At 35.7% G+C, this 72089-nt stretch overlaps 1 protein-coding gene across 1 annotated transcript; it reads left to right on the forward strand.

Annotated features, from left to right (window-relative positions):
* Positions 1–31249: 31249 nt before the first annotated feature.
* On the forward strand, positions 31250–44448 carry LOC136028870 (uncharacterized). Its single transcript, XM_065706812.1, has 2 exons — positions 31250–31366; positions 37087–44448. The coding sequence occupies exons 1-2, from the start codon at positions 31339–31341 to the stop codon at positions 37830–37832; spliced, it is 774 nt and encodes a 257-aa protein (XP_065562884.1). The 5' UTR covers positions 31250–31338; the 3' UTR covers positions 37833–44448.
* Positions 44449–72089: the final 27641 nt, after the last annotated feature.

Below are 72089 nucleotides of genomic sequence, written 5' to 3' on the forward strand. Positions count from 1 at the left end.
GGGCTGATAAAGCTGAGTTTGACAAAGATGTTTTCTTAGAACTTTCTTAGAATCTATTTTTTTTCTTAGAACCGTATCATACTCATATGTTATTATTTTTATGTAGAAAACAACAGTAGAATGAATTGATTCGATTTTTATTCGATAGAATGTACGGATATGACAGTGTCCCATATTCAGTTATTCTTAAAATAATTTTGAAGGAAGCTCAAGGCTATTAGTTGCTTGGTGCGCTAATGTAGCTTGGACCAGTTGCTATAAAAAACTTAGCGTTAAAAAAAAATCGTTCTGCCTCTACACTTGCAGATTTCATTGATTAAAGCTTGGGGTCAAGTTTTTCCAAGCTGTCTCCTCGAAGAAAAGTTAATAGCCACGTTTGAAATCATTTGATATATTAATTTCTTTTTTCCGGGAGGGGGGGGGTTCACTTGTTTAAGCATCTTTTCCTCATTTTCTGCACACACTATAGTCGAAATTGCTCACATTATTCTCCATTTTCAATTGCTTCTTCGAATTCGCAGTCAGAATTATTTTTGTTCTGATTAAATCAATAGATGTCAGGTTACATAGAAACAGTGTCAGACTGAATATACTAGTTATTAGTATAAAAACGTTTGCATTGCATTTGCAAATGTTTTAAAATATTAGTAAGCATTTAAAGTTTTATTAAAGAAACTCGATTTTTTCAGATTTGAGTTTCCAAAGTAAAACTTAGACCTCAACGACTGAGTCTTCCTATATCTTCCATTACGAACATATGGGCCTTGCAGAACCCTCCCTCCCATTGTATATGTTCCTGATTTTAGTTTTATTGACTAAGGTCACGTCATTTTACTGGTAGATTTCTTAATAATTGTTTTAAAATAATTTTGAAGGAAGCTCAGGGCTATCAATTGTTTGGTGCGCCAATGTTGCTCAGACTAGTTGCTATAAATAACTCGGCATTAAAAAAAAAGCCGTTCTGCCTCTCCACTTGTAGGTTTTATTGATAAAGGCTCGGGGTAAGGTTTTTCCAAGCTTTCTCCTCGAAGATAAGTTAATTGCTACATTTGAAATAATTTGAAATATTAATTTTTTATAATTTTTATTATTTGGTTATATTTTGGTTTCCACTTGTTTAAAAATCTCTGCCTTCATCTTCTGCTCACAATATAATCGAGGTTGTTCCCATTCTTCTCGTTTTTCAATTGCTTCGTCGTATTCACAGTTAGAATTACTTTTTGTTCTGATTAAATCAATAGATGTCAGGTTACATAGAAACAATGTCAGACTGAATATACTAGTTATTAGTATAAAAACGTTTGCATTGCATTTGCAAATGTTTTTAAATATGAGTAAGCATTTAAAGTTTTATTAAAGAATCCCGATTTTTTCAGATTTGGGTTTCCAAAGTAAAACTTAGACACCAACAACTGATGTCTAAGCATTATAAACATATGGGCCTTGCAGAACCCTCCCTCCCATTGTGTATGTTCCTGATTATAATTTTATTTACTAATGTCACGTCATTTGACTGGTAGATTTCTTAATTTTGAAGGAAGCTCAGGGCTATTGATTGTTTGGTGCACCAATGATGCTCAGACTAGTTGCTATAAATAACCCAGCATTAAAAAACCGTTCTGCCTCTACATATGTAGATTTCATTGATAAAAGCTCGTGTTAAAGTTTTCCAAGCTTTCGCCTCGAAGAAAAGTTGATTCTCAAATTTGAAATCGAATTCCAAATTTTGAACAACGGATAGCGTGCATTCTATGTGTACGTCCCTGATTATAGTTTTCTCTACTAAGATCACGTCATTTGACTGGTAGATTTTTCAATAATCTATAGCTTGTTTTAAAATGAACCAAATAAAAGCAGCAAATTTTAAAACCAACACTCACTGCTCTTAAAATGTTAGGCGGTGCTAACAGGCCTACTCAAAATTGATTCTGGGTTATAGCTGTTTTCCATTTGAATGAGAAGCAACTTAAGGAATATTTTAGTCTCAAGATTGATAAGAAAAGAATTGCACTGAAGTTCGTTGAAAAGAAAAGTCCCTTAAAAGTTTCCTAAGATGTCAGTATAGAAATAACACTAATGCATTTCAAAGAGAATTCATTTGAATACATTATTAGTGTAACACTTTCAGAACCATTGAAAGGGGATATTAACATAATGTGCAGAGAAGCATGCCTAAATTTTACAAGTTTAATCACAAATTGCTTTGCAAATTATTCACTCTAAGCTTTACAAACGAAAAAATGTATTATTCAAATATGATTCAAAAATTAAAAAGAACAAATGCCATGAATATGACATTATATATAGGTTCAAACGGGTTGATTTTGCTACGATTGCTAAGTTATTATTAAATAGATACAAAACGTTTAGTTCAAAACACCTCGGGGGGAAAACAGGATGTTGCTTGAGATTACAGACACAGATATAGCCTAGGATGTTTTGACTTGAAACAACCAAGGATTGCTTTGCTCCCTAGATATTTATCTTCAAAATTTCTACCTTCAAATGATGAAGGAGACAAAAATTATCTTAGACGATTTAATTTTCTGTAGATCAACATACCCATGACATTGGCAAATTTTGGTCAATATCAAACAGTTCGTGGTAACGAACTGGAAAATTTGCCTTATTTAGGAAAATAGGGGGAAACACCCCCTAAAAGTCGTAGGATCTTAACGAAAATGACACCATCATATTCAGCGTATCAGAGAACCCTACTGTAGAAGTTTCAAGCTCCTATCTACAAAAATGTGGAATTTTGCATTTTTTGCCAGAAGACAAATCACGGGTGCGTGTTTATTTGTTTTTTTGTTTTTTTTTCTTCTTTTTTCCAGGGGTCATCGTATCGACCAAGTGGTCCTAGAATGTCGCAAGAGGGCTCATTCTAACGGAAATGAAAAGTTCTAGTGCCCTTTTTAAGTGACCAAAAAAATTGGAGGGCATCTTGGCCCCCTCCCACGCTCATTTTTTTCCCAAAGTCAACGGATCAAAATTTTGAGATAGCCATTTTGTTGAGCATAGTCGAAAATCTTAATAACTATGTTTTTGGGGATGACTTACTCCCCCACAGTCCCTGGGGGAGGGGTTGCAAGTTATAAACTTCAACCAGTGTTTACATATAATAATGGTTATTGGGAAGTGTACAGAGGTTTTCAGGGGGATTTTTTTGGTTTTGGGGGTATGGTTGAGGGAGGGGGCTATGTGGGAGGATCTTTCCTTGGAGAAATATGCCATGGGGGAAAAAATTCAATGAAAAGGGCGCAGGATTTTCTAGCATTACTATAAAAAAAAAAACAATGAAAAAATAAACATGAAAACGTTTTTTCAAATGAAAGTAAGGAATAGCATTGAAATTTAAAACAAACAGAGATTATTACGCATATCAAGGGTTCTAAAAATACTTTAGCATAAAGAGCGAGGTATTTAGGAGGAGATAAATACCTCGCTCTTTATGCTAAAATATTTTTAGTGATTTCAACTATTTATTCTACGGCCTATTTGATTCAGGGGTCATTCTTAAAGAATTGGAACAAAACTTACGATTTAATGTAAAGAGCGAGGTATTAACGAGGGTAAAAACCCCCTCGTACACATAATAAAAATATAAGAATATAAAAGTTTGTTACGTAAGTTAATTCTTAAGTTACGTATATTTTTTACTAATAAAAACGTTCGTTGAATATTAAAAGTTCTAGTAGCCTTTTTAAGTAACCGAAAAATTGGAGGGCAGCTAGGCCTCCTTCCCCACCCCTTATTTCTCAAAATCGTCTGATCAAAACTGAGAGAAAGCCATTTAGCCAAAAAAAAAATTAATATACTAATTTCATTTCAATAATTTATGTGCGGAGAGCCAAAATCAAACATGCATTAATTCAAAAACGTTCAGAAATTAAATAAAAAAAACTAGTTTTTTTAACTGAAAGTAAGGAGCGACATTAAAACTTAAAACGAACAGAAATTACTCCGTATATGAAATGGGTTGTCCCCTCCGCAGTCCCACCCTCTTTACGCTAAAGTTTTTAGTTGTTTTAAAAAGTAGAATTGTGGCAAAGAGTCAAACTTTAGCGTAAAGAGCGAGGGACTGCGGAGGGGACAACCCATTTCATATACGGAGTAATTTCTGTTCGTTTTAAGTTTTAATGTCGCTCCTTACTTTCAGTTAAAAAAACTAGTTTTTTTTTATTTAATATTGAAAGAAGTCGGTGTGCAATCTTTTTCAAATCAAGGTCCACAGTCTTTCAAGTTGTCAAGGTCTTGAATGCCCTTGTCGTGAAATACTTAATATAGTAGCCTATTTAAGAACGTATTCTTTTTTGTTATGTTTTTACGAGGTGAACAAACACTTCGAGGGGGTACAAATTCCGTGACCCCCCTCCTGAATACGGCCTTTATAATATTTAAGACTAATTGTCTTATTTTGGCCTGAATAGTTTAAACGAAACAAAAATTTGTCTTTTAGAAAAGTGGGCAATGGTTTAAAAGGGACGGAACAAAATGTAGTGAACTTCCCTGCTTAAAAATTTTTGACTTTTATGGCAAAATTGAGTTTTACACTAACATAGTATCCTGACTATGGAATTCAGCCAACGTTATCTATTTTGATGATGACATAGATCAGGTATAGTCCCACATCACTACATACTGTCAGTCGAAGAAAGGCGTTTGTTTATTGAATTTTCCTTAAACCTTAGATCCTCCTGTGTCTCCAGAGACACCAAGGGCATCGACAAGCAGTCTTTAGTCCTGTTGAAAGCTCCCTTTTATTTGATCTTTCTCCAAGATGCAGTCTGAATCTAGATTTAGTCGAATTTTTGGTTCATCTTTTTTTAATAGATTTCAAGCTGGGGCTATATGTAATGGAGCGAATTGATATACGTATAACGGAAAAGATCTGGAGGCTGTTAGAGAATCGGGATCAGAAATGAAAATATTCACAGTAAAGATTTGAATTTATGGTCTCACGTCTTCAGGGTGGTTGTGGTTATGCTCAAGGCTCTATCCAGGCTTTTTCTGTGAGGGGGGGGAGGTATAAAAAAAGTTCAAAACGCATCAAAATTTGTTTATGTGTCCCCATGGATACGGCCTTGGTTTTGTTGATGTTAAAATGTGGTTGTATTTACGCCATTTGTAATTTTACCCGTTTTTGTATTTTGTCAACTGAATTTTAGAACACATAACACTTACGAAATACTGACACCAAAAGGGCAATTTGAGTATTTTTTAATTGTTTTACCTTCAAGTAAATCTTTTATATATCGCCATAAAATTGCATGTTAGGTATCAAGTTTAATATTTAGCCCTATTTTTCATATTCAATAGAACAAAACACATAAAAAGAACTTAATTTTCAGAAAACCATCCTGTATTTCTTTTTAGTTTCTAATTTAATGCCCTAAATGCATCAATATTTGTAGCAAAACTAATATTTTAATTTCCGATTTAAAAAACACAATCGTAGATGTTGCACATTATTTTGCATAAACTATTTGATTTCAAATTATCTAAGAGTAATATCGTAAAACGGTATTTCGAAACCTTCTTTTGTCATGACTCCATTCATATCACAAAGCAAGACTTTTTGAATCGAAAGAAAGATTCTATCATTGTTACAATCTTCTGTCGTTTTTAAGCAAGTTGAGAAGGTAAAAGTACTGTTTATCAACTTGTGCTCAATGGTTCTCTTGTTTCACCATCGAGCCTTAAGGCCTTTGGATTCGAGTCAATTCCAAAAATCGTGACAAGTGTGGCAAAACAACCTTGGCCTCTAAAATATCTAGTTGACGAAACTTCCTATCCGTATTTTGTTTTCTTATTAAAAGCGCTGAAACTCTATAGGCTGTATGACTACGGCAGAGACGTAGGCTACGCAGGAGGGTGTGGATTTTAGCCCCCCTATACTCCTGGATTTCATAGAATTTTTGGGAAGCTCTTATTCAAGTCTTCAATACATTTTTCTCTTTTGTTATCCCCCCCCCCCAGACAAAGTTCTTGTTAGCTTGCACTGACTAATGTAATTCAAAATAAGGTGTCTTATTTTTTACCACCCCCCTTGTTGACTAAATCTATTAGCAAGAACGTGTCCAGGATTTTTTTGCGGGGAAATTTGCTTATATTCATTGGGAAGGGTTGGGGGGTTTTGAACCCCACCTTGCTTGGATACAGCCATGTCTATTAGGTACCATTGTTGGCTAAGTGTCACCGATCAACTAAATCTATTATCTTGTTTGGCTTATTTTATTTCAAATTTTACCTTTCTTTATATTTTATCAACAGTTTGTTGGCAGGCAATTAAAGCTATCCCCTTTATTGATTTTCTTGTTACACATCCAAAATTTGCTTATATTCATTGGGAAGGGTTGGGGGTTTTGAACCCCACCTCGCTTGGTTACAGCCTTGTCTATTAGGTACCATTGTTGGCTAAGTGCCACCGATCAACTAAATCTACTATCTTGTTTGGCTTATTTGAAATTTTACCTTTCTTTATATTTTATCAACAGTTTGTTGGCAGGCAATTAAAGCTATCCCCTTTATTGATTTTCTTGTTACCTAACATCACCCCTTCGTCCTTATTTAGTCAATGATAATGTGGTCATTTTATATATTATCAATATTTGCCTCATTTTATTTAAAAGCTTATTATTTGTTTTTAATTTTATCAAAAGTTTGTTAATAATATTACCCAAGCAATTGAATGTCTGCTTGGCCGATTTTCTCGTTACCTAGCATCACCTCTTCGCCCTTATTTAGTCAATGGTAATGTTGTCATTATATATATTTTTTTACGGTCGCATCGTTTATATTTTTATTTAATGGAATATTCCTTCGTATTGGTGCTTTATATTCTTTTAGAAGATTTACGCTTGTTTTCCCCTCGTCCTGGCTCGTCCTTAGATCTTCTGTTGTGTGAGTTTCGGGTGCTTTTTTCTTGTATACCCTCATTCAAGTGGATTTTGTTGTACTGTCAACAAAGATTGCATCTATCAGTCTATATACACATACTGTCAGTCTGTTTTTTATTTTTTTAGTTTTATTTCCTGCTATTATTAGGGGGGGGGGTTGATTCCTCCCTAGACCTTGTCGTGATACTTAAAGCCACTGTCAGAGGTGAAGAATATGATTGGGCTAATTTGTTGTGAAAATTGCTAAAACATATGTCGAAAAATTGTAAAATCATGAGTTTTTGGAAACAGGGAAGGGCTTCTCCTGGATACTTGCGCGGTATAGGTGAAAATACCACATCATCGTAGGGATAAGCGAATTTTTTTATGGAAAGATTCGCTTCCACAAGAGTGAGCCTCAGCCCCAAATAAGCCCTTACGGAGGAGGGAATCTCCCTCAAAATTCTGATAAGTTTATCATTTTTGCTATTACATCTTTTTCATTATGCAATTCACATGTTTTTATGCTTTCATATTTACCCTTCGCCGCCAAGGTAAATTCTGGCGTGCGTACGCTGACCAACCCTTGTACATTAGAGTGTTTTCTTTTCGGTACTTGTGTCTTATAGCCACCACACTCAAGTTCTGTCGAGAAGTAAAGTTTGGTTAATGCTAATGAAATAAAACAGAATATAATGAAAATATAATACTTTATCAACAAGATTATTGAAACTACAACGAAGAAATACGGAAAACTACAACGAAGAAATACGGAAGGTGGGCCGCTCAGACCGCATTATATTAAATACGTTAACTAACCGAACCTAAACAAAATACCAACTAAATGTTTAATTAAAATATAGCTAAAATGTTGTTTCCCACCGAGCCGAAGCTAATATTGTCTGGTATAAAGACCATAAAAACCGGGTGTTGTCTCATGTTCACTATACAAGATCTTGAGTGTGGTGGCTAAGACAAAAGTACCTTCTCTTCTAATTTTTTTTTTGGGGCTACCAAAAAGAGGAAAGGAATATCAATATTTTTGCAATTTTTGATGTTTATCCTGCAATTTGTCCGTTTTATGTCCTTGTCGAGTTTCGAAAAAAATAGAGGATCATTTTCTCATTTGATCACGACTGTTAAACAAAAAACTAACCAGATGCATTAATATTTTGGGAACTCTTTTGTTAAGTTCAGTTTTATTCCGTATAATCATAATGTATTTATTGATCTATGTGGTACTCATCCGGTATGTGAAGGCTACCGCCACACGCGAACAGAGAGTGATTTACTCAATAACAACGGTGAGATATTTGGAGGAATTTCGCAGGAAACCAGTGGTGTCAATTCAAAAACATTTACAGGGTTTGCCGAGAAGTATAAAATCAGACGACGGGGGTGGGTGAATTTGCCTTTTTCCAATGAAAATACCAAAAAGGCATTTTCGAGCGAAAATGCTCACAAAGAAGGTATTTTTCAAAATATAGGGGGGGGGGCATGCTACCCTCCTATTTCACCGCAGTAAATGGAAGAATGTTTTATTTTACAAGTGCCTCACCGCTACACTTCTACCTGCAGAAGGATCAAGCGTTTTCCCTCCTCACCGTGTATCTGAAATTCAGATGTTTCGTGGGAATTTGTCTAAAAGTAACCTCCCAGCAGTGTTTCTACTCGGCATTATCCAGAAAGAAGTATGCGAGCCAAAAAAAAATAAGTTGATTGGAAGCAGAAATGGTTTCAAATATTAGTAGAAAATAAGTAGTTTATGCATAAATTGTTTGAAGAATTCGGATAAGAAACTAGACTTTCCGAGGCTCACATAAGACTTTTCTCAGATAAATGACTTTAATTGTAAAACCGGCACAAAAATGGAAAGGGAGAATATTAGATAAAATACTGGCTAGCTAAGCCAAATGCGATGAGACCAAAAAACATTACAAACGCTTCCGGCTGTAAATGTGGAATTCACTTAAAAACAATGCTTCACATTTCAGATCTAAAGAGAAAATAGTCATCTCCTTTAACATTCTGAAGCTGTCGCGTTAGATTTAACCCGCTTTGAACACTTTTTAAGCGAAATGGCAACGATCATGTGGTCGCCTTTTCATTTTATTCCGCAACTTTCGTCTCTTAAGTCACCATCAGCAAAAGTTACGCAAATCGGCAGCTGTTTTTCAGCAGACACGTCCGTGGTTTCCTCTACGATTATAGAAAAGCAGTACTGTTTCAACACACGTATTAGGTCTTCCCTGGATTGTGACCTAAGAGGTCACAAGGGAAGAAATACCAAGTTCGATCCCTAAGAGGCACAAGCGGTGGAATTAGTATGGCACGTCGTGTTCACTTGGTTTTGTACACCAAACGGTCTACAATTGGCTTTATTTCACCGATTTTACAAAACAGAACATTTTTTCAACTGAAAGTAAGGAGCAACATTAAACTTTGAAACGAACAGAAATTATTACCTAGTTGAGGGGGTTGCTCTTCCTCAACACTTCGCTCTTTATGCTAAAGTTTTTTAGCACTTTTAAAAAAAGCTTCTTATTGGTCTAATTAAACGAACATAGTATTTCAGGAATTGTTCTTAACGAATTGGGACATAATTGAAACCTTAGCGTAAAGAGCGATGTGTTGAGGAAGAGCAACCCCCGTCATATACGTAATGATTTCTGTTCGTTTTATATTTTAATGTTGTTCCTTATTTTCAGTATAAAAAACTTGTTTTTAAAATTTAATTTCTGAATACTTTTTAAATAATACCAGGAAATCTGGCTACACCTCCATGGAAAAATCCCTCCTCCCCACGGATTTAGGCTACTCTCTAGATAATCCAATTCTGGTGTAAATTTACCCAGCACAAGTACCCTTAACATCTCCCAAAAGTACCCTTGAGTTGGCAAAGAGAAAGCAAGATATAAGAAGAACTTTGTATAGGAATTCTGGTAAATTTCCCCTGAAAAATTCACTCCCTGGAAATTTCCATCCCCGTGTAAAATAATCACCGTGGCAAATCCCAACAACAGAAAATTCGCCCCCTCCCGCCAGAAAAATGTATGCATACTTCCCAATAATAAATACTACACGTAAACAATGGATAAATCCCGTAACTTAAATACCTTTCCCCAGGGGCTCTTGGGGGTCATTAAATCTCCATAGGCAAAGTTATTTGGCCTTTCAACTATGATGAGCAAAATGGCTCTCTCAAAGTTTGGATAAGATGATTTTGAGAAAAAAAAGGGGCGTGGAAGGGGGTCTAGTTAACCTCCATTTTTTGGTCACTTAAAAAGGGCACTAGAACTTTTAATTTGCGTTTGAATAAGCCCTTTACCGATATTCTAGGGCCACGGTTGATACGATCACCCCTAGGAAAAAAAGGCATCCGTGATCTTTCTTCTGGCAAAAAATACAAATTCATCGTATTTGCAGATAGGAACTTGGAACCTTTATAGTAGTTATCTGATACGTAGAATGTGATGGTGCGATTGTCATTAAGATTCTATGACTTTTATGGGGCTTTTTCTTTTTTTTCGAAAATAAGACAAATTTTCTCAGGCTCGTAACCATTAATGGGAAAACTAAACTTAATGAAAAATATTATTTCAATGCTAATGTATTTGAAATCAGCATAAAAAATAAATTCTTTTTATATATCTATTGGTATAAAAATTCCGTTTTTTAGAGTTCCAGTTATTATTCAGCCGGGTCGCTCATTACTTATGGTTCGGCACAACGAATTGTTTGATTCCATAGCTCTCAGAAACTGAAACAAATTCTTTGACTCATATTTGGTTTTGTTGTGGAAAACAACTAATAAACTACAACCCTTTTCAAGTTACAATTGAATATGTAGCCCTATGTAAAATGTATGAAGTTGATTGTAACTATATTTTTACTATTTACGCCTTTTTGTAATACAATATTAGTATTACTAATATACATACGATGGTGACCTGTGTACATAGAAATAGTGCCATCTATGGTCTTAATACGTACACGTATTTGAAAAGAAATCGGACAATTCAAAACGCTACGTCTCTCCCTCTTAAAAAACGTCTTTTTTTCTTTCCATCTTTGCTTTGAATTCTGTTTGCATTGGTTTTCCTCTAATAAAATTATATGTACCCTTTGTTGTAGCCTTCTGAGATTTTTTGAAAGAATAATGACCAAAGCTGTACCCAAGGGGGGTATCGGGTTTGAACATTCTACAAAATTTTTTGTCATGCTTGTAAAAATAAAAATAAAAAATGCCTATAAACAAATTTTGATGCATTTTGAAGCTTTTTTGTTACCCACCCCCTGAACAAAAATGCTGGATTCGCCCTTGATCATGGCTTTTCTTGGGAAAACGAAGTTTTGAAACAATAGGACCCTTCCCCCTCCCGCCTTTATGAAATCCACTGACCCTCTAAGTCCCTGCCTGTTCCTCTTTGCTTTGCATTCTGTTTGAGATCCACATTTGCTGGAAGCGGAATTGTTCAATTTTGCTTTCAAATTACGTAGTCGTCCGTGAATCCATCTGGTTGAATAGATATTTTTCACCCCAGACATCGTCTCCCTTTTCGAGACCCATTAGTTTTTAAAAGGTTCTCCTACCCTTTTCATCTTCCCATATTTGCACGAGTTGGCTAATTAGAATCTTGACAAACCATCTGTTTCGAGTGCTGAGGAAGAAAACACCTGTAAATTCTAAATGTTGTTGGATGTTCTGTGCAAAGGAGACTTTTTCAAACAACGTTTTTCTGTTCTCTTAGAGCTCGATTTCAACTGCTAATTCTGCTTCTGTGAAGAGAATCAAACTTAGCTTTTGGAATTCAGGTTCATGTCTAGATTATGAACATAAAAGCATATATGGGAGCGGGGAATTGTTCTCCCATGTGCAACAATTGAAAAAAAAATGCACAATATGTAAAGAAAATCTAAGAAAATCTGGAATCCTGGGTTCCATTTCGTGTGAAGGAAGGTCTCGGCCACGAAAACAGCATCGAAATAACGACCAGTAAATATAAACTTACATACCACGACTATTAGAACTACTACTACTACTACTACTAATAACTCACTGCAGCACCAAGCCGCCTGAGGCCAACACAGCTACGCACGCTCCTCCTCCAACCTAATCTATTTAAAGCCTCCCTCTTTACACCCTCCCAGGAAGTTCCCATTTCCTTTAAATCTTTATTTATGACATCCTCCCAACCCAGACGAGGACGACATGCTTTCCGTGTAGCCCCAGACTTTTAGCCAAAAAGGAAAATCTTCGGTAATCTGTCATCCTTCATCCGTAGAACGTGGCCTAGCCATCTCAACCTTTCTTTCATTATAGCCCCAGAAAGCGGGATTGAACCACACTTTTCGTACAACCTACTGTTTGAAATACGGTCAGTCAGCCGGGTACCCAGAATAATCCGTAGGCAATTTCTCTGGAAAACATCTAGTAAATTTTCATCTGCTTTTCGGAGTGCCCATGCTTCAGAGCCATATTTGACCACTGTCATCACTGTAGCTTCCAATATTCTAATCTTGGTTTGTAGGCTTATCTTTCTATTCTTCCAAACTTTTTTTAACTGTGAAAAAACACCCTGACCTTTAGCTATTCTACTTTTAACATCTTCACTGCTCCCACCATCTTTACTAATAATACTACCAAGGTAACTGAAGCTCCAACCTGATCAATCTTTTCGTTACCTAATGTCACCTGTTCATCTTCACTTATTCCTAGCCTTAGTGACTTAGTCTTCTTAACATTAATTTTCAAGCCTATTTTAGCACCCTGAACTCGTAAAACCTCTAAAAATTCATTCATTTTGCTCACACTTTCATCTAATATGCTTAAATCATCAGCATAATCTAAGTCCAGGAGCGTTCTTGCTCCCCCTGAAATTTTGGGTTTAAATACTACTTCCCCACTAATTACTTTTAAATCTTCCAGAACTATTAGTTCTGTTAATATTAAGAAAAGATCCAAAGTTAACTTTTGGAATTCAGGTTCATGTCTAGATTTTGCTGCAGTAATTGAAAAAAAATGCTCCGCAAAATGTAAGAAAATCTGGAATCCTGGGTTCCATTTCGTGCGGAGGAAGGTCTCGGCCAAGAAAACAGTATTCAAATAGTGACTGTAAATATAAACTTACATACCACTAATATTACAAACTCGCATCGGCAAGCTGTCTGAGATTAGGAGGGAGCTTCTTGCTTGTGCCCCTTCCCCTGAGATTTCGGGTTTTCAACACGATTTCCCTTCTTAATACTTTTAAATCCCATATAATTTTCATTTGTGCTGTGTTTTCGAAGCAGTGCCCTCCTTGAGGTGAGTTCCCCTGTCAGTTCGAGACAAATTACAACCTTAATTGCACTTTTGAACAATCTCCCCCACCAACCAACAGGAGAATTTTCTTAGTTCCTTGAAGAACTTAGAATTATTTCTAGTATGGATTCTGAACAATAACCACTGAGGATTTAATAGTTCTTGAAGAAAAAAAAGAAGCTACGCCACTGTTATTTCATTGAATTAAATTGAAGGCTCAAACAATACAATTTGGGAAAATCAAGCCGCTGCACGAAAGTTTAATTGTGGTTATTTTTATGCTTTAACCACCAAATGATTATCATATTTCAAGTCTTATGCTACCATGATAATACAAATTATTAACAATTAGCTCCAATGCACGGTGGCTCTTAAATCCTTTTTTCTCCTGTAACACAGCAGGTAATATTCAATTGTTTTGTGACGCAGTATCCCAGAGTTTAATACTTTAAGGCTTAGACCGAACCTAGTGATGTTTGTGCACACCGACTTAAGCGAACACGGTCGCTGCGAGCTGTTAATTTTTTTTTTTTGGGGGGGGGGGAAGAGGATTTTGCGACCAAAGATCGGGTCTTTCTACCTGATTTTTCTTGTTTTGTTATGTCTGCTTATTTCAAGAGACATTTCTCTTTCTTTTTTAATTTAAAAGTAAAATAATTCTATGCTCTCATAAATTTTAGTTCCATTTGACTTGATACCATTCACCCATATTTACACATGTAAATTTATTCATATGTATTTAGTCATATCCGTGAAAGTCTAGTTTTACCACACGTTTGGAGGGGCTTAGTAAAGAGCGATGTAACTTCCTTATATTGGTTGTTTTTCTGTGATCAGACAGATGGATACCAGCTCTTTGTGTGGTAGAGTTGACCCCAAGTAATACCCTGGAAACTTTGAAACTTTCTTACGGAACTGAGTGACACCAAGTTTTAATCTGTCTGTGGCCATCACACTGAGTGTACATCAGTGCAACAAAGGCTGCTTATCCTGCTAACCACCCAATTGTAATCTACAATCGACTGCATAATTTTCTTGTAGAGTGATGTGTCTGCTGAAGCAATTTGGAGGACCAAGTATAACACCATTATCGAGCGTTTGAACGTACACGGCAGAGTAAACCAATAGCCAGTCAAAACTAACACATGACGTCATTTATTCTCACCTATCTTTCTCTTTGTGGAATAACTGTGACTGAACCGATCCTGTCACTTGATGCGTAGCGCTTCAGGGTAGCAGCCTACAAAGACTAATTGGCGAATACTCCTCCTCCATCGCGATCCACTTATAGCTTCGGCTTAGGCTATCTCGCAAGAAACCTCAAAATTTCTTTTTTCATTATCTTTTCCCAGCCAATAAGACACATTCCAGGGAAATACGGATTCGGAGCTCCTCCTCCAGCGTGTAGCTCCCCAAATGCCTCGTTTGTAGTGGCGTCGTTTGGGGGCAGCTGATCCAAATAACTTGGAGAGAAAAATCATTATATTGTCCATGACCCTTGACCCTCTGAATGTGGACCCCTCTTGCCCCTCCCCAATAAAAATGCTGGAGCTATGTCCCTGCCTGATTCGTTTTCTATTATCTTATCCTGTCCTAATATTTGACACCCATATTTTTCCCTACCTTCTTGCAGACTCAATGTAATAAAACCACTCTAGGAAAGGCTTGTATTCAGACTTCAGAGTGACTGAGTCTGGCGAGCATATTTTTGAACAAATTCCCCCGTAACATCTGAGTTTCAGATGCGAGGCGGAAAGACGCCTACTCGTGCTGCTGCTTTGAAAATCGGGTTTTGAAAATCGTACAAAAACTAATAAATAGTAGAACTTGATGTAGAATACGATCAACTATATTAATACATATCACAATATCACAGGTCAGTGCAAGTCTGAAGCTCCTCCTCAAATGTATATGTCCTCAAATGTATATGTCTGACCTAAGGAAAAGGTTCTTGTAATTCCGGAGGACGTGATTAGGCCACTTAAGCTGCTCGTTCATGATCCACATGCAGTTTTTATTTTCTAAAAACACTCCGTATAACTGTATTTAAAGGGTGATAAAATGTCTTTTAATTAAATTACCTTTTTTGTAAATAAGTTGTTAGAGAAGCTCTCTTATTTTTTATTTCTTCTAAGTATGTAAACATGGCATAGGAAAGCAATTCTAATATCGTTTCCTTTAAATTTGACAGCTGTGACTCATTCTGGAATCTTATTTTCGGCCAATGTTGAAACTACTTGGCGTTGATGCATTAACTACTCATGCAAATTTTCTTTAAACATACCTTTCGTGATAGGATTTAATTAGCTGCTATCCTACAACAAAAAAGTATTTGTAAAATCCACCCCAATGATTAAAAACACAAACTCTGGCGTGATTGCTAGGTTTACAGGGAAAAACTTACAAGGAAAAAAGTAGAACCTGCTTCAGCTGAAAACAGATGCATGGTTTTCTCCCCTCCACCCTTCTTTTTTTCTGAGCCTATGCCCTGGTATATCGCTATTATTCGATAAAAAGGAAAAAGATCCAGGTAAGGCACCAAATTGATTCACTCCGCAATTGTTTTTGTTAAGTTTAGTTCCAAAGTAGCTTTGTACGATGACAGACAAAGGATTGTCTACCTTAAAAGCTTAAAAATGGGTATTCTTCACTCTTAAAGCCAATTTGGTTAGCTTTGTGATACAATATGTATGAAAACACTGTCTATGCTCAGAAACACAAGCAAATATAAATACAAACCCCTCTATTTTTTTTGCCACATGACTGATGGATTATGCCGAACACCAGCAATGTATCTTCTTGTCCATTTTTATGGTGATTATTCTATACAGTTAATCGATGCGTTCTAGTTAATATGCGTCGCAATCAGAGGCGCCATTTGGACCAAATTTTGGGGTGGGCATAAACTGCATTTTGGCCCCCCCCCCAACCTTCAAATAAGAAAAAATGCGAGTTTCGGCAGCACATTGATATAATATTCTAAGAAAAATCTCATTTTCAGCACCTGTGTGTTGCATGGAAATGTACTGTAACCCAATGTGGAACTCAGCCACACTGACCTCTAACATTAATTATGACATCAAAGATCATAATCAACGAGGTTAAGTGATTAAACTGTAAGTGGAAAATTCAACCAGATTAAAGGCTGGCCCTCCTCAGCGAGAAACTTTCTTATTTAAGTAAACAATACGTCGGTGAAAGTAATAGGCGTGCTGTAATTTCAAATCAATTGGACAGAACGGATTATGTTGGACATAACGGATTATTATGGCCGGCAAAAAGTCCTTTGTGGTGGAAGCTTGGGCCCCCCTGAAAAATCTGGGGTGGGCATTTGCCCACCCCTGACCCCCCCCCCCAAATGGCGCCTCGTCGCAATGCGTTCATTTGCCTAACGTCGAGATTTTTTTTAAAGAATTAGTTAGGCTATATTGTTTACTCCGTGCCTAATTAAGGAAAATTGGAATTCCACTTAAAACGCTGAATTATTTATCCTTCAACCTCTAAAAAGTATTTTTTAACCTCATAATGAAATGAGTTTTGTGGTAGGAATCAATCTAAAAAAAAAAGTGAGATAAACATTCCGTTTTCAGTTTCCAAAAATTTTCCATGGCATGTTTTTATAAATCATCCTTAGTAGAAGAGATCCGGTACGTCCCGAGCAGGTCTCAGGGATGTCAAAAGGGGGGAGGGTATTTACCCCCTAGCCTTGATTATTAAAATATCTTTTTTGGGTGTTTTCACTGAAAAGTGACTTTTCGGTAATTTCATTAAAAAAATAACAAAATTGCCCTATTCTAGGATTGAAAAATACTCTTTGCGCCCCTCCTATATTATTGCGAATTGACGCCACTGGGAGGGTGTTTCACCCAAGGTGTTCTATCGTGATGAAATGTCCCATCATGTCCATATAATTCCCTGTTTTAAAGACATCTTGGGGACATATGGCGGAAAAAGATGCAGCCTTCTGGTTCACTTATAATTTTCATCTCTTAGCAAAGGACATTAGGTTAGAAATTTTTGCTTTCTTACTATGATTTATTGAAACGGTAAAGAGTGTCGGAAATGTACAAATTTTAACTTCTTCCCACAACATAAGCCAAGTAAGCCAATGCAAATTAAAGAGGGAAAGGTCAAATGAACATGAGCTCAGCTTTAATAGGTGACAGTTTCTTGTATATATTTAGCATTATCTTCAAGGGTCTCTGACTTCTTCAAGTGGATGAGAGTAATCAAAACCTTGATTTTAGGTGAAAAGGGAAGAGTTCATGAGTTTTCATCAAATAATTAGTAGAATCATTACAGGAAATAAATAAATGGGATTCGAGTGGGAGAAAAACGCTCAAATTAATGAACTTAGACGATTGGAAGGACTGCATTTTCTATGTAGCACGTCCATATAAGCGCTGGCGGATCCAGAGGCGGGTCTTGGTCCCCCGAGGTTTTTTTCTGGCGCCCTCATTCCGTGTTTTTTCTCTGTTTTTCACCTTTTTTTTAAAGTAAACTAGTCAACTTGGTTAATTATTGGCGCCCTTATTACATTACCCCCCCCCCAGATTCGGTTCCATGTCCGCTATTGCATGCGAGGGCCTAAGGGCCCGCCGCCTCCATATTCTAGCTTTCCCTACAGTATCCTGTGTATTCAGACGACAAGACGTGTGCAATGATTGAACTGATTTTTTAATTTGTTCTAGTTTATTCAGAAATTATTCCGTATATGAGGTGGGCGGCCCCTCACTTAACCCTCGCTATTTACGCTAAAGTCTTGAAGCTCTTTAAAAATACTACTAATTCAAATTCAACTGTATTAATTTTGAGCTTGTTTATCTTTCCTAAAATATCGTGACGGAAAGTCAAATTTAGCATAAAGAACGAAGATTGAGGAAGGGAAAGTTCCCCTCATAGACACAATTACAGATTTTACAGGACCTATCTTTTTTCTCATTTGTCCTCCTCAGTCATTATCAGTCCACACAATAATATTTTGTTTATGCACCTTTTCGAGGCAATTCTAAATTATGAAAATAAAATTGGCTGCAACTTGTTTTTGGATGAATTTTTGTTTCTTAGAGTTTACTCATTTCAAACACTTCATGGTAAAGAAAAGAATGGCTGAGGGGCTGCCCTCAGCCCTCTATCTGCTACCTGGTATACATCTCCGAGTCCCACATGTCGTACCATGCATTGAACACTTATCCCCACATTGTACCTCTTCTTGCCACGCATGTAACATTTCCACCAATGTCACGTGCCTTGAAAGTAGACACCTCGTAAATGAATTATGAATAACGATCCTCGTCAGTACTAACTGAACTTCTAACAGCCCAAATTTTGAAAAACTATATTATCCTATCCTATGTAAGGCCGAAAACACTTATGTATGTTTTAATGCCGTTCGTTACCTTTATTGAAAAAAGGCTTTTCTTTTTTACTTAACCGTGATCAATAACCAAGATAAACCATGTTTATAAATACAAATAATATTCATTATATAAAAGACAACTTTCTTCTATAGATCCCTTGGGAAATGTGTATGACAAATAAAATATCCAACATAATATTAGGATGTTGAAAAAAAGAGTTCGGTAACATCCATTGGGCTAATGACAAAGAATTGCTCATAGTATTCAAAATGAGATTCTATATTTTACTATTTCAATTGGCTGAGTTTTGGCTTCTCATGTGCACGATCCATAAAAGTAAAAGTTACCTTTTATTTACACTACAACACTGATTTTCTCCTTGACCTCTTTCAACAAATATCTTAATTGATGTTTTATTATTTATGCATTAAATAGCCTGCAAAAAAACTATAAAGATAGTTGCAGTTGCAAAACAGTAGGGCCAATGTTGCCATTAGTAATCAGTCAATAGTCATTACCAAAATGTTACTTGTCGGTCATTGGAAACACATTCAAGAACTACGCTTAGGTTACATCTCAGAAAACCAGTTTCATACTTACAAAAAACAAGTGACGGATGATTCCATCATTGGATCTGTATATTTTTGGTTATATATTTGCACATTAGGGGTAGGGGTTAGGCTACGTTAGGTTGGATTAGGTTAGCTTTCCATAATTTTGTTTTCTAAAGTATTGTTTTATCACCATGTTTTGTTCTTTTTCATTAGGATTAACCTAACTTCACTTTTCGGCTGTGTTTCCAATAACCGACAAGTACCAAAATTTTTGAAAGATTTTTTACTGGTACCTACATAGGCACTTACCTCAGAGGAGAGCAGGGCCGTATCAAGGATTTTTTTCAGGGGGTGTTTTACATAAGTATTTTTTCAGGGGGGACATACAAAACAAATGAAAATGCATAAAAAATTGTTTACATCCATTTCTACTACGCTTTTATGAGTCAGACAAACATTTCGAGGGGGGTCAAACCCTCTAGCTGCTCCACCCCCCCCCCTTGGATACGGTCTAGGAGGAGAGGATCGCAAACTATAAAATTAAAGTTTTATAAAGGCCAATTATATAGAGAAATGGTATATTAAAGTGTAATCGTAAGAGCCTTGAAGCTTCAGAGGGGAGTCAAAGACTGATTCCCTCCTTGGATACATGTTTGACTCCCTGTAACTTCATAGAACAATATTTACTAGTTAATGACCTGTGAAATTTTTAGACAGGGTTCTTGTAACTAAAAAAAGAGATTAGCTGTTGAGAATAACCAGAGTTTAATACATTGAAATCAATTTATGCCCATAGATTTAATACCTGAATAGATATCAGACAATATACAGGAAAAGAGTGCAATACGCGAGTAGGTAAATAGTAAATTGATCGATAGGAATCGATAGCAATTTTCGCTGCCTTAGACACCATAGGTAACCTTTGCTGGTGGCATGAAATAAAAAGCCCAAGGAGCTCGCCAAAAACACATGCTGTCTGTCATTACAAATTAATACGTCTTAGTATTGGACTTATTACAGGTTTAAGATGAATATGTTAATAATGGTATTCGAGTCGTTGCCAACGGTAAAAAAAACGTATAATTTCTAAACTCCTTAAGACTATTAAAAATGAAGAAGAATTAACAAACAAGGGTAATTAAAAAAGAAAACAACAAATGGACAAAGGTTCAACAAAGGTGAAGAGAACCTGACTATAAACTCTAAGCAAAACATTGGGTGAAAGAAAATTATGAGGTGTTTTGATAGTGATTGGTTGTAAAAAAAACTATTATACTGTAACTATTGTTAAAAAAGTATCTATAAAGTCTATAGTTACTTTGTGAATAAAAAAGAAAACAATAAAAACAAAAACTAATACTGCTACTAATCATTGCAACATCATTCCACCTGAGGCCAACACAGCTACGTACACACCTTTTCTATTCCATTCTATTCATAGTCTCTCTATTTACGTACTCCCAAGAAGTTCTCATTGCTATTAAATTTTTCCTCGCGACATCCTTCAGCCCCATTCGGGGGTGATCCTGGGCATCTGTCATCCATCGTCAGAAGAATATTTCATAACCATTTCAACCTTTCTATTATTATAGCCCTAGAAAGTGGGATTAACCCACATTTATCGCCCAGCTTACTGTTTGAGATAGCCTATGGTTAGTCAGTCGGGTACCCAAAACAATCCGTAGCCAATTTCTCTGGAAAACATCTAGCGAAACCTCTGTTTTTCGGAGCGCCATTCCCGATCATTCTCATTACTGTAGCTTCAAATATTATAATATTATAATATATAATATAATAATATTATAATATTGGTTCGCAGACTTATTTTCTATTCTTCCAAACTTTTTAAAATGTGAAAAAACACCTTGGGCCTTGGCATCTCTACTTTCAACATCTTCACTGCCCCACCATGTCTACTAATAATACTACCTAGGTAAGTGGAGCTGTCCGCTTGATCGATCTTCTTGTTACCCAGTATCACCTGTTCACCTTTACTTATTCCTGGTCTTGGCGACTTATTCTTCTTAACATTAATATTTGAACTTATTCTTACACCCCCTAAACTCGCAAAACCTCTAAAAATTCGAAGAAAACGAAGAAAAGCGAGAGAATAAGGAAGATAAAAAGAGAAATCAATATATGACTAATATATGGTTGAAAATTCAACGAATTTGAAAAGAAACCAATTATAAAATCTAAACGGACATGAAGTAAAAAATAAAAATAATAACGAATATAAGATATGTAGTATGTTTGTAGCCTAGTTTTTATAGCCTAGTGATCAGTGGTAAAAAAGTGATGTTCTTAAGTAGCTGAGAATTCTCTTACTTGTAAGCATGATTGACATTTCAAGTTTTGTGTGAAAGATGACATGCAGTCAGAAAATAATATCAAGGTCCTTGCATTAGTTGTTTCGAAATTCTCTCAATTTTACATTTACTAAAAAGCGGATGCTGAATACGGAAGTAACTTATCGATTGTCTACCTGCAATTCACAAAATAATTTTACCAGGATATTGCCTTTGCAAGCACTGCATAAAAGTTTTGTAACACGATGGATTTGTTTTATTGCAAAATTAACCTGATAATTAAAAAACTGAAGATAATTACGAAAAATCTTTTTGGTACAATGCACTGACGAAGTTATAGTCGCTGTACTTAAAAATCAGTGGTGACAATTTAGGAAATTCTGGAATGGGGGGAAATTTTCGAAATCCGGGGGGCAGAGCAGTCCTTTTTTTATTGAACATACCAAAAAAGTCATTGTCATATGAAAGTGACTATAAAAAGATAGCTTTTAATAAAATCTGGGTGGAGCACAGTAATCTAAAGGACCCCCCCCCTAACATGCCACTGCTAGCACAGTAATCTAAAGGAACAGCTAGGACAGTAATGCTGCTCATTGAATGTTTATCAGCCACTACTAACAAGTCTTTGACTTTCTAAAGTGGCTGATGTGGTTCTTTGTATATTGATGATGTGTATAGTGAAAGTGTCTCTCTCTCTCTCTCTCTAGAATTCCGAAGTTTCGAAAGGAAATGTTTGTAAAACAAGAGAAGAAGCATTTTTTTTCTAACTGGCTAAATTGTTGAGCTACTGAACGAAGTTTTCGGGAATGATTTATAACCTATTAAAGGCTTGAGAATTCTCCTAAAATATTCATTCTCGCACCTTCTCCCTTCAAGGATACTAATATTTTATGAAATTGGGACGTTTTGTTCTAGTTAGTTGAACAGTTACCCTGCTTGAAGTTTTATGATTTTTTGGTAATATTGTTGTTATATATCTAGGATGCTACGACCAAACAGTTTCAGGTGTAACCCATATAAACTTACTTTAAGTTCAGTTCTGAGTTTAATTGGGTAAGGTTGCTATATGAATAGCCCTTGAGGTCTTAATTCCCGTGAATTCCACGTGAAAGCACCAGAGGTTCAGTTTTTATTGTTTAACTGTGGCTGTGTATACCTTATACAGCTATGTTGGTCAATCCATTGGGGATATAGAGCAGTCAAAAAGTCAACTTTCCCCCAATTGACATTCTTTTGGTGTGTTACACCTAAAAATGTACAGGAGTTTAAGAATTGATTTCATAAGAGTAAAACAGAATTTGACTATCATTCGGGGGCGTAGTCCAGCTTAAATTTGGAAAGATACGGTAAAAGCCATTTCCAAGGTTTGTGATTTTCACCCTGCATCATTACATTGTTCCTATAATTCACTTCTTTTTCTAGCTTCGCCCCCTCTCCTTCCTAGATCTCTGTATAGGGGCCAATCCAAGGTATATCATTTTTCCCTACTGCCCTTCACATATGCTGTCAAAATGTTTATATCTTTGAAAAGTGTGGCCGCTTTCTTGAGTTATTATGAGAGAAAGGTTAATATGACTAGGGCGCGTTCTTCAGATGAAGGATGACAGATTGCCGAAGATTGTCCTTTTCGGCCAACCGTCTAGGGCTAAACGGAAAGCAGGTCGCCCGTGTATGAGGTGGGAGGATCATAAAGAAAGATCAAAAATGGATGGAAACTTCCAGGGAGATTTTAAAGAGGAGGGCTTTGAAGAGATTGGGATGGAGGAGGAGTTTACCTATCTCTATTGGCCTCAGGCGGCTTGGTGCTGCGGTGAGTTGCTAGTAGTATTCTTATTTTAATGTCTGGTGAATTCTGCAAGTGGATAATTTGTTCAGAATGTAGCAAATGTCTTGATCTATCCAGAGAGCCATCACTGTTAATAACCAAGTGACATATAGCGATCGCAAATTCTGTCGGTCTGTCTGTCTGTCTGTCTGTCGGTCCCGGTTTTGCTACTTTAGTCACTTCCAGGTAAGCTAGGACGATGAAATTTGGCAGGCCTATCAGGGACCGGACCAGATTAAGTTAGAAATATTCTTTTTCCCGATTTGACCACCTGGGGGGAGTGGGGGGCCTTTTAATTTGGAAAAAAATAGAAAAAATGAAGTATTTTTAACTTACGAAGGGGTGATGGGATCTTAATGAATTTCGATGTTTAGAAGGATGTTGTGTCTCAGAACTGTTATTTTAAATCCCGACCAGATCCGGTGATATTGGGGAGAGTTGGAGGGGGGAACCTAAAATCTTGGAAAACACTTCGAGTGGAGGGATCAGGATGAAACTTGGTGGGAAAAAGCAGAAGTCCTAGATACGTGATTGACAAAATCGGAACGGATCTTCTCTGTTTGGGGGAGTTGGGGAAGGGTTAATTCTGAAAAATTAGAAAATATGAGGTATTTTTAGCTTACGAAGGAGTGATCGGATCTTAATGAAGTTTCATATTTAGAAGGACCTCCTAACTCAGATTTCTTACTTTAAATCCCGACCAGATCCAGAGTCATTAAGGGGGGCAGAGTTGAGGGGGAACCGGAAATCTTGGAAAACACTTAAAGCGGAGAGATCAGGATGAAACTTGGTGGGAAGAATAAAAATAAGTTCAAAATATGTGACTGACATAACCAGAACGGGTCCACTCTGGATCCGGTGACATGTGGGGTAGTTGAGGGGGAAACTAAAATCTTGGAAAATGCTGAGAGGGAGGAATCGGGATGAAACTTGGTGAGAAAAATAAGCAGAAGTCCTAGATACGTGACTGACATAACCTGACTGGATCTACCCTCTTTGGTGGAGTTGGGGGAAGGGGTGGAGTAATTTGGAAAAATTAGAACAAATGAAGTATTTGTAACTTACGAACGGGTGATCAGATCTTAATGAAATTTGATATTTAGAAGGATCTTGTGCTTTAGAGCTCTTATTTTAAAACCCGACCAGATCTGGTGACATTGGGGGGAGTTGGAGGGGGAAACCGGAATTCTTGGAAAACGTGAAAATCTTTATCTTACGAACGGGTGATCGGATCTTAATGAAACTTGATGCATAGAAGAATCTTATGTCTCAGACGCTCCATTTTCAATTCGAATCGGATCCGGGGATATAGGGGGTTGGAGGGGGAAACAGAAATCCCGGAAAACGCTTAGAGCGGAGAGGTCCGGATAAAACTTGATGGGAAGAATAAGCACAAGTTATAGATACGTGATTGACATAATTGGAACGGATCTATTTACTTTGGAGGAGCTGGGGGTGTTGATTCGGAAAATTTTATAAAATCGAGGAATTTAACTTAAGAACGGGTGACCAGATCTTAATGAAATTTGATATTTAGAAGGAATTCATGTCTCAGAGCACTTATTTCAAATCCTGACCAGATCTGCTGACATTAGGGGGAGTTGGAGGGCAAAGCTGGAAATCTTGGAAAACGCTTAGAGTAGAGAAACCGGAATAAAACTTGGTGGGTAGAATAAGCAAATGTCATGAATACGTGATTGACGTAACTGTACTGGATCCACTTTCTTTGGGGGAGTTAGGGGGTGGGATTCAGTGCTTTGGTGAGTTTCGTGCTTCTGGACGTGCTAGGACGATGGAAATTGGTAGGCGTGTCCGCGAGCTGCATAAATTGTCTTGATAAAGTCGTTTTCCCCGATTAGACCATCTGGGGGACTGAAGGGAGAGGAAAAAGTAGAAAAAATGACGTGTTTATAACATACGAGTGGGTGATCGGATCATACTGAATTTTAATATTTAGAAGGACCTCGTGACTCAGAGCTCTTTTTTTTTAAATCCCGATTGGCATTAACCCTCCGATTTTTTTTTAAATCAATCAATTGATTCGTAGAATTTTGCTACAGCTCATACCATATGAGCTCTTGGCTCTTGGCTCGTCTGGCCTCGTCACAAGTGCCATATGAGCTCTTAGCTCTTGTTTTGGTTGGGTTTTATTCTATCTTTGAGCTTGGTACCCCCATAAAATGTCATCAGATGTTACGATTTATCTGTTCATTTCCTATATTTTCCATACAATTCACCTTCCTTCTCCCGAAGCAAAATGCTTGCTAGGTGCCTTCTTCGAATTTCCTTGCCTTAACCTAGAAAAAACAGAGCACGCCAATTTGAATATAAAGACACCATAAGGTACACATATCGCTTTATTCTATATTAAAAAATTAATTGCTTTATGTTTTTATGTTGTTCATTTTATGAAAAGTTGTAAAACAGCCTTTTTAAAATATTGAGCCAAAGGTCAGTCGCCTTTGTATTCTTGCGTCCCTGCCAATTCTTTGCAAAAGAACCAAGTAAAAATCACAGCGGATACGTGAATTAATTGCAACCTTGTACGGCGTTTTTTCTATTACGGTATGCTTGTTCTTTTGTTGAATTGGCCAAAAACTGTTTTATATTAAGGAAGACTATTTTTGTGCTAACTTTTGTATTATTGGATGTGTCTCGGGGAAGATTAGGTCCTTAATAATTTAGAAGAACTACATTACTGTTATTTTGGTTATTTACAATCTATTGAGGAATTTTGCCTAACTTCTTTTTTTTTCGCTTATTAAGCTAAACTGAGGACCAATGTTCAAAACAACACAAAAAAAAATATTCGCTCTTTTATCTCTCTCACTTTCCCTCTCTTCTTTTCATCTCAATCTACCCTTCATTTGGCTTTTCTCCCTTGTCTCTATCGGTCAGGCTCAATAATTTATGGAGATACCGCTTAGGTAATCATATCTCTTTGGGCACCGTTTTCTGATAACCAAAATAATAAGCATTTTTGTCGTCTCTGTCTTATTTTCAGTGATAAAATTAGTGTTTGATTGTCGTTATTAGTAAACTGATAGCCTTAAATGGTGTTATTAAATTTCGGTGTGTTACACAAAATTCAGATGTTTTGTTGCTGGAACATTTCAAAATAAAAGCAAAAAATAGCTGAATTATGGAAAAATTATTGTAAAATCGCGGTATTTTGGTGATCATCATCTGGAGCCCTTTACCTCCTTAATACTTATCTTTTTCATTACATCCATTTTTGGCTTCCTTTTCGTACCCATGATTGTATTGCTGGAATATCTTGGAAAATGAGAAACCAGGAAATGTGAAGAAAATATAACAGTTCAAAATAAGGTTGAAACCTTTTAATTGACAGTGAAACAAATATAAAATTTTTAACTGAATATTTCGGACACATATACAATGCCAATTTTCAGCAGTAAGACTCATCAGCCGTATAAAAAATTTTATATTTGTTTCACTGTCGATTAAAAGGTTTCATCCCTATTTTGAACTATTATATATTCGTCATAAAAAGGCGGTGTGGTCTTCGAATTTATCTAGGAAATATGATGTTGAAAGAAAGGCTACCAACAGTATCCATCTGTTTTATTTTCGATCCACCAAATATTTCTCTTATCTGTATGGAGGTATGGGGGAGTTCTTCCAAAATACGTATTTTTTTTATTCTTAATTATAGAATAAACTGTAAATTTTCATAATTTTGGTTGTCCTGCCCTGAAGCCCTTCCCCCTTGTATTCTTGCCGTTTTCGATACGTCTACTTTGGCTGTCATCTTATATCCACAATTGTTTCACAAAATATTTGGTTTTCGAAAAAAAAAAAAAACAAATAAAATTGAAAGAAAGGCTAGGGTTTGTATGTGGTGTCTATTAAGGACTTTTCTAACCCTCTGGAACCGAATCGAATAGTATGGGAAAGTGATAAAAGAAGACATAAAACTTTGTCCTTGTGAAAACGAAATTCAATCACTTCTACTAAGCGTTATGGAAAGTTGTAAAGTTGATCGTAACAATTTAAACAAAAACAACATTTTATTTTAGCTTCACATTTGGTCAATAATAATGGAACTGTTTTGTCAAAAGGACCCACTAGGTTTGTTTGTGAACATTTTTGAAAACTAGCTTATATTCCTTATGCTCATATAAGCCCAATTATTCTAGAATCAGTAATATAAAATTGAAGTTTAAAGCAATATAATTTGCCTGTTTTCAAATTTCTTTTAATTGAATCCAAGTGAACTTAAAAGAAGAACTTCAGTCTAAATTTTAATAAATCACAATTAATTCAGTATTGAGCATTTATAAGATGCACTTGGGCATTAGTTTGAAACTTAGTAGGGAGGTTTAAACTCACGCTGTGATTATTTAAAGTCGGCGGGGTAAATCCCAGTGGAATTCCAGTAACACATAAGATTCTTTCTAAACATAAGAGCCTAGAATCAGTCCCAATACAAGGACCGTCAATCGGTTATTAGACGTGAAGTATCTAAGAGAGGAAATACCAGCTACCCGATATCTTATTAATTTAAATATGTTTTTAGTATATCTTGTTCGGCCTTGAATCGATGTACCGTGCATTGCATTAATAGCTTTTAATTCCTATAAAACCCATATTGAAGTGGCAAAGTTTCCTTTTTTATCAGTTTCTTATACTCTTTGACTAAAAGTTTAAATTTTCCTATTTCCACCAAGGAAAACTTAGCTGTCAAGCTCTTCAAAATAAAAGGCCTTTGAAAGCAACGATTTTCCAAACTTTCATGAGTGAATAGACTTGAGGGCGCCCAAATGTGAAGGCAAGTTGAAAGTTGTTACCTTCTGCCGTCTGGAATAATTGATAGTACATAATTAATACAAAATTATGAGAAATTATTAATAATTTTGATAATTTTCTGAAACAATGGCATTAAAAACCATTGCTGCCTAGGCATGGATGCTATTCAGTTAAGCGGTTTAACCCCCCCCCCCCCCGAAATGCTTGTCCGACTTGCAAAAACGTAACAAAAATGAATATAAACAAATTTTTGATGTGTTTTAAAGTTTTTTGTACCCCCCCCCCCCCCCAAAAAAAAAGTGGAGATTGAGAGAAGAGTAATATCAACGAAAAAAGACTAGTTTTATGAAGAAGTAGAAAATTATTCAGTAAGTCGTAAACTTGTTTATATTTCTGGGAGGGGTGAAGGTCCTCAGTTCTTACACGCCTGGTTGTCCTTTGGACTGGTTTAGTTTTTAAAAACAAATTTGTCATAGGTTTCCCTGGAGCTTTATTAATGATATATTTTAGGACTAAGTTTATATTAGTTTGAATATCCCCTTTTTTTCGGTCCATTTATGGGATTCAATATGGAGACAAGGTAGCCTTCATTCATCCCAGGTGTCGACAACCTGGGGGCCTACCTCTGAATACATTTTACGTATTTTTAGATCCGTGACGCATAAGACCTTCGCCATTCTACAAACAGTATATGTTGAATTGTCCAATCTCTATATCGTGCTCCTGAACAGGAGCCCCACCCAGTCTGGCACTTTTTTCTGTTAATTGATTTCATATGTAAAAAATTACATATTTCTCTAATCTAAAAAATTAAAATTAAGAATCAATCCTGGTTTCTGAAAGACAAAACGATAGGGTTATGACTAGAAAATTAGGGGCTGTTCAAAGACATATCCAAAAAAAGGTCGTTTACGACGCTTTTAAATGCGAGCAGTCGAATTTTGGTGACATGGAACACAAGTTTTGTTTTAGTTTTTGATATATACACGAGTTTTTTCTGGCTTAAAAATTCTAATGATATTTTTTTTTCAGGCCACTATGTTAAGCTGAATTTTATTAATCGGAGTGAATGTTATTTGTCAATACGGGCCCCATCTATTGCTCGAATTCTTATTCTCATCTGTTGGCTCCAGGATGACCCTTACTCGAGAATTCTTTTTTGTTCGGGGGGTGGGGCTTTAATTGAAACATAAAAAGTGCAATTGGTATGAGGCTTATTGGAAAATATGGAGGAATGACGGGAGTTGTGGGTTGGTCCGAATGGCCCTCCTCCTATCCAAATAAATGGGCTTAGGAACATAGAGAAATCTCTTGAGAATAGGGGGAATTAAGACAGCCGAAATCCAGTTTAAGACGGACCGGAAATAGATCACTTTTTGTTCCAATCTTTTCTATTAAACTTCGTAACTTGATAAAGCAAGATTTATAAATGTTTGTATAGATTTTAGCACTAAAACTACTAAAAGAAACTCTTTTTGTTTTCCTTAAGGCTTAAGAAAGGTCGTTCTGATTCCGCGGGTGACTTCAAGTTGTTCTAACAAACGCAGCTCCACAAACCCCCTTATTCGGCCTTCCTCTGTCTCTTCGAACCTGCCTAGGAACACAGTTAAATTTTTAATATACGTATATATTTCATAAATAAAGCTTGGAAAAGTTTCTCGTCAATAAGGTTCCAACATATAGCTCAAGCGATGTTTCCATTTTGGGACATTCCCACGGTTCTGATTGTCAATTTCATAGTTCAAGATAATTGCTTTTGTAATGTCACAAGGAATGCAGTAAGCCGTAGGCACATGCGCAAGGACTTGTTCTGGTGGGCCAAATTTGGCAAAAAATAAAATAAAAAACAAAAACCTAAAAGTATTGGAGACAAGGGCGAAAGCACCAACTTCTTGAACTAGGGATCGAAATCCCCCATCAAGTTCCCTTTTTCCCTGTATAGGCATACGCAAAAGCACAAGTAGTATTAAAGTTACAATTGTATCCACATTCAATTTTAGTTAGTTTCGGTAAACGTATATAATTTTAGATAGGGTCTTGAGTTTTCACGAAGACTTAATTAAAACCACAATAATTAGTCTACGGGAGGGATGTACATGGGAGAGGGCTTTGGGGCTTAGACTCCCTCCCCCGCGAAATCACAATTTTAAACGAACCTCTTTGCACTTTTATTCAGATTATGAAATGAAACTGTTAAAAAATCTTAAATCTAGAAAATCTTAGAAAAAGACCTTTGAGAGCCATGATTTGCAAAACTTGGTTACGTGCCTGGTTCGCAGTGATGGTTTCAAATTCTGGCTCAGAAATAGCCTCAATTTTCCACAATCATAATAGGGCTTATAATAGCCCCTACTCTAACATTTGATCTTTGTCTTTTAGAAAAAATTTTGTAAAGAAAATATTGGCATCAAGATTCTTTCTTCTAATCTAGAAGATTAATTATACTTTCTTATCAGATCTATTGATCTTTACGATTTCTGTCCACATTTCCCATTTGCAACGTAAAATACTAGCAAAGGATTTATTTTCGTAGGGAACGATTTATTCCAATATATCTCATTAGTGTCATATAATATGTTTTTACTGTTCTGATCAATACCCCCCCCCCAAACAAGAGTATAAACAGTATTTTTCTTGGGGAGGGGAACCTTGTAAAAAATAGCTAATTTTATGGTAACGACCAGAAATTATTTGAAGAACTATACAAATTTCTAGGTTTGGCAGAACTATCCTCCCGTTGCGCCCTTGCCTGCTTTTCCCTCATGTTATAATAATTTAGCCTATATGCCTGCTCCAAGAACGCACATGGGGAGTCTTAAGGTCCCTGACCTCGGATATTTGACAATTTTCTTGAATATTACAAAACTAAATTCATTTTCGGATTAGCAATTCCTTGGATCCGATAACTTGCATGAAAAGTTCCTGCTTAAATTTACCTGATTCAGCTCTTCCCAGTTTAAAGGAGCAGAGAAAAACTTTTTGACGGGAGTTAAAAGACGAGATTAAATTCATCGCGAGGATTAAAATCTAAGTGAAAGAAATAAATTGGGCCATCATTTCGGTACGAAGTGTGAACTTTTTTTTAATTTGATTATTGTTCTAGCTCATTTTTTTTGTTAGTTAATTCGATTCACATCAAATAATAAACTAATTACTCCACTAATACTTGTCAATTCTATAGGCATCTACTTATTACATTTATTGCTGGTCGGGCACAGGTGAGATAAAACGGACGTCACACGATAAACATTGACTCCTTGAGTGCGATAGTTTTAGGGTCATTTGGCTTTGATAAGCCATTGCTAGCGGATATACTATTGTTGGAAGCGAACTGTGACATGTTTCAAAGGAGTAGTTTTATGTATGGTAAGATAAATGGAATTTTTGGGACTTGGGTGATTCAAAAGGCGTTTAAGTTACTGCACAATATTTAGTTTGTGGTTTGTTATATTGCAGAAATTAAATATAGCCTACCATTAGACTCCATTCAATGTTCTTTCTAAATATAATTATTGCGGCCCAAACCCCCTCTAAATGGGGCCAGATGTTGTGTAGCTTTATACAAAAGGATAATGGTGGAGGGTGAAGGCTCCTCTGAAGGAAGTGTGTTAATAAAGTAAAAGTAGTACCATTAGATTCCTTTTTATTAAATCATTTTAAGATAATATTTTTATTTAATTCAATTCTATTTCAATCACTTGGGGTGACCACATTGCCCCTCCAACCCTGTAAATAGTGCAACTTTCGACCTTCTGTGGGGCATTCCCCTAAAACCACCCCTTGGGTCCGCCCCTGGCAATCACTTAGGCCGAATGTTTTTCACGGATCAAGAGTGAAGCTACCCGTTATGTTATCAGAAATATGATATTTATATTTCTATATCCTCGGGACTAAATTTTGTTCTTTCCACTTAATATTCACCTATCTTGGAAGTTAATAGGATACAAGTCAATCTTACTGACTAAGAATGAAGGTTGCAGGGAAGACGTAGAAAGTAGAACAGCAAATGTTGTTTTTGTACAGTCTAGGGTCACCTGGAGGAGCAGAAGGTTTCGAGTAAGGCTGAATCTTAGGATATTTGAGGCAACAGTGTGTGGTGGAGTTAATTATGCCACAGAACATGGGCGGAAGAGGAGATGCTAATATACTTGACGTTTTTCGATTTATTGTTCCAGCGATGGTGGATCCAGAGGTTGGTTACAGGGGTATGTGCAGCCTCTAGAAAGTTAAAAGTTACACTAATTACAGTCAGGAAGGGTGGAAATACCTATGGGAGAGCCTAAGCTTCACTGGTGCCCACTCTAAGTATTGATTCTGTGTCCGTACCTATGTTTCAGGATATTCCTAGGAATAAAACTTTGCGGTAAGGCGCCACATGTGACTGAACAAAGTGGCTTGCCCGTACGTGGTTAAGTGTTATAAAAGAACAACTGAACTGGCTTGAGTGTGTCTTCTGGGTAGACTAATTTTGTATCATAATCTTCTAATCTTTTTTTTTAGAAAAGGGGCCAATTCTGCAAAAATGTTTCTGATGTAAGAAGGAGTAACAATTTTGTTGAATATTAAAAGAGGATGCACCTTGGCGTGCACTTTTCTGTTTGGCAATTGATCGGTTCTTTCCCTACCCCTCCCTTTTGGGCTTCCTTGTATTCATAGCATATGATGTAGTTAAATAGTTAGGAATTGCTCGTATTATCCTCGAAAAAACTGTTAGCCTGTAATATTATTATCAATCTGCTAATAATTTGGTTATAAATAACCTATATTATGATACATGTAGCCGAAAATATTAGGAATATACATTGGTCTATGCAATTAGTAAAAGAAAACTCATAATATCAAGCATTGTACTTAACGTTAATCGTGTTAATAATAAATAAATAATAATATTGCAGTACAAATGAGAATCCACTCGAAAATAATATTCTGAGAAACCACCACATCCTATTATCAGTGCTTTGATTTTACTCTTTCGCCTAGGGGATTTCCTTATCAAATGTCAGATAAAAATACAATTTAAGTAGATTATTTCTTTTTGGGATTTGAAAAGCTATATTTGTTTATTAGGAGTCAAAAGTAATTCTATTATTAGTTTCTGGTCGGGATCATGGTTTGACCTGGTAATTGCCGTGTTTAAAAGTTGTACCTAATAGCCGGATGAAATAAGCAGCATTGTTTGCGAGGGTTTGGCACACGTGATTAAGGTCATATCACCTGTTCGTAAACGCTACCTATTACATCAGCCAGCTGCTTTGTTGACAGAGTTGCCAAATGCGACAATCATTGTTAAAAGTAATTTGAGAAAAAGAGTCATCATAACAAATATGGGAAAAACATTATATTTATTGTTTATGTGTTAGATATTAACTTTTGATATATCCCTAAATAAAAGGACTGATATAAGCCCAGAATCGGGGTTGCTGAGAAGGGAACATGTTAAGAAAGCAACTCTTACTTCATAATATGCAGAATAATTATAGTTACCATATTTTGACTGCAATTCCACTATTCTTCACCCCCAACATCCCCTAGTGCGGAAATATATAGCCCAAGTAATGTATTTCCCTTTCTTGATTTTGTCAGCGTTGATTCAAATCAATATTTTTCAAAGAGCCAAACTATCAGTACAATGATTACTTTGCTCTCTCTCTCTCTCTCTCTCTCTCTCTCTCTCTCTCTCTCTCTCTCTCTCTCTCTCTCTCTCTCTCTCTCTCTCTCTCTCTCTCTCTCTCTCTCTCTCTCTCTCTCTCTCTCTCTCTCTCTCTCTCTCTCTCTCTCTCTCTACTCTCTTTTCCTCTCTATACTCTCTTTTCCTCTCTATACTCTCTTTTCCTCTCTATACTATCTTTTCCTCTCTCTACTCTCTTTTCCTCCTACTACTCTCACTCCTAATTTTTACTGTCGACGCCTCTGCGAGGTTATGACAGCTTTGATATATAAAAAAAAAGTTTTAGTTTGTTTTGTAATAACCGTCAATCACGTCCTTGGTTTGGTTTAAATGATCTGTGTAAAGTATTGCTGTGCAGAAGATGGTCAGTGGTGATCCCCTCCTCCTTTTCTGAAATCCGAAAATTTTAACAATTTTTCCTATAGTTTCCTTTCATGTAGCCTAGTCTTTTTTCCACCACTCTAAGAAATGTGCTACATACACACACGGTATCCAGGGAGGGGGTTTGAACCCCCCCCCCCGAAATGTTTGTCCGACTTCTTAAAATGTAACAAAGTGCTATGAACCAATTTACGATGTGTTTTTGACCCCCCCCCCCCCCGAGCAAAAATCCTGGATACGGTCCTGCATAGTAACTGTATAGCAGTTTCACTAGATAACATTATAACTGTATTCAAAAATAGCGAGCTACACAACTACTTTCTAAATCAGTAAAACTTAGATTTGAAAATAGCATCTCGCTATTTATTACATGTATTATTTAGTTGTTGATTAGCATTTTTATGAAGAAATCACCTTCCAAGAATGAGCACATTTAACTGACACATTTTACTGCAGCAGATTTTCCGCTAGCCACAGGCAATGTCGTCTGTGCACATCATATGTTCGAGTGAAATTCATAATAGCGCCACAGGTTAAGCAGCACGGGTTTGTGGATCGGGTGTTTCAAGCGGTCTGAGGGTAAAAATGGGATTCCGGATGTTTGCTTAATAAATCGTATGTAACCAGAATTCTTAAGTGGCTTTCACACTGTGTTCGTAATTTTTTATGCTAAGTGGCTAGGTACGTTACGTTAAGCATCACGTTACGCTATCATCAACATCCATAAAACCATGACGTTCTTCATCTAAAATAATCATAAGCAAATTATTCAAAATGTGGAGTGGAGACGGACAAGGGATCCAGGATATTTTTGGGGGGAGTGGTACAAAAAAACTTTAAGAAACACATCAAAAATTTGTTTATATTCATTTTCGTTTTCTTTTTACTAGTCGGACTAAAATTTCCGGGTGGGAGGGGTCAAAACCTGACCTTAAGTCCTGAACAAGTGTGAAGGGCTTTCCAGGACTTTTTTTTTTAATTTTTAATTGTCATCATTTATTAATTGCTCTGCTAGAAACTCCACTTTGTTGCTGCTATTTTATTTTTTTCATAACGTAACATAAACTTACGTACCGTAGAATTCTATGTAGAGCTCACGTCCATTCTGCATTACATAAGTTACCGAAAAAAATTTTCCTCGGCAGATATCATAACTTAGTCATAAGTTATGCTGGTGTGAAAGGTTGAACGGTCTAGTATGAAAGCACAATTATAGTCTGTGCAATGCAGGTAAGGTAATTCAAAATGCTGTGAACGAGGTTTTATTTTATCATGCTAAGACCAGTTGGTTCTATTAAAGAGGAAATGAGTGATTACTGTCCCCTGTACGCGTGTTAAAATTAGGATTGAATTCCATTTGTTTATATCTGTGACGCATTTCTGTCAGTCGATCATATTCTTCCTTAAGTGCATGTTAAAAAGGAAGCCAAAAACCCCGCCTTTTTACCCTTTTTGCTAAGCCAAACTTTGAGCCAATAAAAGAATTATTTTTTTTTTGTCACACCGTTTCTTGCAAATGAACTCTTTATCTGTGGCTTCATCGATCTTCCGATGTGTATTTTAACTGTGAAGATACGGGATTTTTTTTTATTATTATTATTTCGTTTAGCTAGGCGCATTTTGAATTTGACTTGGTAAGAAGATTATTATAAGACAAAACATGTATCTCATCCCTACTATTTCAATTCATTTTTTTACTACGAAAAAGGTTTTAATTTGTTTTACGATTAGTCGAAAATTCTACAGTTTAAGTATTATGACGAGGTGTTTACAAAATTTGGATTAGAACCAAATCAAGCTAATGGAAGTTTTGAATTCCAATTGCGTTCGCATTCTTTAAACTTGGCAATGCTGTCTCCATGTCATTCCTGTGTTTTGAGGTAGTTGAGCTTTATGACTCCAGCATTATCTGTCGACATTTTCCTAATAAGGTGCTTATTTCATCGTTTCTGTCGATAGAGAAAAGATGACGACAAGCAGAGAGTGTGCAATTTTTATTTTGTCAGAAGACGGCATTTCGAAAAAGAGTGGATCAAACTCTGTAGCCTACTGTCGACAAGAATATGTAGCAAAGACAGTAAGTCACTGTTCTGTCAGGAGGTGAAATGGAAAGGGCATTGAACAGGCCAGTCAGCTATGTCGACGTAAAAGAGCTTTTATTACACAAGACAAAATTTATAGGAGAGCAGACACGCTAAAATATCTTAACTAAGACTATCGTTTCACAGTTTTTCTGGGCCAATTCCCGAGACTTTAGAGGAGGGACGAAATGCATTGTTCAAAATCTAGAGGGGTTCAAGTTTGTCGTTTTTTTGTGCATTTCAACAACGAAAAAGCATTTCTGATTAAAATAACCCAAATATCTATTTTTCGAAATCTGGGGGGATGGCAAATGAAGCCTCCTTCCCAAATTGACGCCACTTGGTCCGTTGTTTGGGTAAGATAGGTTGTGTTAATCATTTAAAGACACCGATTTTTTATTATTTTTTTCATATCAAGATCTTTTCCCTAACTATTTCCTGACTGAGACAAAAGGAGATATATCTTCTTTTTTTTATTGCTTTCTAAATATTTTGGTAACTAATATGAGAGGAAAAAGTGGACTGAGCCAACCGATAGAGCGTTCTTAGTTAGAGGTTATGTGCTGTAAATCTGTGCTACACAATTGTTACCTAAAGCTTTTTGAAGTTCCACAGCCGAAATATTTGTTCCCCTCTTTTGCCTGGAACCTGCCAATTTTTTCTGTGTGTCGTATTAAAAAGTTCGAATAGTTTTATGTTTAACGACTGCTCATGTTCAAGTCTTTAAAATAAGCAGGTTCTTACGCAATTACCTGTGTCGTCTCTTTGGGCTGTATCTTGGCCTTTAGTTTTTATTTTGGTGGAATGGAGCAAATTTGTACAAAGTTGCATTTTTGCAAACTTCCTTAAAAATTAAAAAAAAAAAAAATGTGCCTAATATACACTTGTCGCATATGTTTTTTATGCACTTGACTTGGCATGTATGATTTTTTCTAACATTTTTACTTGACTTTTAGGTCATTCGAGAAAATCGATGGCTCCTCGTCGAAGTACTCTTCAGTTGTGGACTCCAAAAATGAAAAATCGTGACGAAAGAAAGCGAGTCATTTCAATGTGTCTTGCCAAAATAAAGAAAATTGAAGATCGGGACTCGTGTCTCCTTCGTTCGGTTCTTGTGACTAATATTCTAAAGAAACTCCAACAAGAAAGTGAGCACGAATCTAAACACGTTCCCTCAGCCACACCTTCATCGTCATTAAGCGGTTCACGAACTGACAAACCTGCTTCGAATGATCTTGATTTTGACAATGACATTCTGAACTTCAGCGATTTTTATCTCCCACCGACGCCAAGGATGATTTCTTCTTTAGAAGAGGATGAGGTGCTTGGACTTGAATTACCTTCAGCTACGAAGGAAACAATTCCACCCCCTTTACCTGAACCTGTGTATGAGCGTCCTTTGACAGACGAAGAAACCTTAGAGCAACTCGTACCCACAACAGTTCCAATTTTAGTTCCAGAGGGCACATCAGCGGGATCTCTTAAAAGATCTGAACCGGAATCAAACGAAGAGTCTGGATCAAGTGAAGAACCAGAGTCCAAAAAATCTTGTCCCGCACAAGCAGAGATCAACTTTGTTTCCAGTATGAATAATTCAGGTGACTTTGAAGTAGATAGGACTTATACTTGTGCTCAGTCTTCTATGTTTTGTGACTTACATAATGCCGTTTTTCATGGTATTATGACATCACTCGAGAGTTAAAGGTTTTTTAGAGAGAACATTTCTCCTGCGCCTCGGTCTGTGATGAATTGTGACAGTTGTGAGATTTACTAAATCGCGTTCGTAGCCTCGCAAGCTTTCCTTAGATATTTGTCGAGATGGTTTACTTGTTATAGTTGTGAGATTCAGTGATAGTATTTATAAATCGCGGACTTGTTTACTCCATCACTCGGTGAGCCTATTCTGCCAATTTGTGTGAAGCCGTATGGTGAACATCCATTTGATTCTCTAAATATCTAAAATGGTTGCCAAATATTGCCTGGTGAATGAGTTTCGAACTTACACGTTTTTAAGCAATTTTCTCTTTTTGTGTCTTCTGCCAATCTATTGATATAAAAGTGAAAGTTCTTGCTAGTAAATATAGCCAGCCAAACTGTTTCGTTGCATTGCTGGCTATTTTGATGACTCCAACTGTTACCACATGCTATTTTTTTGTGTTTTTTTTTAGAGAGATAGCAGGCACGTACGTATATTTTTTCCGTTGGGGAGGGGGCAATAAAAGTCCGATTATATTTGATAGTTTGGATAGGCGGTGCCCAGAAGTCCAGAAGTTTTGGATTCCCGGGGATGGCCCCAAGGTTCCCTCTATTTGCGTTTGTCCCTGAGCCATGGAGTTTTGACCATGTTTTAGTTTGAGAGACAACTTATAGAAGCTGGAAAACTAGTCACTTTATCAAGGATTAAAAACTTATCTTCTTTTGGAAGGGAAAGAATTAGCCTTATTTTGAGAGTGCTAGTCCAATTTAATATCGTTAAAGTCGTAGACATCATGTGATTCAGAGTGCATATTCTTTTCTGGGGAAGGGCTGGTTACCTCTACAGAACTTCTAAAACTACGTCTTTGACTGTTCCTTCCAAAGCAATGAGAACCCGGGAGCTTTTATTTAAGTAAAAGTACACTCTATGATTCTCTTCTTTTTCGTGTAGCTTCCTCTTCCCACTATGTGGAATTATAAAAAAGACTTTTCGCTCACTTATAAAAGAAAAAACTGTACGTACATAATCCTTATTCTTCACGCCTGTTCATAGGTAGAAAATTATCACGATTATCACAGCATTTAATTTAAGTTATCATTCATATATAATATTAAAATATTAATATTTAATATGTTTTAAGTTGTGCACAACTGCCATTTTGTTACATCAGCAGAGTCGGTACTCTCTCTTTCTTATAATGTCAATAAAAAAACGTAGCAATGTTTTAACGCCACAGCGGTTTTACTCCATCATATGTTTTCTGCCACCTTTTAGTTCAGGTAATTCAGAATAGGCATAGACATAAGAACAGACACAGATATAGACAAAAACATAGACTAACCTAACCCATCTATTCTGATCCATCTAATCCTGTCAATGATGCAAGATATCCTGGGTGGCGGAAAACCGCGGTGGCGTTAAAACACCCACACCAAAAAAAACTCACAAAATTCTATTGATTTTTCATTTGATCATCACCTTTTAAGCAAAATAAAATTAGACTTTCCTTTTTTTCGTTCTTAAATACATACATGACGCGAAAGTTGGTTTCCTATTGGCTTCGAATAGCCCACGTACGATTTTCAGCACAGGAAATAGGACTTGTTTTTATTAAATTTTAACACTGAGAGAAGCGCGTACAAGTTCTTTCACAGACTTTCGTGTACAATACGCATAATTTTATGAATTATGCGCCTTATTCAATAGCGTGAAAGGTCCCTTATACTTCAGGATGTTCTTAAGCCCAAAGAATTCACTGCCTTAATTGTTTACGTCTTTGTTACTTTTGTGTGACTCACAGGTAAATCTATTGCAAAAATTGAAAGCAAGTTTTTTTGGGGGGGAGGGACGGTGATAATAAAAATATATATGGATAACAAGTACCCAGACCTCCAGGAAAACTTAGATTTGAGGGGGTTGTGAGTTGAATCTATGTAAATTTGAAAATACTGCAAATATCCCAAGAATTTTGGTCTGAAATCTCCTACGAAAGTGCCCTCCACAGTAATTCTGGGCAATGCTTTTTTGACTTGTATTAAAAAAAAACAAACATTTGAAATCCACGGCTATGTATCTATTTCTCATTCCATTATTTCAAGGTGTATCCAGGATTTTTTCGGGGGGGGGGGAGGGGAGTTACAAAAACACTTTTAAAAAAGCACCAAAATTTGTTTATATGCAATTTTTGCTACGTTCTTACGATTCGAAAAAATCCAGGATGAGAGCGGGGTCCAACTTGGTAGTCCCACTGGATACAGCCTTGCGTTGTCTATATGGACATTGTGTCAGTAATAGTGAAAAAAGGTGACAAAATGTTCCAATGAAAGCCAAAGTTTGCCTAGAATATTACAAGAAACAAATAATATGAAATCTAGTAAGGTTAAGTTTTTTAAGATCCAACCTTATAAAGCCTGACAAATGCCAACCATATTTACAAAATATTTTTGTTAAATTCACTCTTTTCCCAGAATCTTTAGCCATACCTTTAATTTCCCATGTGACTGTTTGGAATAAAATAGAAACGTATCTCTGGAATAAATGTATAAGATGTATTCAGTAGTAAAAGAGAAAACTTTTGTCGTAAAATTGACAGTCGTTGAAGCTAAGAATATCTGACAAACAATAAAACTAAAGGATCAATAGATACAAGAATGATAACATAACTAATAAATAATAACATCTCCAGATATAATAACATTAACATAGATGTACATGGCTAAGATTTTAAGGGGGGGCTATTTGATGTTTCTTTTCAATAGCATCATTAATTCCAAAATTTAGTTGCGGAGGGGGGGGGGTCAGAATTTTCTTTTTTCTCCGTACAGGCAGCCATGAAGGCCGTTATCTATTTTGCTTTTTATGAAATAGTGAAAATCAAAGGACTTTGTTTTCAAAAATCCGTTTTTTTTTCAATGGGAATTCTTAATGATAATAGAATAATTAATTCCTTCGGCTCAAAATTTTGTTTAGGTGCGGGGGAGGGGAGGGGGTGGGGTAAGAATTTTCTTTTGTTTCCTTATAGATAGCTATGAATACCAGTAACTATGTTTCTCTTTTCAAAATAGTAAAATTAGGGAGTAACATGGTTAAAAGCTTTAGATTTTTAACTATGGTATTAATAACCTCAAAATCGCTGGCAGAAAATTTCTATATGACAAATTTCCCCTTGAGTGTTTATTAATTTTTAAGCCAAATTATTTGATGGTTGTTATTTGCTAGGTATATCCTAATGTACAGGGACGTACATTGAAAGTGATTTTTAGTAGCAGCAAATATTAAAAAAAAAATGTAAAAAAAAGAAGACTTGTATGGAAAATATAAGAATTATAGACCAAACGTTGGAACATGGGACAGGGAACGGATCAAAACTAGTCCCCTCTCCCTGCGTACAAGTACAACCTTATATTAAAAATATTTCAGATTCAGTTGATTTAAACTTAATACGGAACAGACGCCGATATTTTAATCATCCAACGCTCATTTGGTTTAATATCTTCTTTCTGAGAAGGAAAATTAAAAGGGAAACAATTATTTTTGGGATAACATTTCTTAAAACCCAATAATGGCCCATTTTGATTCTTTAAATCCTAATTGCTACTTACTTACTAGCCTACTTATTTCATCTGGATCGCCATTAATCACTTATCAGTTTCAAATAAACTACCAACAGTAAAACATAAATAAAAACCTAGTCGAACAAACCTAGTGTGAATAAAACAATATTAAGGGGGGGGGTTGAGTGTGAGCAGCATGAAAAACTACATTGAAAATTGTATCGTGTTTTGATGTCACAGTTGTTGCAGAAACAGAAATTCTTGAGAAAATTGGACCCCTACTGAAATGGAACATGGTTCTACTTCTGGCACATTCTTGGAATTATTTTGATGTTAGGAGATATGATATGTGTCTCTGTATTATTTTTTAAACAGCGGAGATGTAATCATTTGGGAGTGAGGTATTCGTCTATAAGCTAAACGCACGACTCTGGTTGAATCTAAATGCACGAATTTGTTTTAAGCTTTGTGCCAAGTATCTAAACCTACTTCAGTATAACAATTATCAATATAACCAATATCATCAGTTTAACAATACGTCTACACAACAAGTTTATAATCTTCAGCTTTTCTCCTTTCTTCGAATAGTGGAATCAAAGAGAGACTACTTTCCTATTGTTCCTATACGTGTAAAATCGCGCAGTAATTTTGTTGGTTTGCGTCTGTGACGTAATTTCATAACTCAGCCCGAATAATTGTGCCTTCTAAAATCTGGCAGGTCAACCTGTTTATATTTGCGAAGCTTTGTCAGTGAAAAGGAAAAAAAATCTACCTGATTGGTTATCAGGACATGGGGATATCAGGATATATATTGGATATGTGGAACATGTTTTTAACCTTTTGCTTATAGCCTAATCGCACATTGATAATTTAAAAATCGCCTTTCATATTAAAGAAGGAAATATATACCGTTTTCCTAATTTTACAAGAGGACAAAAAACGAAAGAGACTTTCCATAAATGGCATTATAAAAAGATGTTTGAACTCTTATTTATTTCAGTAACCACCAGATCCGAATATCTAACTATTTTAATTGAATCCATAACTAATTTAATATGTCCATCTTTCACTACGACCACCAACCACTTATAAATAGTATAAAGGGAAAGTTATGAACATTCAGGTGAATAAAAGTCACCTTGTTGGATATGTACAAGTCCTTCCGGGAACTCTTTACAGCTAAATAGCATATAGCAACATTCCTACTAGATATGTCTTTTCAGTTTTATTAGGATTAGGGTAAGAGCAAAGAATTTGCTTAGAGAGCGTCGAAGAATTTGCTTTTGAAAGGGACAGAAGTGTGGGAAAACACATTTTCTTCATTTTAAGACACATTCTCGTATCTGACGAAGCTCTTACCCAAAGCTGTTCCGTAACACCAGTAAAAAGGTCTTTTAATACCAATTTGGACGCTTTATCTGGAAGAATTTATGCTGTGCATGTTAGCTCAGACGTGGACCCTTGGCGGGAGTCCTAGATCCTCCCCTAAAGCATCAAGACTTTACGATTTATCCAACGGTATCTTGTTTTCAATTCGGAGGAACATTTGACCCCCAAGATTTTCCCTTTCCCCATAGATTTTGAAAATAAAAACTTTTATATTGTTATTCTCATTGAAAATGGCTTTTTGGTATTTTCATTGATAGTTTGAAAAAAAAAGAATGAATTCCCTTTCCCCCTGAAAAATGTATTTTGGAAATTCATTTTTTACCAATCCCCTACGTCTCCGTGAATTTACCCCACAGGTACTCCCGCTCCCATACGCCCTATACTAAATTCTAGCGTTTGTGACTGAGCTACCTTATTCTATAATATTGTTTTTACAGTTGGATGTGCGTTTTCAAAGTATTATTTTATTTGATAGTGGTTATTTTGATTGTTCAGTGGACTTCATAATATATATATTTTTTTTTTGGGTCTTGCGACAGAAAGCTGATATCTTTGTTACAAATTCTATTGTTTGAAAGAAATTTGATTCAAAACAAGCGTTTTGTGGTTTATTTGTCATATGCTTTCAGAATAGATGCAACGTGGAAATTTCATTAAATGAAAATGCGTTTTTTAATTTCCATCTTTTGATTTAATTTTTTTATTGACTATTCCAAAGATCATGTTAATATAAATATTAATTTTTTTTATACTGATTAGAATTGTGGTTCTTAACCTTTCCGCCTCTGTAAGGTATTTAATATTATTAAGGTACATGTCCCCTCTGAAACATAGGATTTCCGAACAAGCCCACAACTGAAACTTCCACGCAAAACAAGATATTTGTATCATTGGATTCAAGGTCGCGTCCAGAGGGAAGGGGGTATCGGGTTTGCCCCCCTCCTCCAGAAAAAAAATTGCCCAACCCGTAAAACGTAACAAAGACGCATATAATCAAATTTTTTATTTGTTTTTTAAAGTTTTTTGGGAGCCCCCCACCCCTGGTCAAAAAAACTTGGATATACCCCTCATTGGATTCGTTATTTTCGGTTGGAGCCAGAATTATGATATTAATTTAACTTTTTCTCATAGAATGATCTAAACTTGCTTGATGAATTGGAAAAAATTTAAACTTTTTTCTTAAAAACCAAAAAACGTTTAAAACGTATCAAAATGTGTTTTAATGCATTTTATTACGTTTTTATGAGTTGGGCAAACATTTTTGAGGGAGGTACAAAACCCCTTAACCCCTCAACTGAATACAGCCTTAATCTTACGTTGAAAAATTCAAATTGTTTGATAACAGAAAAATAACATACGTAAATGGCACAGGGAACATGTACCATCATGGTCTTCTGAAAAAGATATTTGTTTATGTGGCCTGATTCTAAAAGATGGCTAAAAAGTGCTTTACTAGGAACGGATTGTTACGTTTGCTTTTTTTTTTTGTTTGTTTGTTTTTCTTTTAACTTCGTATGGTTTACGAAATTTGCGTGTTTCTGAGTGTTATTGTTTATGCGTGTTATCGCTTTGTACAAAACGCATTTATTGCTGTCGTACAAATCAGCAATTTATATTAGGGCGCACAATTATATATGTGTACTAAAGAATATAAATATAATATTGTATTTTAGGAAAAATTGTTGTTTTTCTTTTTTTTTTTTTTGACGCATAGTACACTTTTGTACGGGAAAATTTGACAGATAACTCCATTTTGGTTTCTTAATTCTGGGTTACACTCTCTGAACCTGTACCGTTGACTGACGACTGCCACTCCGTGGGAAGATTAACAGATTCTATTGCTAGAATATGATTCGCGTTGAATTTTCCTTTGGCAGCAGTACGATTTCACGCTATTATTAAAATGTTTTCCTGTGTTGACGAATTTTAGTTCGCTTCTTGTTTGTATCGGTGTAGGAATTCCATCAAGCGTCCCAAACTTATATTGTAAGGAGTACTGATGTTGTTTTTTCGACATTGGTGCAAATTCACAAAAATGTAGAAGTAAAAAGGATTTTTTTTTCCATTAAGATTCAAAAAGGGAATTTTCGAAATATAGATGAGGTGGTTGCCCCCCTTGAGCTGGTGTGACTTTCAATACTTCCCCTAACTTGCTTTAATTATAAGCCTTGGCTCACCATGGTGCTGGAGGTCCGGTGCATGGTGCTTTGCTCCAGGAAAGTATGTCAGCAGTTCATGGGTTTTAATCGAATGTCAAACAGGTTCGAAGCTGTAGAAATGACGACTCGGACTGTAGAGCGATTATGGTAAACAGCAATATCAAAGAATCAAAACAAGAGGCAGCCTCAAAGATGCTTGGAAAACGAGCCAAAAACCATAAAAAGTGGGGCACGATATAGACACCATGCAATCACAGGCTAGATCAAGAAGATTTTAAGTGGCTTCGGAAGAAAGCTCACAGATAGCTAGGAGAGACAAGAACCGAAACTGGGCAAGGGCTGCAACTAAACTGAAGAAAGCTGCTAAAAGAAATTATACTCGCAAGCAACTCCAGATTTTTAAAGTTCTCAAGAGAACGGGAAATCTAATAGCTAAAAACGTAAATAATGTGGGTAGCACTGTTATAATCGACCGACAAGAAAGAACGAATCGGTTGGGCAGAATATTTTCAAAACCACCAGACAGAGTTGTTCAAAGGGTGGGGGTAACTAGGGCAGCTGCCCTGTGAGCCTTGACTAGGGGCTGACCACTTTCATCAAATTCTTTCCCTTGACTTGGATTTTTGCTCATATTTAAGCCGAGAGGAGGTACATAATTAAACTTTTTCTGGGCACCACCAACGCTACGAACGGCTCTGCTACCAGGCAACAGAACTGAACCACCCAACCCGAAAATTAGTGTTGACTGGTATCTCAACCTATGCTTGAAGAAGTAATGAAAGCAGTAAATTCGCTCAATATCTATGAAACGCCAGGAGGAGATGGATTACCACTAAAGCTCTATAAAGCAAGCCCATCCTCGGTTAATTCACTCACGGACCTCCTCATGTAGATCTTGAGGAAGGAGTACGTCCCCCAAGATTGAAGGGATGCAGAATCATCCCAGTGTTCAAGAAGGACGACAGGAGCGATTGCATTATTTATTGAGGTATCTCGCTCATGGACATGACTGGAAAGATTTTTGCCCTCTTTTTAAATAGATTTAGATCCGAAAAAGTGCGCAGAACTAAAAAGATTTAAGCTGGCTTCTGCCGCAGAACGGGTTGCATACACCACATTTTCTCACTTCGAGTTCTTCTACGTCAGCTGTATCCATAATCAAGAAACCACAACTATCTAGTTGGTTTACAGCAGCATTCGACTCCATGTTTCGCTAGCTACCATGGGAATTCTTGCTACAAGACGGAGTATCTCCAAAGCTGATGAACCTTGTGAAGTATGATACGAAATCAAATCTAGCAACATCAGCACGTACAGGGAGCTGACAAAGCTCTTAAAAATCACCTACGGTGTGCGGCAAAGCTTACCAGTTTCACTAACCCTCTTCAACTATACAATTGATTGGATCTTATAAAATTCAGTAGGATCAGAAGACAGAATTGATCCAACCAGCACTGAGAAAATGGGTTGCATTTAATACCTAGCTGCTGATACAGTTCTTGCTGTATCAACCTTAAGTGTGCATTAGCATAACCTTCATTAGCACTTCTCAACGAAAGTAAAAAAAGTGAAATAAAAATTTCAAATTGGGAAAACCCTATTTTCTACAGGGGAGCTATTTTCCTGGGGGGGGGGGGAATAAACGCCTGAAACCAGATTTTCCGGCTCACACTCATAGTGGCGTTAGTTCGTGTTAATGTAGAAGCGGACAAAATGTAATTTCCAAAATATACGAAGGTGATTTTTTTTTTTTTCATTATGCTCAGTAGCGTCAATTCAAAACAATTTTGAAGGTTGGGAAATGTATTTTTCAAAATCCCGGTGGGGGGGGGGAAATTTGTCTATTTTTCAACAAGAGCACCAAAAAGGGCATTTTTCAGTGAAAATACCCTAAACAAGGTATTTTTCTGAATTCTAGCTGAGCAGGTAATCTAGGGGCACATGCCCCCTTGATCGCCGTCACTGATTATGCTGGGTCAAAAGGTAAAAATACTAGCCCGGAATAGTCAAAGTCAGCGAATCTTTACAATTTCTTTTGAACTGAGGAGATTTTTAAATAATTTTATGCTCAAACAAATTTTTAGAAAATACCATGAGCCAAACAGAAATTACTCCGTAGATGAAATGGGTTGTCCCCTCTGCAATCCCTCGCTCTTTACGCTAAAGTTTTCAATTGTTTCAAAAAGTAGAATTGTGGCAAAGAGTCAAACTTTAGAGTAAAGAGTGAGGGATTGCGGAGGGGACAACTCATTTCATATACGGAGTAATTTCTGTTCGTTTTAAGTTTCAATGTCGCTCCTTACTTTTAGTTAAAAAAAAACTAGTTTTTTTATTTAATTTCTGAACGTTTTTGAATTAAAGCATGTTTGATTTTGGCTCTCCGCACATAAATTATTAAAATGAAATTCGCATATTAATTCTTTTTTTTTTGCTAAATGGCTTTGTCTTAGTTTTGATCAGACGATTTTGAGAAATAAGGGGTGGGGAAGGAGAAGGAGGCATAGTTTCCCTCCAATTTTTCGGTTACTTAAGAAGACAACTAGAACTTTTTTAACGAACGTTTTTGTTAGTAAAAAATATTCGTAACTTGAGAATTAATTTACGAAACAAACTTTTATATTCTTGTATTTTTATTATGTATATGAGGGGGTTTGTCCCCTCGTTAATACCTCGTTCTTTACACTAAATCTTAAGTTTTGTCCCAACTCTTTAAGAACGACCCCTGAATCAGAAAGGCCGTAGAACAAATAGTTGAAATTACTAAAAATACTTAGCATAAAGAGCGAGGTATTTACCTCCTCCTAAATACCTCGCTCTTTATGCTAAAGTATTCCGTTAGAATGAGCCCTCTTGCGATATTCTAGGACCATTTATTCTAGGTCGATATGATGACCCCTGGGGAAAAGAAAAAAAAACAAATAAACATGCACCCGTGATCCGTCTTCTGGCAAAAAATACGAAATTCCACATTTTTGTAGATAGGAACTTGAAATTTTTTCTATAGGGTTCTCTGATACGCTGAATGCGATGGTGGGATTTTTGTTAAGGTCATTCTTAACAAAAATCAACATCTTAACATCTGTTAAGGTCATAAAAGTCATTCTATGACTTTTAGAGGCTGTTTCACCCTATTATCCAAAATAAGGCAAATTTTCTCAGGCTCGTAACTTTTGATAACAAAGACTAAATTTGATGAAACTGATATATTTAAAATCAGCATAAAAATCTGATTCTTTTGATGTATCTTTTAGCATCAAAATTCCGTTTTTTAGAGTTTTGTTTACTATTGAGCCGGTTCGCTCCTTACTACAGTTCGTTACCACGAACTGTTTGATAGTAATGATAAATTTCTGAATTTTCGAAGAAAATATAGAGATGGGCTGAAAAATTTATTTGATTGAAGCAAAACATTTCTATTGTGTCGAAAACGCCTAGAAGCAGTCAAATTACACCTTTTCCCCCTTTCCTTAGCTAATAACCAAGAAATTATAATTTTTGGCGATTAAATTTTCTAAGGAGAACTGAGAGAGTTTTTTTTCAAGAGAAACTGGTTAAGGATAATTCTAGGCATAATGTTCAGTGATTAGATGCCAAATGTAGCCTTAATGAGCCGAATAGTTCCTGTGTTTGCCACAATGTATCAGCCTGAGATGGCCTAGCGCTACAATGAATTTTAGTAGCAGAGATAGTAACAGCAGAAACGACCTATCTTCTCGTTTTTGATTCGCTTCCCTAGTATTATCGGATGGGCTAATTTGTCATTGAAATCTGACTAAGCTTTCATAAAGTATTTTCTCCCCGTTCCCTACTGACCTTAAAATTTCTAAATGTTAAAAGTGCTTTACAATAGTAAATGATGTTTAAAGCTACTTCCAAAATCAACGACAAATGGTGTGTCTCTGTCTCTTTCCCTCCGTCTCTTTCTCTCTCTCTCTCTCTCTGTCTCTTTCTATACCTCTCACTCTCTCCCACACTCTCTCTATCTCTCTCCCACACTCTCTCTCTCTCGTGACGGCGATTCATTCTAGGTCTTATTGAGAATTTTTAATCAGCTAAAAAATAATTCTCAATAACGAATGTTATGTCTCTCTCTCTCTCTCTCTCTCTCTCTCTCTCTCTCTCTCTCTCTCTCTCTCTCTCTCTCTCTCTCTCTCTCTCTCTCTCTCTCTCTTTTGTTGAAAATTTTTAAACAGCTAAAAACGATTTTTAACAAATGTTAATTTTGCTTCGTTGAACACTTTTAGGTATTTAAAGAGGCTGCTAATATTTTTCACGGGCTACAACAGTCCGGTAGTATTAGAAGAGGAAAGTAGTAATTTGGCTAAGGTGATTCAAAAAGCATGAAGATAAGATCAGATTTATTCATCATGAAATACACATACAATATTACATTGCACTATTCCCCCAAAGGCTCTTTGGCCTATAAAAAAGGGGGAAGACAAACGAGTCACTTACTCAGAAAAGAAAAAAAAAACAAAATTAAAATAATCACTTACAGAGAGAAGACCAAAAAGGAGAAGAAAAGAAAATCTAAATAAAATAGAAATAATAGAAAACAGAGCTAAATAGATTGAATAGACTAAATTAATTAAGTAGATCAGTAGATTAAATAGACTCCAATGAAATAATAACAAATATTAGGTATATGAAAAAAAATTACGAGATACAATCTGAATTTTAGACAAGGGAAAGACTGAAAAATGCTTTTTAAGCTTTCTTTTTGTTATTAGAAATAAGTTGTTCAAATGACGGAAGCTTTTTAGATAAAAAAGATTTGACAAAATAAAATCTATCAATATCGACATGCGCAATAGTTGTTTCAAGTTTGCTCAGTAGGCCTATTGCACTGGTTTACTTACGGTGCACAGGGATTTAGACTTGTTTCTGGTTGAGGGTTCGTTTTCAGCTGACCATTTTAAATTCTTACGTTGAGTAAGTTTATATTAGAGAATGGCAATGTGAAGCCACTAAAAGGTATGTTTAAAAAAAACAGAAACTCCTAAAGATTTTGAGAATACAATAGGATATGGGTAAACAGATTGATGCAATGGACCGAACAAGTTTGGCTTAAGTGGATGGGTCACAAGTTTCCGTTTGAAGACAAATCTCAAATGACGCCTTCGGAATTACAGCATCCAAATTGATACATATCTTTAAACTAACAGCGATAATTGAAGAAAAAAGGCAAACATATCATGAAAACATGAAAAAAACTCTTTACTTGTTATAACATCTCCGGAGTTAATAGTATATATAGTGACTTCTTGAAATTTTGAAGATGCTGGGATAAATTAAACATACGAAACTGGCTGTTTCGATTTGTTTATTGTTTTAGTTTTTTAAATGTTTTGGGGTTTTGTTTATTAATTTGTCTATACATAGTGAAGGTGTACATATTTGACGGTGTACATATCAAACATATCTGACGGTGTACACGTACACATAACAAAACTATCGGTTTTAACAGGCTTTACAACGAGTAGATAAATTACATTTTTAGATATATCTGACCAAATAGGCACATCTAGATCCATTTCTTATGTAGGCTACTACTAAGCAACGTACGTGCAAACTCGTATGCAAGAGGGGATAAATGACACACAGCAGGAGGTCAAATTTGAAAAGTAATTAAAACAGACCCGTTATACAAAAAATAAGGAGATTTTTTTTTTTTTTTTTTTTTTTTTTTTTTTTTTTTTTTTTTTTTTTTTTTTTTTTTTAATGGTTATGGGCAAGGGGAGCTTCTATTTGGTTAAATGATTTTGCGCATGTATATGCACCAGCTACACATATATATGGACAGGTGATCTTAACTATATGTATGCATACTATAAGTTTATATACATATGCCGGTACTTATCGCTTATATGATAGACACTATAAGTTTCGACACAACATACTAGTCAAGTAACTTCTTTACACTGTCGATCATTTGGATGGCAAAGATCAGGTGGGATAATAACCGGTTTATAAAATTCATATTTTAATTATGGTGTCCTAGGGAAGAGTGCTAAGACTGCAACTAGGAATATTAGTGAAAAAGCTTTAGGTTTAATAGAGAATAGAAGGGGTTTGTATAAGAATTATCTGAGTGATAGGTCGTATGAAAACAAAAGGAATGTAAAGAAAGTGGAGAAAGCATTAAAATATGAACTAAGGAGATGTGAAGTGGAGGCGATGGGTAAAATTGCTGAGGATCTGGAAGATGCGGCTAGACGGCATAATAGTAAAATATTATACTGGCATGTTAATAAATTGAAAGGGAGTAGCCAATCCGGACTAGTCCCAGTTAAAGATAGAAATGGGGCCACACTTAGTGATAAGGAAAAAGTTAAAGAGAGATGGGTGGAGCTTTTTGAGAATGTGCTAAACCGAGATACAGTTGCAGGAAAAGATATAGATGAAAATGAAAAAGTTTGTGATACCTTGGATGTGAAGGAAGATTTGTTTAGTGAGGAAGAATTAGCGACAGTACTAAAAGGATTAAAAAATAATAAGGCCCCAGGTGCTGATAGTATGATTAATGAGTTTCTTAAATATGGTGGCTCTGAGGTTAGGAATAAGCTACTGAAGATTATGAACATTATTTTTGAAAAAGGGGAAGTACCCAATGATTTTAGGAAAACCTTAATTAAACCACTGTATAAGAAAGGTGACAAGAGTGAGTGTCGTAATTATAGAGGCATTAGTCTGGTCTCTGTAGGTAGCAAATTACTGAGTAATATGATACTTTTTAGACTGAGACATGTTGTAGACAAAGTTTTAAGGGAAGAACAATGCGGTTTTAGAAAAGGTAGAGGATGTGTCGACCCTGTTTTCACTCCTAGGTTAATAATTGAGAAGTCCCTTCGTTGTCAAACACCTTTGGTCCTCAGTTTTATCGATTATGAGCAAGCTTTCGATTATGTTGATAGAACAGCGTTAACAAAGGTCTTGTCGTTATATGGTATACCTGAAAAATACATTAAAGTGATTTGCGCTATGTACGAGAATAATACTGCTGCCGTTAAGGTAAGAAATGAGGTTAGCAACTGGTTTTGTATTAAATCAGGAGTTAAGCAGGGTTGTGTTCTATCCCCCTTTATATGGATCATTTTGATGGACTTCGTCTTAAGGAGCACAGGAAAGGCAATTGGAGACCATGGAATCAAATGGGGAGGAAGAACGCTCCTGGACTTAGATTATGCTGATGATTTAAGCATATTAGATGAAAGTGTGAGCAAAATGAATGAATTTTTAGAGGTTTTACGAGTTCAGGGTGCTAAAATAGGCTTGAAAATTAATGTTAAGAAGACTAAGTCACTAAAGGTAAAGGTAAAGGATTCGGCATTAGACTTTACAGTCCCTTATATTTGCATATTAGGGGGGGGGGGGGTAAAGCATAGCATAAATTAAATACAGCAATGGTTAGTTTACACGTTTAATATATGCTATGCTTTACCCCACTCCCACTCCTAATGTACAAATATATAACCCAAATTTGTTTCTAAACTATTATATATTCATCATATTTTGTTTCATTTCATTAGCAGCAATCGAACTTCACTTCCCGAGTGTTTATTATATAACCGATAAGTACACATTTGTCTTTATATGTGTGTTGCTAAAGGCAGGTATATATGTACCTTTTCCTTAAACTTCAACTAATATACAATACCTATTTTTCAACCGAATCATCAAATAGTTCTTGTTACTAAGGTTGTCAGAAGCTCGTATCCCCAGCATGGTGTTTGAAGCTCATGTTACCATCTTGCTTGAGTAAGAATATCCCTTCTTTGTTAATAGTCTTACCTTTAGGCTGAGTATGTCTGTTGAAATTTCTTTTCAAATGATTTACAGTTAGTATCCCAACTGATCAACCTGACGGGCTGTCGTCCCAAGGGAAATCGCTGCAAGCTGTTGCGTAGCACTGGAACAGCTTTTTCTGACTTGGCGATCATTAGTGCTGCAAGGTTAGACTAGTTTCGTCAATCGCGCCAGTAGAAATGTAATTTGGCTCATGGTATTTTCAAAAATTTGATTGAGCGTAAAATATTAAAAATCTCCTTAGTTTAAGAGTTCACTGACTTTGACTATTTTGGGCTAATGTCCTTTTGACCCAGCATAATCAGTGGTGGCAATCAAGGGGGTATGTGCCCCGAGATTTTCTGCTCCCCTTAGATTTTGAAAAATACCTTGTTTAGGGTATGTTCATTGAAAAACGCCTTTTTGGTGATCTTATTGAATCAAGGACAAAGTTCCCCCCCCCTTGATTTTGAAAAATATATTCCGCAACCTTCAAAGTTTTCCTGACCTGACGCTACTGAGCATAGTGCGAGAAACATGATATAATAAACAAAATCCATTAATTTTATTGTTACTCATCAAAAATTGCGAGCCTGAGATAATCTGCCTTACTTTTTAATAAGCGGGTAATGCATCAAAAAGTGAAGCAACCTTAATGAATCCAAAAAACTTTAGAGCAACGAGCAAGGGATTTGGGATGGGGCAGCCCCCTCAGATATGGAATATCTTATGTTTGCTTTTAGTTTGAACGTTCCTTCTTACTTTCAGTTGAAAAATACTTGTTTTTTTCCAATAATGTAACATATTTATAGAAGGTCTTGGTAAACTTTGATATGCGATTTCATTTGATTTAATTTTTATTGTATCTCATGGTTATTGTTATAGTTATCGCTACTTGAAATATAGTTAAAGTTTTGATAATGACTTTATCAAAAGACTAAAATAAAATATCTTTTTGAATACAAATAAAGCTGTTTTAAATATCAAAGACAATAAAAATGATATATGATTGTTTAAATTTGTCAAGTTTAATTTTGCGCAGCCAAATATCTTTACAGCTCATTTCATATACGGAGTAATTTCTGTTCGTTTTAAGTTTCAATGTCGCTCCTTACTTTCAGTTAAAAAAAACTAGTTATTTTATTTAATTTCTGAACGTTTTTGAATTAATGCATGTTTGATTTTGGCTCTCCGCACATAAATTATTAAAATGAAATTTGCATATTAATTCTTTTTTTTTGCTAAATGGCTTTGTCTTAGTTTTGATCAGACGATTTTGAGAAATAAGGGGTGGGGAAGGAGAAGGAGGCATAGTTTCCCTCCAATTTTTCGGTTACTTAAGAAGACAACTAGAACTTTTTTAACGAATTTTTAACGAACGTTTTTGTTAGTAAAAAATATACGTAACTTTAGAATTAATTTACGAAACAAACTTTTATATTCTTGCATTTTTATTATGTATATGAGGGAGTTTGTTCCCTCGTTAATACCTCGCTCTTTACACTAAGTCTTAAGTCTAAGCAGCCAAATAGGAGAAAATCAAAAATTCACTGTTTGATTAAAATAACCTCTATATACAGTTATGAAGTTTTGCTTATTTATTTTCATAGTTTAACATGGCAACACTGACAAAATGCGATAATGCCCTAAAAACTTCCCAATTTTGAAACAACCCATAAAAGTCCTGTAAATCGCAGTTTGCAGCTAAGAATAGACATAAAATAGGCCAAAAATACTTTATGCTGATGTCCTTGGTGCTTAAGACTTTAGTGGACATTCTGCTTCTGATCTATTTGTCACAGTGAATGAGAAAGCCAGTACTTGATCAAGTAACTCCGTTCAAAAAAATATCTGATGGATGCCAAAATGCCTACACGTTATAAATCGGTTTTTATTTGAAAACAATATACAGGTATTGATATACTTCAAAAGATTTTTCCAAGCATGACTCAGGATAGGTTAGGTTATAAAGTGACCCATCAGAAGTTATTAGGCAAACAAAAATTTGTATAGTTTTAGACAAAAGTACAAGCACATCAACTGGTGTAGAAACAAACGCCCGATAGTTTCTTTTCACCCTGGCCTAGATTTTGAAAAAAAATATCTTTGTGGCATTTTTATTGAAAAAAAATCTTTCTTTGTCTTTACAAAAAAAAGAAAATTGCCCACCCCCTAGATTTTTTAAAATTTAGCCCCCCGCTCGTTTTCGTGAATTGATGCCCCTGTGTAAACATTCTAAAAAAGAGTTAAAATCCTGAAGAAAGTTACACCCTAAGGTTCAACATCTTCGAGAATCCTTTATAGGAGACTTTGAGCAACTATTTTCAAAATTCCTAAAATATGGATCAGTAATTTTGTCGACCACCATGTTTTGCAGAAAGAGCGAGAGGTTTCCTCAAATTGGTGCTTTTACCATCTTACAGTACATAATTTTTACATACATGTGCATACATCTCTTACTGTGCATAAGCTTGAACACATACAATTTTACTTAGTCAAGACTCTTTCTATCGAATCTGTCTAATGTTTCCCAAAGGCAAGGCTTTCTATATTGCTTTATTTAGATTTTTTTCTTTGATTTTTCCTAGGGAAATCAAAGTTTAGAAGATACTTGTGCATATATATTGTTGTTATACTTTTATTTCACTCAGAACTACAAAAAATAGGATTAATATATAAAAAAAGAAAATATATATTAGTGAAATCGACATAAAAACCAAAGATTCCCCAACTAAGACACTACCAGCTTCAGCAGATTGTCATGGGTTGGCTTGTTTCAGGTCAATCCATTCACTATGCCGGAATAATAAGGCTACTTTGAACTTTTCTTATAGAATGGTGTTTGCCCACAATTAGGAAATTTTTCTACTTTTCGCATGGGAATTTTCAACGTATTTTTCAATCTAAAAAAAAAACAATAAAATAAAAAAAAAAACACTAAAATCATAGATAGAACCGTAAACCTATACAAAAGGAAAATATAAGACTTAGTATTTTGAGAAACTAGAAAAAAATGCAAAACAATTTGATGTGCTAATAATCAGCACCTTCAATTTACAAAATTTTAGGGGGGGGGATAAATACAAAATACTATAATTTTCAAAATATATGGGGGCAATTTTTTGTTTTGTTTTGTGTTTGTTTTTTTTTCTAAATGAAAATATCAAAATGAAATTTTCAATGAAAATAACAAAAGATACATTTTTTTTTATCTAGAGGTGCAAAAATCTAGGAGAGAACAATTTTACCCTCCCCCAATTCATACCTCCTGCTAATACCTGAATCTTGCGCGGGTTGTATTGGGAACAATAAGATTATCTAATGAGGATAGTTTAAAAAAAAACTTTGTCGGGTTTCCACACTTTTTCTTTCCAACGAGAAAATAGTCTAATCCAGATCTACTCCAGTAGTCTAGATACAATGGTCTAGTAATCTAGATCTAATAGCCTAAACTATCTTTCCAGTTCAGTCTAATCTTCTGCTTACCGCGCAAGTTACAGCCGTAGGCTTGGCGCAAAATCACATGATCGCACGGATTATAAATCTTAGTAACAATCTAAGAGGTAAGAATAAAGAAACAAATAATTTCGACGTTCTCGAAATTGAAGCATTTAGGTATATTGGCCATGGTGCAAATTTCCCAGCTCGTATGTTTGTCCTTGTGTCTTAGAAAGCTTGATTGTGTAAAGATAGTGTGTTAACCATTCACCTTGTGCCAATATTTTCTTTGGAATAGTTTCTTCTAATTCTCTAAGGCTCCAAGGTTTATCTGTTTACTAGAAAGGAACCAAATTAACTAACCTTTGGATCGTTGTCGAAAATAATCTGGTTTCGGCACCGTATGTCGTTTTTTCAAACAAAAACCTTTTCATCACTTATCTTTCCACTGTTCTAGATTTTTGGCTTCTGACTAGGCTGTCTTGTTTACTAAGTAGATGCCAAACGTATCTAAAGATCATCATTCAAATTTTCTTTTAAGTTTGTTTGTAATAAAGTTTTACTTCATTTATATATTTTGTTTCAAGTAAATTCGCAAATTTGCGTCAAGCCCATTGCTTACTTCGTTTTTCTTAATAGACACATAAGTATTATTTGCAAAAAGACGTAGAAGCAAGGATGTATTCAGGATTTTTGTTCGGGAGGAACAAATAACTTTAAACATCACATCGGATATTTTTATGTGCATTTCTGTTAATTTTTTACAAGTTGGATGTTTTTGTAAGGGAGGGAGGGGTTTAAACCGGGTAACCATCTGGACACGGTGTAGCACATAAGCATCAACAGTTGAGTAGCAGATGCAGCAGCTACAATTCTAGAAGCATAGCTTATAATACTGTAGAGGCTTCAAGCCCCTACGTGCAAAAAGGAGGATATTAGCTTTTTTTGCCAGAAGAAAGATCACGGATGCGTGTTAATTATTTTTTTGTATTTTTTTTTCTTTCTTCCTGGGGGTGATCGAATCGAACCAATGGTCCGAGAATATCACAAAAGGTCTGATTTGAACGGAAATTAAAAGTTCTAGTGCCCTTTTTAAGTGATCAACAAATTGGAGGACAACTAAGCCTTTTTTTCATGGGGAAAGGGAATTTTCCACGAAGGAAAATTTTATTTTTATTAAAAATTTTTATTTATTAAAAAATTTATTTATTTTATTTATTTATTTTGTTTTATTTTATTTAATTAAAAATTTAATTATTTATTAAAAAGAAATTTTTTTATTATTTAAAAAACGATCAGAAATTAAATAAAATAACCAGGTTTTTCAACTGAAAGTAAGGAGCAACATTAAAACTTGATACGAAAAGAAATTATTACGTATATGAGGGGTTCGGCCCCTCGTCAATGCCTCGCTCTTCCCCGTTAAATTTTTTTTAAATATTTTTACAAGAGCTATTTATTCTAATTAAACCCTTTGTGATTCAAAGGTCATTCTTACAGACTTGGAACAAAATTCGAACTTTAGCGTAAAGAGCGAGGTATTAACGAGGGGGCTAACAGTCTCGTATTCGTAATAATTTCGGTTCGTTTTAAGTTTTAATGTTGGTCCTTACTTTCAGTTGAAAAAAACTTTTTTTTTATTTAATAACTACTTGAGTTCAAATTTAATAGTAGGAATCCTGTAAAAACCAATAAAATGGTAATAGTATATCCCAATAATGTCAAGTATTCCTATTTTATGTTTGTGTCTGCATAATTTGTCCATATCAAATTAGCATCCACATAATTATCTGTTTGCCCAGGTGGTTAGTGTACGGTACTTTAGCACAGCACAGTCACGCACATAGGGCTTATATTCTGGGATCATTTTTTTTTAATCCTTAAGAGGTTCAAAACTAGGCAAATGAGAAATTCATCAGTGGGCAGGCTCGACCTCCCAAAATTAAGAGGCGATGTCTTTGTTAAACAGGCTTTCGTACAAAACAATGAAGAATATAGACAGTTAGCTATGAAGACTATTATATTTGCGATAATTCGCTTATTTTATGAAAACATAAAATCATACGGAAAATGTTGAATATCCTTAGAGTGGGGAGCACTGGCCTGAAGGTACGGGTGTTCTGTTATTCTGGAGTTTCTTTTGTATCAAATTGGTCCAATTTCCATCTCTCTTTCTCTCTCTCTCTCTCTCTCTCTCTCTCTCTCTCTCTCTCTCTCTCTCTCTCTCTCTCTCTCTCTCTCTCTCTCTCTCTCTCACTCTCAAAAATCAAACAGTTCGTGGTAACGAACTGTAGTAAGGAGCGATCCGGCTCAATAGTAACCAAAACTCTAAAAAATTGAATTTTGATATAAATAGCTACATCAAAAGAATCGCATTTTAATGCTGATTTTAAATATATAAGTTTCATCAAGTTTAGTCTTAGCCATCAAAAGTTACGAGCCTGAGAAAATTTGCCTTATTTAGGAAAATAGGGGGAAACACCCCCTAAAAGTCGTAGGATCTTAACGAAAATGACACCATCAGATTCAGCGTGTCAGAGAATCCTACTGTAGAAGTTTCAAGCTCCTATCTACAAAAATGTGGAATTTTGCATTTTTTGCCAGAAGACAAATCACGGGTGCGTGTTTATTTGTTTGTTTTTTTGTTTTTTTTTTTTTTTTTTTCCCCAGGGGTCATCGTATCGACCAAGTGGTCCTAGAATGTCGCAAGAGGGCTCATTCTAACGGAAATGAAAAGTTCTAGTGCCCTTTTTAAGTGACCAAAAACATTGGAGGGCATCTAGGCCCCCTCCCACGCTCATTTTTTTCCCAAAGTCAACGGATCAAAATTTTGAGATAGCCATTTTGTTTGGCATAGTCGAAAATCTTAATAACTATGTTTTTGGGGATGACTTACTCCCCCATAGTCCCTGGGGGAGGGGTTGCAAGTTACAAACTTCAACCAGTGTTTACATATAATAATGGTTATTGGGAAGTGTACAGACGTTTACACTTTTTTTTAAATAAAAGCCATTTTGTTTGGCATAGTCGAAAATCTTAATAACTATGTTTTTGGGGATGACTTACTCCCCCACAGTCCCTGCGGGAGGGGTTGCAAGTTACAAACTTCAACCAGTGTTTACATATAATAATGGTTATTGGGAAGTGTACAGACGTTTTCAGGGGGATTTTTTTGGTTTTGGGGGTAGGGTTGAGGGAGGGGGCTATGTGGGAGGATCTTTCCTTGGAGAAATATGCCATGGGGGAAAAAAATTCAATGAAAACGGCGCAGGATTTTCTAGCATTACTATAAAAAAACAATGAAAAAATAAACATGAAAACGTTTTTTCAAATGAAAGTAAGGAATAGCATTGAAATTTAAAACAAACAGAGATTATTACGCATATGAAGGGTTCTAAAAATACTTTAGCATAAAGAGCGAGGTATTTAGGAGGAGATAAATACCTCGCTCTTTATGCTAAAATATTTTTAGTGATTTCAACTATTTATTCTACGGCCTATTTGATTCAGGGGTCATTCTTAAAGAATTGGAACAAAACTTACGATTTAGTGTAAAGAGTGAGGTATTAACGAGGGTACAAACCCCCTCGTACACATAATAAAAATATAAGAATATAAAAGTTTGTTACGTAAGTTAATTCTTAAGTTACGTATATTTTTTACTAATAAAAACGTTCGTTGAATATTAAAAGTTCTAGTAGCCTTTTTAAGTAACCGAAAAATTGGAAGGCAGCTAGGCCTCCTTCCCCACCCCTTATTTCTCAAAATCATCTGATCAAAACTAAGAGAAAGCCATTTAGCCAAAGAAGGAATTAATATGCAAATTTCATTTTAATAATTTATGTGCGGAGAGCCAAAACCAAACATGCATTAATTCAAAAACGTCCAGAAATTAAATTAAAAAAAACAATTTTTTTTTAGCTGAAAGTAAGGAGCGACATTAAAACTTAAAACGAACAGAAATTACTCCGTATATGAAATGGGTTGTCCCCTCCACAATCCCTCGCTCTTTACGCTAAAGTTTGACTTTTTGCCACAATTCTACTTTTTAAAACAATTAAAAGCTTTAGCGTAAAGAGCGAGGGATTGTGGAGGGGACAACCCATTTCATATACGGAGTAATTTCTGTTCGTTTTAAGTTTTAATGTCGCTCCTTACTTTCAGCTAAAAAAAATTGTTTTTTTTTATTTAATCTAAGTAAGGAGTGACAACAAAACCTAAAATGAACATGTATCGCCCTAAAAATAACGGGCCATGCCCAGGTCCCCCCTCTGAACTTCAAATTGGACTTGTGCTTTATTGAAAGAATTTCATAGTGAAATAAATATAGCCAGTTTCTAATTGTAAGTTTTTCATTTAACGATTGTCTTTCAAAGCATTTTAAGTGAAATTTTTATTGTTTTGAACTTAAACGAATAAATAAGCCCTTTCTGTTGGCACTACGGTGGAATACTCAATCTTGACACATTTGGGAGAAAAGTCCAACTTCAGCATCATAAATAGGACATGAGGGGACAACGATCCCTAAAATAAATAATAATTTATGCTCATTTAAACTTTTTATGTCGAAAACGTATTTCATTTGAAAATCTTTCATTTCTGTTTAATTTCAGTTCGTTTGAATTTCACATTTTAGATTAACCCTCCAAATTCGTTTGAAGTATCTTCTATGGAAAAATTGATAATGTAGACCCCAAACAAGTGCTAAATTTTACTTTTCCCTACCCTTTTAATTTTGTATACAAAACCTTCAAGAAGGAAATTTTACTTGGGTTTAATCCCTTTTCAAAATAGAATAGAATTTTCTTAAATAAGATGCGCGCTATCACCCCTGTTAAGCTAGTTCTCACACCAAAGTTCGACTTTTTGTCGCAATGCCCAGATATCTAAAAAATACTTTCTGCTATTAGAATCAACGTTTCCACAACACAAGGAAAGCTAAAAACCCTCAGCCCCAATATTTCAGGCCTACTTTCAATGTATTGCTCCCAATTAAGGGATTTAAGGTTCATTTATAGGCACTTCATAGGCCTACATGTTTAGAGAGGAAGGCTCAACCCCACTTAGTTAATTTCTTTTGAAATTGAGATTTGATTTAAATATAATTTTTATGCTTCCAAGCCTGTTGACAGTCCTTAAAAATGTTTGCTCGATAGCTTTTGTCTGACACCTAATATGATGTCTGAAAGAGAAATTCTCATGAAGAAGAATACCCGGAAACACTGACTACTAGGTCTTCTGAGAGAATCCCTTGAAAAATAAATTCCAGATAGTTGAGGACAACCCTGAGAAATTTTTATGAGAAAATACGGAAGTTTAACTTAGTGACGCATAGGGGTAGGCACTTAGTTGCGTACCATAGAATTTCTTTCTTAAACAGAACAATCAGTTTGATATGGAAATCTGGTACTCTTCTGGCAGCAGTGTCAAGAGTACTGTCGTCAGCGAAAGCAAGTAGTCTAGCAATTACTCTAAAGAGTATACTAATCTATTGAATAGATCTAAATTTTTTAGCATGCAAATATTCAGGTTGACATTGACGATAACCTACTGAATTATTCACAATACTCAGCAACAATTAGTGGATATAATACTGCCTGATATAATACTCCCCGGGATCAGTTGGGATCAGTATTATATCATGATATAATACTCCCTGGAATCAGTTGGGATCAGTATTATATCATGATATAATACTCCCTGGGATCAGTTTTTGAAAATTTTATAATACTAAAGTTGAAGTAATTATTGCCTGCTTTCTTCAGCGACAAATGAAACGTAGCAGGGGTACACTTTTCTATATTGTGCTTTTTCGAGACGTGCCCAGATGCAATATATCTAGAACAAGGGAGATAGGAGACTGGGCACCAAAATAATCTCGTTTGTGACATAAGCAGGCAGCGACAGGATAGGAGGTAGAATTCTTCGTTGCGACTTTTTTCATAGTAATCCTTCCCAAAATTATTAAAGAGCTTATTCAGCTCGTACAATCAACAGCTGACAAATACCTTGAACGTACGAGAACTGCCACACTATTTCCATTCTTTTGATTTTGAGAATCATCGTAGTTGACTCATAAACTAAAATGTTAGAGGGCACTTGTTTTACAACCCAAATGAAGCTATGGCTCTTTATGGCAGCAGAGATCTGCAATTTTGGGTCGAGGTATTCTTAACAAAAGTTTCAGCTGCGCCTTTCAGTTGCACTACCAGTTTTCAGTCCGATTTAACTTTTAGTGGTTCAGATACATCACTAATGTCTGGGAAAACTAAATCTATAATCTTCTCTAGCAGGGTATCAGGTAAATCATTAAATTCTTTCATAGCGCTTAAGGTATCAGGCGGCTCTGGCAGATCTTTCAGGGTGACTGCAAACGTATGCTTTTTTGTGTGTGTGCTCAACCATTCAATCGGTTTGTTAGCGTTTGCAGCCAAATAGTTTTGCAGCCAAAAGTATTGCAGTCAAACAGTTCTTTACTACTCTGCGGATGAAGGATGACAGATTGTCAAAGATTGTCCTTGTCGGCCAACCATCTAAGGTCAAATGAAAAGCGGGTCGTCCCGAGTGGGGTAGGAGGAAGCCGTAAGGAAAGATCTCAGGAAAATTAATACTTCTTGAGAGGTTATAAAGAGCGAGGCTTTGAACAGATTGGGATGAAGGAGGGGAGTGTGTAGCTGCGTTAGCCTTAGGCGACTTTGTTCTGCACTGATTAGCTAGTAATAGTAGTTTTAGAATCTGTGGTTGTCGTAGTAACTTCACTGGTAGTCGGTACTGAGGGGGGGGGGATCAATGACAAAGACAGACAACTTGAGCTTAGTAGTAAGAGCAAGGTGAATCCTTTCGTCAATGTCCATGAAGTTCTTTTTATTTTTAGCTTTAATTTCGAAGTGTATTTTAAAATGGATTAGAGGTCGAATAACTCTTTGGCTTTCAGTATTTTGACTGGGGTAAAAAAATCCAGTATCTGAATGACCATTTCAATCAATTAATTAAAAAGAATTTGGAAAATAAGTTTTTCAAAGAAAAGTAAGGGCCATATAAAACTACGATCAGCAGAAATTACTGCCTATAATAATTCAAACTCGAAACGACCAAAAATTACTATTAAAGAATAAATGAAACCCAACAGAAATTAACCAAAAAATCACAATAAACAAAAATAAAACAGGTACTAATGTAAATGAATCAATAAACCTTAAAACGAATAAAACTTAAACTGAGTCTGCAAATCAGGCTTAAAACGAACAAAAATCTTTTACTATTAAAGAATAAAAAAATAAACAGAAATTAAAGAAACAATCATAGCAAAAAAACACATAACAGGTACTAATATAAATGAATAAATAAATCTTAAAACGATTAAAACGTAAATTAAATATGCAAATCAAGCTTAAAACGAACGAAAATCAAGACAAATAAGAGTTCGTCTACTGTCCCCTTTCGTAACTTTTAAAGTCTAAAGCCCACTGCGTCATTTGCAATTTATTGAAAACGAATTATATCACAAATATTCTCTTTTGTACTTATTAAAGCATTGAAAATAAAAATAAAAATTAAATTAAATTTAGAACTGCTGAGATTTAAGCAATTAATTTCATTATACATCAAATGTTCATTTTAATTTTTACAGTTTTTTTTAAAGAATCTTCAAGACCCATTTAGTTTTCAATAAAGCGCAAATGACGCAGTAGACTTTTGCAGTATCTTAAAGTAAATCTTAAAACGATTAAAACTTAAATCAAATATGCAAATCAAGCTTAAAACGAACAAAAATCACTACAAATAAGAGATTGTCTACTGCCCCCTTCCGTAACTTTAAAAGTCTAAAGTCTACTGCGTCATTTGCAATTTATTGAAAACGAATTATATCACAAATGTTCTCTTTTGTACTTATTAAAGCTTTGAAAATAAAAATTAAATGAAATAAAACTAGAGCTGCTGAGATTTAAGCAATTAATTTCATTATATATCAATTGTTCATTTTAATTTTAATAGTTTTTTCCAAAGACTGTTCAAACCCATTCAGTTTTCAGTAAAGCGCCAATGACGCAGTAGACTTTTATTGAGGAAGTCACTGCAGTATTCACGCCATATTTGGCCGTTTTTCAAGATGTGGGCGTCAAAACTTCCAATTTTGTTTTTCGGACCAAGAAAAGTAGGTTGACTGTGTTAAAATTTGCGTTCCCTAATATTTTGAACCTGTTTGGGCGACAATTGATGTTTATGACACAAAATGTTCGAAAACCCCACACTGCTGGGATTTTACAAGATTGGGGGCTCATAACCTCCTTTTTAGGGTTTTAGGCTATGAATAATAAGTTGGATATCTAGTAATCTGCATTACCCGGCATATTGTCCCTCATTGGGCAACAATTGATATTTTTATGGCAGAAAGTGGTAGAAAACTTTAATTTCCTATGAAGCGATCTCTTTTGCTACTTTGAGAGGTCATTAGATATTGGTGAAGCAGCTTCTAATGATATGTTTTTTGTCCCTAGACAGTTTGTTTTTCAAAACACATTTGCAAACTTTCTGTTACTATGAGTCATGCTTCACTTTTTACTATTGCTTCAACCGCGAGCATGTTGAAAATTACAGCCGTAATTCTTTGGGATGAGGGTAATCTGATAATAGTTTAATTACATCAAACGTAATAGACAGTATAGGAACAAATTCCTCAGAACCTTGAGATTTGTAGGGAATAAGGGCCCCTGCGTAAGGAATCGTTTGCAGCTCTACTAGTACTACTACTACTACTAGTAATAACTCGCTGCTGCACCAAGCCACCTGAGGCCAACACAGCTACGCATGCTCCTCCTCCAACCTAATATATTCAAGGCCTCCCTCTTTACACTTTCCCAGGAAGTTCACATTTCCTTTAAATCTTTATTTATAACATCCTTCCTACCCAGACGAGGACGACCTACTTTCTGTGTAGTCCCAGACGGTTGGCCAAAAAGGAAAATTTTTGACAATCTGTCATCTTTTATCCGCAGAACATGGTCTAACCTTCTCAACCTTTCTTTCATTAGAGCCCTAGAAAGTGGGAATAAACCACATTTTTCGTACAGCCTACTGTTTGAAATACAGTCAGTTAGCTGGGTACCCAGAACAATCCGTAGGCAATTTCTCTGGAAAACATTCCTATCTAAATTCCCATTCCTATCTTTCCCATTTAAACATTCCCATTCCAATCTTTAACTGGGACTATTCCGGATTGACTACTCCCTTTTTTTTCTTTCTATTATATTTTTATTTTACTATTCTACTATTATGCCGTCTAGTTGCATCTTCTAGATCCTTTGAAATTTTATCCCTGGCCTCCACTTCACATCTCCTTATTTCATATATTAATGTTTTCTCCAGTTTTTTACATTTCTTTTGTTTTCATATGATCTATCACTCAGATAATTCTTGTACAAACCCCTTCTACTCTCTATTAAACATAAAGCTCTTCCCTAAGACACCATCAGCAACTTCGCAAATTGTTTTTCTAAAATTATTCCATCCATCTTTCACATTGTCAAGTTTCAAACTCTCAAGTTTAGTATTCAACTTTTTCTGGAAGGTTTGTCTCAAATTTTCAGCCAACATCAACATCACCAACAACACCAACATCATCACTTTCCAGGAGGTAGTTACCCTTCCGAAATTTCAGCTTTAAATTAACCTTAGACACTACTAGATGGTGATCTTTACTTTTAACATCAATAACAGCACTCCTATACACCCTAGTATCTTGTGTTGATCCTGCTAGTCTTCGGTTTACAATAACATAATCAATAAGGTTTTCTGTCTTACCATCACGTGAATACCATGTCAACTTATAGGCCATTGGTTTTAACTAGCTTGTTATACCTACAAAATTGTAAAAGTCTGTAGCCATTACTTTTTTATTTTCCTACACTAAATTTACCTAGGCTAGGATACCATCTATACCTATTTCTACCAGCCTGGGTGTTAAAATCTCCTAGCAAAAACACCATATTTCTACCTGGTACCCTGTCTATTTGCTCCTGTAAGTGTAAGTAAAATTCATCTGTGTCACTACTATCTCCGTCAGTTGGTTCATTATGGGCATATCCTACTATAACTGATACCCTGAGCTTTTTAGTTATAAAATGAACAATTAGTATTCTATTATTAATACCTTCCCAGCCTAAACAAGACTTAGCAGCTTCTTGATTCATCATGAGCCCTTCTCCCTGTCTATGTACCTCATCCTTCCTACCTGAGTAAACAAATTCTATGTCACCTAATCCCATGCTTCCTACCCCTGGGACATCAGTTTCTGAAACTCCAAATAAATCCAGTTCAAACCGTCTGAATTCGTTAGTCAGAATGTCGATACGATAGTCATTTTTTAACGTCGTAACATTCCAAGTTCCAATTTTCGTGTTCTTTAAATCATTGAAATTATTTCGGCCTCAGGAAAAGCAATGATCCCGGATACCAGTGCAGGACGGGGACCAACATATCTTCTCAAGTCTACACCGAAGCGCTTAAGCCGGCTTAGAACCGGACAGCAAGAAGTCCCTGGGACCTACAGTGAGTTGGAGGCTTTGTGCAATCCTGGCCTGTCTTGGTCACAACATGGTTTTCAGTACTTGGTGATGCTCTTGTATCAACAAGAGTCGAAATCCTACAAAGACAGTCCCAAGCCTATTACCTCCGACTCATTATGTACTCATACCTTCAAATATTATGCTACTACGGGGAGGCAACCCATAGTAGATAATGTAGCTAGGAAGAGGTTTTTCAGCCCAAAAACGCCCATCAAAACACCAAGCCCAGAAAAGTATCCAATAATCAGAATCCCGTGCGAGTGCTGTGTTGTTTACTAGGCTATAATTTCCTCATGGTACGTCGCTCCTCAAGTAAAAAAAGTTGACCGCAAGTTCCCCAGTCTTGCAAGTACCCCGAAAAGGTTGAGGCAGCCCCTTACAGTAGCCGTTGTCCATAGATCTGGATCTTCCGTCCTGCCGCAGTTGTCCTCCTATAGAGGATCCTCCCACGATGTTGTTCTGCATCACAATGCAATTTAACCCATTACTGGGAGAAGGTTAGTAACTCATGGGACGTATGGACGTGTGGCATTTCTACTTAGAATATATTATTTGAAAGTACTAATAGTTAAAGCGCAGCGGCAAAAACCAAGGCTATTGCATTGCCTATTGGGCTTTACCCCTCCCCTCCAGATGTCAAATATGACGTTTGTACGTAAAAATACGTACAAAATTTTCATTTGCCTAAGCTGAACCAAGTAAGTAAGCTTATGACCTTTGGGATCAAACCTGTTGCTGAATTTGAATAATTTTACGATTTTACCAATAATTTCTAGCGTCTTTCATACAATTTGTCTTTTCGCCTCACTTTCAAATTTACCCCATTCCCTTAATACAGTGTGGGTATCTGAGCCACTCCTGCCTCCGCCTGAAATCAAATTCCTGGTTGCGAACACAAACAGACTACCTCTTTGGACAGCTTTTCTGACACTATCCAAAATTAGGATACCGTCACAGAAACGGTTTACTTACATTTTGGCTACCTCTTAATTGATTTATGAGGCTTATTCCGTAACTGCCTCATAAGCATTACGAGCGGTTTTAATTACCTTGAAAGGAGTATATAGATCTTTCTGAACGGAAGATTTTTCTTTCTGGGTAATAGAAGTAGTGTCTCAACTATCCGCGACATTTTCTTTTTACATAATTTTAACATTGTAGCTACACAACAACTTCTGCAACCACAGAAGCGGGCACAATATGTGAAAAAAAAAATCTACGAGACACAAGGAAAAAAATAAATATTTAGCTTCCTTCTCTCCCCTATTTATGAATCTGGTGCTGGAATCTTTAAAAGCGGAAATAAATTTGTCAAAACTGTAGTGGTGCCTTAACACTACACCTTAAAACCTTTCGCACTAGCATTATTTAAGACTTTACGTTAGATTATGTAATTACACGTAGCATCTTTCTGTCTGTAACGCAGACGGTGCCAAGTAGACTTCGCTTTAGATAGAATTTCATATTACGTAAATTTTATATTTAGTTACGGAAAAGTTAAAATAATAGCAATAAAATGGAATTTGTCGACGACGAGTAATAAATTTTAAAAATAAATAAAGTTTTCCAAAAAGCTGTCATTTAATCACAGGTTATCCTGCTGCATTAACCATGGGAACATTTTTTTATTATTTTTATTTTTTTATTATTTTTTTAAGGAATTTTTTTTATTTCTGAATAGTTGGCTCATGATGATCGTGACGATTTTAGACGATACTTCTGATGCTTTATTGGATTTTTCTGTTAGTCTAGTGTGAAAAGACATTGTCCAGTGTTAAAGATGTATTGAACGAAACGTAACTATTTAACACAGAAAATTACGTACGTAATGCCAAAGCTTAAAAAGCAAGTAATCATACGAAATATACCAAGGGTCTACCCAAATTTAGAAAATATATGCCCCAGGTGGGGTACACCAAGCTTGGCGCGAATATCTGTGGCATGGGGAAAGTGTGCCATGCGTAGCGGAACAAGCGGCACTCTAACAAGCCGCAAGTGACGCTTTTGGTGCGTTACCGGTTGATTTTGCCTCCATTATATTATAATAAATTATTATTATTACTACTACTATTGCTTAAATATATACCATATAATACACAGCGGGTATACCCCTCAGGTTACCCCTCATAGATTATGAGACTTAGATTATAAGATTGTAAGAATAGATTATAGATTTTAATAGATTATAATAAAATTAATAAGAATTAAATAGATTAAATGTATTAAAATAAGAAGAATGCATTCAATCTTTGCATTAAACCCCGCCTGTTAGTCAATCTCTTTCGCCACAAAGTTTAAAAAACTTGCAATATTGTTTTATTTCATAACATTTAGCAAGTTATGGTTTAAGCAATAGCCTTTGGCAGTCCAATCAAAACCCTGTTTCATGGCTAATTTTGTTGAAGAACCACAATCTAACATGAAAGGAGTCAATTGCCAAAAAATTGAACAACCAAATTAAACAAAAGAGCGAGTATTTTACATAGCGTTGAAAGAATTGATGTTTATACAAAAATTTGTGTTGTAGTTAAATATGATACTTGGCAAGAAAGTGGATTTTCAATTTGGCAAAGTGTAATGCTGCGATACTTGCCGGCAGATAAAAAATTATCTGCACAAACAGAAAGAAACAACTTCTATGAGTGCTGTAGATAAAATCCAATGTCCTTCTAATTCAAGGGGTTATTATACTCGTAAGCTCTTCAGGTATTGACTATTGAGAAAAACCAGTTTTTCGGATGAAAGTAATGACCGATGTCAAAACACAAAACAAACAGAAATTACAATAAATATTAGGGTGGTGACCGCCCTCTATCCTTCGCACCTTACTTTCACGTTTAAATCATGGTTTAGAGAATTAATATACATTTTCAAACGTGTGATTTTTGTCATACGTAAAGATAGTAGACATTCGCAAATTTATGGCAATATCTTAAATATACTAATCGTAATATCCTAAAGAAACGTAATATATCCTAAAGAAACTCCTATAATTTCTAATATTGGCAATTTTAATATGTTGTTCAAAATATATATTGCCGTAATACGTTGCCCTAAAGAAGTTCCTATAATTTAATATTGGCAAATCTATGGCAATGAATGTCTACTTATAAACCATCGAGCAGCCAGCAGATATCATATCAGTGGTAGGGAGCAAGTCCACTAAAGTTTTATAGAAAATACCAAAGGATCTTTTTGGCAAAAGGGCCACATATTCTTGTTATATCCTAAAGACACGTAATATCTCCTAAAGAAACTCCTATAATTTCTAATATTGGCAATTTTAATATATTTTTCAAAATATATATTACCAAAATATGTTGCCCTAAAGAAACTCCTACAATGTTTAATATTGGCAAATTTATAGCAATCGATGTCTACTTTTATAGCAGCCAGCAGATATTATCCCAGTGGTAGGGGGCAAGTCCACTGAAAGTTTCCTGGAAAATATAAAAGGATCTTTTTGGCAAAAAGGCCTCATTTTTTCGTAATATCCTAAAGAAACGTAATATCTCCTAAAGAAACTCCTATAATTTCTAATATTGGCAATTTTAATATATTGTTCAAAATATATATTGCCCTAATACGTTGCCCTAAAGGAGTTCCTATAATTTAATATCGGCAAATCTATGGCAATGAATGTCTACTTATAAACCATCGAGCAGCCAGCAGATATCATATCAAATAGTTCGTGGTAACGAACTGTAGTAAGGAGCGACCCGGCTCAATAGAAACCAAAACTCTAAAAAATGAAATTTTGATACCAATAGCTACATCAAAAGAATCGCATTTTAATGCTGATTTTAAATATATAAGTTTCATCAAGTTTAGTCTTACGCACCAAAACTTACGAGCCTGAGAAAATTTGTGTGATTTTAGAAAATAGGGGGAAACACCCCCTAAACGTCATAGAATCTTAACGAAAATTACACCATCAGATTCAGCGTATCAGAGAACCCTGCTGTAAAAGTTTCAAGCTCCTATCGACAGAAATGTGGAATTTTGTATTTTTTGCCAGAAGACAGCTCACGGGTGCGTGTTTGTTTTTTTTTGTTTTTTTTTTTCCCAGGGGTGATCGTATCGACCCAGTTGTCCTAGAATGTTGCAAGAGGACTCATTCTAACGGAAATGAAAAGTTCTAGTGCCCTTTTTAAGTGACCAAAAAAATTGGAGGGCACCTAGGCCCCCTCCCACGCTAATTATTTTCCCAAAGTCAACGGATCAAAATTCTGAAATAGCCATTTTATTCAGCATAGTCGAAAAACCTTATAACTATGTCTTTGGGGACGACTTACTCCTCCACAGTCCCCGTGGGAGGGGCTACAAGTTACAAACTTTGACCAGTGCTTACATATAGTAATGGTTATTGGGAAGTGTACAGGTGTTTTCAGGAGGATTTTTTGGTTGGGGGAGGGGTTGAAAAGAGGAGGATATACTGGGGGAACTTTCCATCGAAAAATTTTTCATGGGGGAAGAAAATTTCCATGAAGGGAGCGCAGGATTTACTAGCATTATTTAAAAAAAAAAACAAAGAAAAAATAAATATGAAAAAGGTTTTTCCAGCTGGAAGTAAGGAGCAGCATTAAAACTTAAAACGAACAGAAATTATTACCTATATGAGGGGCTCACCTCCTCCTAATACCTCGCTCTTTACGCTAAAGTATTTTTAGTAATGTCAACTATTTATTCTACGGCTTTTGTGATTCAGGGGTCATTCTTAATGAATTGTGCCAAAATTTAAGATTTAGTGTAAAGAGAGAGGTACTGACGAGGGGGCGAACCCTCTCATATGTGTAATAAAAACATGAGAATAAAAAATTCTTTACGTAAGCTAGTTTATAAGTTACGTATATCTTTTACAAATAAAAAGATTCGTAAAAAATTAAAAGTTCTAGTTGCCTTTTTTATTAACCAAAAAATTGGAGGGCAACTAGGCTTCCTCCCCGCTCTTTTTTTCTCAAAATCATTCGATCAAAATTATGAGAAAGCCATTTAGCCCCCCCCCCAAAAAAAAAAAAAATATGCAAATTTCGTTATAATTATTTCTCTGCGGAGAGCCAAAATCAAAACATGCATTGATTCAAAAACGTTCAGAAATTAAATAAAAAAAAACAAGTTTTTTCAACTGAAAGTAAGGAGCGACATTAAAACTTAAAACGAACAGAAATTACTTCGTATATGAAAGGGGCTGCTAACTCATCAACGCCGCGCTCTTTACGCTAAAGTTTTTTACTGTTTTAAAAAGAAGAGTTGAGAGAAAGTGTCAAACTTTAGCGTAAAGAGCGGGGCGCTGATGAGGAAGCAGCCCCTTTCATATACGAAGTAATTTCTGTTCGTTTTAAGTTTTAATGTCGCTCCTTACTTTCAGTTGAA

Source organism: Artemia franciscana, chromosome 7 (assembly GCF_032884065.1).
Source record: "Artemia franciscana chromosome 7, ASM3288406v1, whole genome shotgun sequence".
In the NCBI taxonomy this organism is placed as follows: domain Eukaryota; kingdom Metazoa; phylum Arthropoda; class Branchiopoda; order Anostraca; family Artemiidae; genus Artemia; species Artemia franciscana.

Excerpts from the sequence above, each read along its gene's own strand:
- LOC136028870 (XM_065706812.1), top strand. The coding sequence starts at position 31,339 with ATGTTTCAAAGGAGTAGTTTTATGTATG. Across the intron at positions 31,367-37,086 it reads AAGGAGTAGTTTTATGTATG|GTCATTCGAGAAAATCGATG; the intron begins GTAAGATAAATG and ends CTTGACTTTTAG.